Raw genomic sequence first — 72089 nt, 5'->3', positions numbered from 1 at the left:
CCGGTATAAAGTGTCGACATTAAAATTAAAAGACGTAGCCGTTGGTTTTTATACTACGGTTTTACGCAAACGTGGTGTGTCTATAAATCTTTAACCCGGCACGACCCGGGCTACTGAACGCATAAAAGAACATGTAAAACGTTCACAAGATCATTATGAATTTTCCCAAGTTATAAAAGAGTTTGTGCCTTGTGCATTCAAATCAATTTTAATAAACATTTTCAAATGTGTCAGTTGAATGTATTTACCAGTGTAAACTGACGTATTTTCCCCAAAAAGATTAAGTGCAGGTACCTAAACGTAATTGGCTGGTATTAGCTCCCTAGCGTCGGGATAAGCCTCGCAAGCTTGATTGCAGTATCTAATGGAACAATACTTTACTTTTATTTACGATCCACTGTGGATATATCCAACCCCTGTAATACATTTTAATATTACAATCAGAGGTTGAAATTTATATATTTATCTTATGCTTCCGCTGTGCATTATATAATTGTGTGGTTTGACTATATTGTTGCCAACATCGTCACGGTAATCCCCCACCGGGCCCGCCGGTGAGACACGTGGAAATAGGGGTGTGACAGGTTGGTATCAGAGCCAACATTGAGTGAATTAAACACTATCCTATTGTGTTTAATCTCAATGACACAATTGCACATACTTGAGTCTAGACAAGAACTTAGGACAAATTCGGATTAATACTCCTTTTTGTCTTTATTTTCGATTTGATTTTTAATAAGTTTTGGAGCAGGAAAATGCCACCTGTTATATTCCGAGGAAGAGGAAGGGGACGTAGAGGCCGAGGAGAAATCGTGACACATCACGATCAAGAAGCTGGACCATCTGGTACAAGACATCCTTCGATGACAAGGAGCGAAGAGCCACAACGACGAAGAGATCTTTACGAACCAGCGAGGCATTCCACTTCGCACAGCTCGACGCCATCCTACCGGCACTCCTTTGGACCAGATTCAGAAAATAATCCCAACAACCCACAACCTTCTTTCATACCTCTACAACGTTCGGTTTCGCACCGGAATTATGACGACCCTACTCCATACTACGTAGCTCAGTTTAATCCGGCTGACTACATACAGGAACCTTCAGGTTTTGTTCCACTAAGGCCACAAGACCATTTTTCTGAAGATCCCATGGAGGAAGATGAGGATCCAACTGAACCAGCTCGTGGTACGCCCACGCATCCGATAGAAGTATCTGATGGATCTTCATATCATGGTCCGCAGTATCAAGGCCCAGACAGCTTTATGGCCTTGTTTGACCGACATGAGTGGTACAACACACCATCTCATCAGACATCGCAACCGAGACATCCACAGGATCCCTCTGAGGATTCACGCTTTGAGGCAGTTACGCCACCACCTCCGCCACCGGCACAACCAGTAATACCTGATCCGCCGAGGCGTAGGAGGACAAATGCTCGTATGTCTACACGAGGAGGAGGGGGTATCCACTTCAGCACTCCTCGACATTCTAGTAGTAGCCACTATCCGCCGCTACAAGAAGAAGGACCTTCAAGTCCTATACAAGAAGCGAACTCCGCACCAACTGCACGAAATTCGCCACCATTTGGGTATGACCAACCCATACCAGCTTACACAGGTCCAACGGCTTACAACCCGTTTGAACCATCACAAGCACAATACAACTACGGCTATGAGCGCGACCCATATGTGGTGTCGGCTAGATATAATGCGCGCTACCCTGACGGAGCACATGGAAACATGGGACCACCGGACTACTCAGCTCATGGGTATCCAATACCTCCCAGACCTCCAGTTCTGCATCAAGCGCCGCAACCACGTTTCTCTCCTCCTGAACAGGAAGAAATACTCCATCGACTAGATCGTGTGGAGAGAGAGTTCGAGGAAGAGAAGAAAAGCCACCGAGGATTTCTCAAAGGCTTGGCGAACCTACTAAAGGGCAAAAAGAAGAAACGTGACCACTAGCCCTTAATAGTTGTACTACTGTAATTTCTACTTTAAAATAAGTCCCTGTGTGGACAACTTATCGTATTTCAGTCCCTACGTGGACTTATCTTTAGTCCTTGCATGGACACCTATCTTATATTAGTCCCTGCGTGGACTTGTCACTTATTTTAAAACCTCTATGGAGGTATGTATTATTTGAAAGACCCGTTTAGGGCAATATGTAATTGTATTTGAGATTTTGGAATGTATGTTATGAGTTTTGTTTTAATATACATAAAAATAAATCAAAACCATTCCTTTTATATTGATCTGCCTAAATAAAGAATCTTAAAAGGTGAAACCTAGCTTGGGGTCTGTTAAGATCTAGTCAAGATGGTACGACCTAACTGAAAAGATTCTGATTCCCTGTTAACCTCTGTACGCATGTTAACATTCATGGCAGATGTGATTCGTTAAAATCACGCACGTCATTCTCATACAATAATCCTTTAAGGATTTCAAAACCCAACTAAATGATATATAAATCGTGGGTTAAATCACCAATGAAGGTGATCAATATTATAAAGACATCCATTAGTGATGCAATGCCTACGGGCCAGTATTATAAAGACATCCATTAGTGATGCAATGCCTACGGGCCAGTATTATAAAGACATCCATTAGTGATGCAATGCCTACGGGCCAGTATTATTAAAACATCCATTAGTGATGCAGTGCCTACGGGCCAGAATTATTAAAACATCCATTAGTGGTGCAGTGCCTACGGGCCAGAATTATTAAAACATCCATTAGTGATGTAGTGCCTACGGGCCAGTATTATTAAAACATCCATTAGTGATGTAGTGCCTACGGGCCAATATTATTAAAACATCCATTAGTGATGTAGTGCCTACGGGCCAACCATATTAAGACATCCATTAGAGGTGTAGTGCCTATGGGCCGTAATAATTGTCTTATAAAGACAAAAGGCAGTGGTAGTCTATGACTCTCTGTCAGAAAGAGATAAAAGAACTACGGTTCAACTCTCTATGCCTTTGATTCTCTGAAATCTCGGCTAACATTATAAAACATCATCATGATTAGGCTTTATGCCGCCAATACTATTTATATAGTTGGAATAGGATATATTCAAATCCTAATATATAATGAAATAATAAGTTAACCAAATATGGTCTCTGTACCATGGTTGACAAATTGTCATAAAAGACAATCATATAATAATCTCCTAAATTAAAATTTTGTTATCTTCTGTAACATATTCAAGTTACAATGGCGGATCCCAATGGAGAGAACAGCCACACAAACGAAGATGACTATGACAATGCGTCAGTACATTTGACAGGCGCACAGCTAAAGGCTCTGATCAACAATGCTGTCCAGGCAGCTATTGATCGTCAAAATACTGAGTCTCAAGGCAGAACTGTGTCAAAACCACCCTCTAAACCAAAGACACACTCCAAACCACCCTCTGAACCCAAGAAAGATGACGACAAGCACTCGTCTACTGAGCACAGCGTTCATCGCGATAGAGAATATACTGATGCGTCAAGTGCTAAGGGTTGCACCTACAAATACTTTGTATCATGTAAGCCCCGTGAATTTACAGGGGAGAAAGGTGCGGTTGACTGTATCACCTGGCTAGACGAGATGGACACGATAGTGGACATCAGCGGGTGCGCTGAGAGGGACGTGGTTAAGTTTGTGTCCCAGTCATTCAAGGGCGAGGCCCTGGCGTGGTGGAGAGCTCTGGTGCAGGCTTCAGGTAAGTCTGCCTTGTACAAAATGTCATGGGGGGAGTTTATTGCCCTCATAAAAGAAAACTACTGCCCTCAGCACGAGGTTGAGAAAATTGAGGCAGATTTTGTCTCACTAGTGATGACAAACCTGGATTGTCAAGCTTATCTGACAAGCTTTAACACTATGTCACGCCTGGTGCCATATCTTGTGACACCAGAACCACGAAGGATTGCCCGTTTCATTGGGGGCTTAGAGCCGGCGATTAAGGCCAGTGTGAAGGCCTCTAGGCCAACGACCTTCAGGTCAGTTACTGACCTCTCCTTGTCTCTTACGCTTGATGCTGTCCGTCTGAGGGCACAAAGGAGCAAGGAGGCTGAAAAGCGAAAGCGTGAGGATGATACCTCACGAAAGTCTGGGAAAAAGCACCGTGGAAACGGTGAAGGAAAGAGAGGGTCGGAAGCAAAGAAGGAGGGGCAAGCTGATGGAAGACCTCACTGCAAGGTCTGCAAGAAAGCTCACTCCGGGAAGTGTAGGTTTGCGTCTGGTTCACAGTCGCAACAAAGGACTCCACCCTGTGGGCTATGCAAGTCCAAGGATCATAAGACAGTGGAGTGCAAAAAGATAAAGGACGCAACCTGCTTTAATTGTAATGAAAAGGGGCACATAAAAAGTAATTGCCCGAAGTATGCCAAGAAGGCGGAGGAGACTAATAAATCAAATGCGAGAATTTTTCGCTTGGATGCAAAGGAAGCGGTTAAGGACGACAATGTGCTTACAGGTACTTTTCTCGTAAATAATATATTTGCAAGAGTACTGTTCGATTCTGGCGCTGATAAATCCTTTGTGGACCAGAAATTTTGCCAACTACTAAATATGCCAATCAAAACCCTTGACGTGAAATACGAAGTAGAGTTAGCAGACGGCACGATAGAAACCGTCTCTACTGTTCTAGAAGGATGTGAAATGTCCATTAGGAACCATTCTTTTCCTTTATCTCTACTTCCTTTCAAACTGGCGGGTTTTGACATTGTGCTAGGCATGGACTGGTTATCCCGTAATCAGGCCCAAATCATCTGCGGCAAGAGGCAGATAGTTTTAAAGACTCCGAGTGGTGAATCTCTTACCATTCGAGGAGATACGCAGTACGGGTTGCCCGAAGACGTATCTATGCTGAAAGCTTCAAGGTGTTTGAACAGAGGCTGTGTAATTTACATGGCTCAGGTGATAATTGAAGAACCAAAGCCGAAGATCGAGGATCTTCCTGTCATTTCTGAATACCCCGAAGTTTTTCCCGAAGAACTACCTGGTTTGCCACCAGATAGACAAGTGGAGTTCAGAATTGACATCATTCCTGGAGCAGCTCCGATAGCCAGAGCACCTTACAGATTGGCTCCAACGGAAATGAAAGAACTGAGGACCCAGTTGGATGAACTGCTGGCGAAAGGTTTTATCAGACCTAGTTCATCTCCCTGGGGAGCTCCTGTCCTATTTGTAAAGAAGAAGGACGGATCAATGCGGTTGTGTATCGACTATAGAGAGCTGAATAAAGTTACCATAAAGAATAGATATCCTTTACCAAGGATCGATGATCTATTCGATCAGCTGCAAGGAGCAAGCTACTTCTCCAAGATCGACTTAAGGTCGGGTTATCATCAACTAAGGGTCAGAGATGAAGATGTACACAAGACTGCATTTAGGACTCGCTATGGTCATTACGAGTTCCTAGTGATGCCTTTTGGGCTCACAAATGCACCGGCTGCGTTCATGGATCTCATGAATCGCGTTTGCAAGCCGTACTTGGACAAATTCGTCATAGTCTTCATCGACGATATCCTTATCTATTCCAAGAACCAAGCAGACCACGAGAAGCACCTTCGTTGCATTCTCGAATTACTACAACGTGAGAAACTCTACGCCAAATTCTCGAAATGTGAATTCTGGCTACGAGAAGTTCAATTTTTAGGACACGTTGTGAGCGAGCATGGTATTCAAGTGGATCCCGCTAAGGTAGAGGCAGTCATGAACTGGCAAGAGCCAAAGACGCCTACCGAGATTCGTAGTTTCCTGGGATTAGCAGGATACTACCGGAGATTTATTGAAAATTTTTCAAGGATTGCTGCGCCCTTGACTTCCTTGACCAAGAAGAAAGAAAAGTACATTTAGGGCCCGAAGCAGCAAGAGTCCTTCGAAATACTGAAGCAGAAGCTAAGCAACGCACCTGTGTTGACCTTACCTGAGGGTACAGATGAATTCGTAGTTTACTGCGATGCATCACACACAGGCATGGGGTGTGTGCTTATGCAGAAGGGCAAGGTGATTGCCTACGCTTCAAGGCAATTAAAGGTGCATGAAAAGAATTACACCACCCATGATTTGGAATTGGGTGCCGTTGTATTTGCACTAAAGTTGTGGAGGCACTACCTTTATGGTATTAAATTTGTGATTTATTCTGATCACAAAAGCCTCCAGCACCTATTCAACCAGAAGGAGTTGAACATGAGACAGCGCCGTTGGATGGAAACCCTGAATGATTATGACTGTGAAATCAGGTACCATCCTGGCAAGGCGAATGTGGTCGCCGATGCATTGAGCAGGAAAGAAAGGGTAAAACCCATTCGAATCAATGCCAAGAGCATTGAAGTTAAAAATAATTTGATTGAAAGGATTTTGGCTGCACAGCGAGAGGCTGTGTTGGAAGCTAATTATCCTAATGAAAAGCTGGGAGTAACTGAAGAGCAGTTGACTCTTAGCAAGGATGGAATTCTTAGGCTGAATGGACGTATATGGGTTCCGATTTATGGGGGACTACAAGATGTTGTTCTCCAGGAAGCCCATAGTTCCAAATACTCAGTCCATCCTGGTGCTGATAAAATGTACCAAGACTTAAAGGCAAATTATTGGTGGATAGGCTTGAAAAAGTCTGTAGCCGCCCATGTAGCAAAGTGCTTGACTTGTGCTCAAGTCAAAGCCGAGCACCAAAAGCCGTCTGGCTTGCTACAACAGCCTGAACTTCCCGAGTGGAAGTGGGAATGCGTAACTATGGACTTCATAACCAAGTTACCCAAAACCAGGAAAGGAAACGATACAATATGGGTCATAGTTGATAGGCTGACTAAATCAGCTCATTTTCTACCCATCAAGGAGACGTATAGCTCCGATATGTTAGCCCAACTATATGTTGATAAGATTGTAGCCTTACACGGCATACCTGTGTCTATTATCTCCGACAGGGATACTAGATACACATCTCACTTCTGGAAGAGTTTCCAGCAATATTTGGGCACGCGTTTGAACTTTAGTACGGCTTACCATCCACAGACGGACGGTCAAAGTGAGCGTACTATCCAAACGCTAGAAGACATGCTTCGTGCATGTGCGATCGATTTAGGTGGTAACTGGGATAAAAACCTGCCCCTGATCGAATTCTCCTACAATAATAGCTACCACACCAGCATAAAGGCTGCGCCTTTTGAGGCATTATATGGTAGGAAATGTAGATCGCCTGTTTGTTGGGCGGAAGTAGGAGAGGTCCAATTATCAGGACCAGAGATTGTTTTCCAGACAACGGACAAGATTGTCCAGATCCGGGAACGTCTCAAGGCTGCCCGCGATAGGCAGAAGAGCTACGCTGATCCAAAGCGTAAGGATTTTCACTTCGAAGTGGGTGAAAAGGTATTACTTAAGGTGTCACCCTGGAAGGGAGTGATGCGTTTCGGCAAGAAGGGCAAGCTGAGTCCGAGATACATAGGGCCTTTTGAGGTCATTGAACGAGTCGGATCAGTTGCCTATAAACTGAACTTGCCTGAAGAGCTCAATGGAATTCACAATGTGTTCCACATCTGCAATCTCAAAAAGTGCTTCGCCGACGAGTCGTTGGTGATTCCACACACAGATGTGCATATAGATGAGAGCTTAAAGTTTATAGAAAAACCCTTGTCGATTGAAGATCGACAGGTGAAGAAGCTTCGCAGAAAGCACGTACCGATTGTAAAAGTCAAATGGGATGCTCGTAGAGGTCCTGAATATACGTGGGAAGTCGAAGCTACAATGAAAGAAAAATACCCCTATTTATTTGAGTAAATCTCGGGTCGAGATTTATTTTAAGGGGGTGAGGATGTAACACCTCGAATTTTTGTGTCCAATGATGTGTTAACACGTGTCATTTGTTTACACGTGGCATCTATAATAAATAAAGGACTAATTTTGACAAACCCTGAAAGTATATAAATTCGAGGGTTATAAATGTCAACAAGGGTTAATATACTGTAGAGTATCCCTAAATAATGCTTAAACCTTCAAACGAATAAATTATAGATCGTACAAAAACAAAACGCGGAAGAAAGTGAGAGATTACAAACTACAGGGGTTAACTGTGTCAACATGTTTAATAATACCTCTGAGTGACCCTTTAACGTTCCAAAGACTTTGTAACAGTATTATACCCTCACTAAAATAATATATAAGAATTCCGCGAAGTTTCGATATGAAACGAGAAAGTTACGATCGAATTCGTAGAAGAAGGGTTAAAAGCGTCAACAGTGAAAGTTAAGGCTTTCCAATATAATTAATAAATAAACCGGGGACTTAATAATGCGGGTAAATAACACGAGGCCCCTATCGGTAAATAACCGAGGGCCAAACCGCAAAGTTACCCCTTCAAAACCGAAAGGTCAGGTAAATCATTACGAAAGATTTCGTTATTAATTACCGGATTCTGATAATCATGACAAAAGAATTAAAAAATCAGAAAAATAAGCCTCTCGCGACCCGCGTTAAATAACCGGTTAAGTGTAGGCGGGCCGCGAGCCTCCTGTAAATTCGTTTCTGACATTAAGATTTAGGCGACCCGCGTTAAAGGGAGCCTGAATCTCCATGCGGGCCGCATTAGACGCCCAGATGCAGAAAGTTGATGTTTTCTTGACTTTTGAGCATAGTGAACGATCAACCCCAATAAATGAGGTATGGGAGCCCCCTACTCGACCCATATCACTCAGGGGACATCTACTTACCATCATGGCCAGTATAGGTTGTTATTTAGTGAACTAGAAGGCTTAGTTTCACTATAAATAGCATGCTTGGCTCATAACATACACACAACACAAAAACACACTATCTGATCATTCTAAGAAGCTCCAAGCATTCTTCTCTGCTCCATATTCAAGTACTAACTTCTGTAAGTTACCTTGATCATCCATTTTTCAGTTTATGCTTAGTTTTTAGCTAAAAACCAAACCGTCGTAACTACGGTTTGACTTTACAATAAATCAGTAATGGTTCAGTCTTATGACGAATCAAAAGTGGTTATGAGTTGGTATTTACGTGGGTAATAAACCTCTGAAATGGTTCCCCCTGATCACCACTCTAACTATGTCAAATGTCGAGTCAAACGTGCGGTTAAAAAGTCAACAGAAAGCTATTTTAGCGATTTATGCATAATCTGTAATGTATATGTTATGGAACCTGTTTTGACAATCATAAAACATGATAATAAGTGTATAAACCTGTTTGCGCTCGTTTGAATCGATCATTTACTATATAGAACCGGTTCGGAGCCGAATGTCGCAAAAGTTTGACTTTTGCTTTGACTTCAGTTCTGACCCGTTTTAGTGAGGTATAAATATACCTTGGGACTCTCTTAGGACCAGGTCACATGTTGGTATACGCCTCTGTGGTCGGTTCATGAGTTATCCGAGTCTTTTACGTATTTCCGTCATTCGCCTAAAAGTTGACCGTAACGGCCTTTTAAAATTAAAACGAGTATTTCGGACACGTGAACGGACCAAAACCTTGCTTGTTAAATTATAAGCATGTCCTTAAAGTTTCACGTCAATCCGAGGTCTAGAATGAGAGTTAGGCTAAAAGGCGCACTTTTAAGAAAGTTTTGTAATTAACGGCGCAATTAGCATAACGCCCATCTAACCCAAGTTTTCGTCACCAAAACTTTTACCCACTGTGGTAAAATAATATTTTGGGAATTTTAAAGATTTTTAATAATTTTTACCTTGCTCATAACCTGCGGTTATGGCTACGGTTCGGTAAATACCGAATATGCCCTTTTTGGCCAAAACGGGAGTTCTACAAGGTCTTTTGACCCGATTCCAGTTGCTACTGGTTTTAAATAATAAATAAAGTATTTTAAGCTTTATAAGCTGTTCGGGAAACTCAGATTTCCTGTAGAACTCGAAAAGCTTTTTTAAAGTCTTTAAAATGACCGAAAAGCCCCTACGGGGCATAATATTAACTCAAACTCGTTACGGGCATTACGGAAGGTATCCTACTGATACCAAAATATTTTTAAGGCATATTGACTTAGGAAATAAGCGTAGGACTCTTATGATTAACCATTTCGCCTATTTGCGCACACGGTACGGCCCATGGAACTAGTTTTCGTGCAATAGCCGATATGGGTCAAATTATATTATTTGAACCCCAAAATCCAGAGTATGAACTATAAACCCATATAAAACAAGTCACTGAACTTGTTGGGTCCAAATCATACTCCATTCTCGGTTTTCGCCTTTTCGTGCGAATTAACCATATCTATATATCGGAATCAACCGGTTTAAGCTACGGCTAATACAAGGACCGTTAGGATTCTAAGAGGTTAATTAAAACCTTCGTTCCAGATTAGGAGCCCCAGTAAAAGCTATCGGTGACTTGATCTAAATTAAGGATTAATACTTGCAAAGGTAAATACTTTAACTTATTTCCCCTATATGGGCTTGGGTTACGGTATATTAATACCGCTTGATTGAGCATTATATAATTCCATCGCTTAGGTGGTTAATTGATTAAATATGATCGGCTCATTTAAACAGTTTTGTTGCTTATAAGCCTTTGGGGGGTTTAATGACCGTTGTCCCGGATATCCTTGGCATCATTTTACGAAATGGCCACGACCATCGACATCCCGGTGTAGGCGTACACCCGGTATAAAGTGTCGACATTAAAATTAAAAGACGTAGTCGTTGGTTTTTATACTACGGTTTTACGCAAACGTGGTGTGTCTATAAATCTTTAACCCGGCACGACCCGGGCTACTGAACGCATAAAAGAACATGTAAAACGTTCACAAGATCATTATGAATTTTCCCAAGTTATAAAAGAGTTTGTGCCTTGTGCATTCAAATCAATTTTAATAAACATTTTCAAATGTGTCAGTTGAATGTATTTACCAGTGTAAACTGACGTATTTTCCCCAAAAAGATTAAGTGCAGGTACCTAAACGTAATTGGCTGGTATTAGCTCCCTAGCGTCGGGATAAGCCTCGCAAGCTTGATTGCAGTATCTAATGGAACAATACTTTACTTTTATTTACGATCCACTGTGGATATATCCAACCCCTGTAATACATTTTGATATTACAATCAGAGGTTGAAATTTATATATTTATCTTATGCTTTCGCTGTGCATTATATAATTGTGTGGTTTGACTATATTGTTGCCAACATCGTCACGGTAATCCCCCACCGGGCCCACCGGTGAGACACGTGGAAATAGGGGTGTGACACAATGTGTCTTACCGGTGAGTTTACTAGTATTTCTGACGCAACGCTATCATTAATGCATAAAGCAAATTTCTTGTAGTATAAAACGTGCATGAATTCACAAGTATATCATGTAATCAAACAATGTTGACATTTAAGCACATAATTGCAGTCATTAAATAATAATTAAAGTGTACGGAAATTACCGGTTTGGTGCCAGTTGTCATACTAGAAGACATAGCTAAGTATTCATCATATTCGTCAGGAGTTTTATCGGTTGTAAGTTGACGAACAACGGATTTGTATCGTCGTGAAACTCATTTTTCCCCTAGCTTCATAGCCTACTTGAAACCATTCAAATTCAGCTTCAATATCTCACATAATCTTTAAAAATAATTCTTTCGACATACGAAACCGCACTTTAAACGAATCGGCATTATACTTTGAGTTTTCAACAAAGTCCAAAGTAATTCATTATACTTTGAGTTTAATACCTTTGGTGGCCTCGATCCTGACGCTGTGCGACTTTTGAATCGGGTTCAAAAAGTCGTTAATAGTAATTCTTCGTCGCTAAAGATTTCAAACTTTGTATTTAGTAGAATTGGTTTTTCTATTCAAAAGGGGGTGGCGGCGCAACTTGTTGCCCGACTACCTGCCATTGCTTTGTAATTGCCTTTTTCGTGTGGAATGATATTCTAATTTTGTTTTAAAAAAAAATCATTAGAACTTCATTATCCCCTTCCCAATTGTGACGCACAATTTTTTTTCTTTGATCTTCCCGTATCTTCAAGCTCCGCGAGCTCAGACCTTTTTTCAAAAAAAAAAAAAAAATCAAAACACAACCCGAAGAGTCTGACGAACTAGATGAGGTGGGCGGAAATGTACTTGGGTACTCTATATCCGCCATAGCTATTATTAGAAAACTATAAGAAGTAGAGAATCAGTGTCGGATCTGGAAAATCTTTATAGGGGCAACATTTCATATAAAAAGGGTTAACGAAATCGAAAAAACCGCCATTTTTTCCAAAATTTATGCTACCGTCGAAATGGCAAGGGGTAGTGGAGGCTATCCCTAGTAACATGCTAGGTCTGCCCATATAAAGAATAGTAGTGGATTTTTATAGTAGAGAGGTAAATCGGAATGTATAAAATGGGTAAATGTTAGCTGTAGTTAAAGGTTAATTTTTTATAAGTGTACCCCCTTAAATATAGTGGTTGCCACCGCTATATTCTCAAACAACCACCAACATCACCACGCGATTAACATCACGTATCCCACCTCCATCACTCGTGACGGCTCCACATCACGCTCCCACCCCGAGCATCCTAAAGCAATTATTATTATGTTATTTCCAAAACTATAATAGAATAATAATTACTTCACTGTAATTACTTCACTTCGCTATTAGTTACTTTAGTTATTTCATCAATTTGCATGTTAAAAATTATTTGTATTTGATTTAACTTCCCTAAAAGGCAATAGATATAGTTTGTTTCTTTGCTACATGCTTTCATAAAATATAATACACAACATTATTGTTTAGTTCTTTTTCTCATTCCTTTGTGTGCTTTAAGCGAGTCATCTCATTGTTCCCTTCTCAATTATTCAATCTATCTTTGGTTCTTTTTACCATACAAGGGCCATTTTGCCTCCATCACTTGACCTCTACTCTCATCTCACCCTCAATTATCATACCCTTGTAATAATAAAGTTTATAAAGTCTTTTTGACTCTTCTTATCAAACCAGACACCTTAAAATAGCTTTAAATATTAACAATAATAGATAAACACCTATGAACATTTTTTCTCATGGTTTATTTGATGTTGTCTAGAGCATAGTTGTTAATAGCGAATAACGACAAGGCACCTATATGCTACATAGCGAATAACGACAAATAGCGACCGTTATTTTATATATAGCGATACACTAGAAAAAGAATTTTAAAATTTTTTATATGTATATTATATCAAAATAACTTGGTATATATGCTATTTTACATGGATATTTAACAAAATTCTATAAATCCAACTATTTTATAGCTATATCTAATTGCTATTTACATAAAAAAAAACTAACTGTTGCTATTCACGCTATTGGTTGCTATGACACAAATAGCGACACTTGGTCGCTTCGCTACACAGCGCGCTATAGTGGTTGCTATAGCCGCTATTGACAACTATGGTCTAGACATCGCTGAAATCTATTTTGAAGTTGAAAAAAAAAATCAAAACGTACTCAACTACCATACTTTAATTTTGTGTCTCCTAACTTCTGATTCAAAGTACAAGAATTTATAAATTCTGCAAGAAACACTAATGTTGTTTAACAAGATGGTACACAGGCAAAAGCACCCATTTATGTTATAACATTAAACACCCATAAAACATGAAATACAACATTAACATTTAAACATCAAAATGATCATACAATCTTCTTGTCTAGGTTGAACCGTTTTGTGAAAAACAGATCTCTAACCCAAAGCGGGGTGACCGAAAGGAACGCGAATAGAGATGTCATATGACCAAACACTATTTGCTTAGGCGGTTTTGGGCTCAAAACTTTTTTTGCAATATGACGCGCAAATAACGTTGCATCAGTGGATTTACCAACTTGCGAAGCTCTAGCGCGCTCGGCTATCTCTTTGCTAAAATCTTTGTAAAGTTCCCAATTATAATTCGATAACTGCCCCGCGTTGTGGCTCCCTAAATTTGATCTTATAGCCCCGGGTATTACCAAAACTACATTAATTCCAAAGGGTTTTAGTTCCAACCGAAGCGTGTGGGATATTGCGTGAACCGCGGCTTTGGTAGAACAATATGATCCGGCCCAAGGCGTGGGAGCTTTCCCAACCACACTCCCAAGATTGACTATGACCCCGCTTTTTCGTGAAGCCATTGATGGCACTACTTGTTGCACCATTCTAAGTTGTCCCAATGTGTTGATCTCATAGGCCCTTTTGATCTCATTCAAAGAGAGCTCGGCTAGTGGGCCAGTGCTTCCTATCCCAGCGTTATTGATCAACACATCTATCCGGCCATGATTGGATATTACTCTCTTCACGGCCGATGAAACACTTTCATCCGATAAAACATCAAGCTCTAACGTCTCGATTTGGTCTTCGTGTAATTCAGCTAAGTCATCCATCCGTTGTGGTATATCAGACGCGATCACGTGGCAGTTTTGCAACGCAAACGCCTTGCAGTATTCATAGCCAATTCCGCCTTTAGCACAACCCGTAACCAAAACAACCTTCCTGTCACTCATGATTGTGTTTTGTTCATTTCTATGCATCATAATCTATTTATAGTAAGAGTCTTGTTATCTCCGTATTTTAGGGATTTGTTTAATCTTGGAATTTATAAAGAATATGCTTTGATTAGTTTAAGATTGCAGGCCAAAGAATATGTAAAACACTAAAATCCATTGACGTGGTATGTTTTGTATTTATTTGACCAGGTGTATAACAAAGGTGAACTTATTTTTAGTTGCATGTGTTAAAGAGTAAAGATATAAGGGGGGTGGGGTGGTCAGTGGCGGACCCATGAATTTTTTGCTGGGGGTGCGGAATATTTTTAAGATTTTAGGCCTCTAGTTATATAAAAAAATTGGTTCATAGCGGGTCGGATCAGGTAAGATAAAATAACATCAAAATAAAATTTATATAATCATCAAAAACACGTCAAACTTATTATAAACATATTTAAAATTGTGCCATACATGTTTTTATTTTTTGAAATCTATCCAAAACATCATCTAGAGATACTAAACACTGCATAAGTTCATTACATTCTTACTCATGGTTCCTACCACATATAAATCGCTTAATAAGTTCATAAAACAACACTAAACACTTAAACAAAATAAACAGTCATGTTCAACCATAGTCCATAATTTTCAAGTTTATTTTCAAACATTCAAGCCCTAGTATTAAATGTTGATTACTTATAACTAATAATTTGAACAAACAAAGCTTTAAATAAAACAACAAAATCATTAAACTACAAGTCTAGAACAACAACAAAAAAACATCAAAAAACATAAAAAGATCAAACCCTTATACGTCTATATTTTCTCATAATCATCACATAAAACAAAAGAAAAACAATAAAGAAACCATAGTAGTTCAATATCGGAATTCTAGCGTAATATGGGTCGGTCTTGCTGGAATTTTGGTTTTTCCAGCAAAAAAAGTCGTCCAGTCGTGAGCAGTGGCGTCAAGTCGCTGGGAGTTTATTTGGGGAGGGATTTGGAATTGGAATGGGTGGATGGGTTTGGGTTATTTTATTTAGTTCAAATTTCTTTAGTTTGGGTTTGAGTTTGGGCTTGGGCTTGGGTGAATAAAAATAGATTGTAGATTGGGCTTTGATTGGGTTAAGTAATTAAGTGAATAAGTGGTTAAAAAATAATTATATAAATTGTGGTATATACTTATATATTACAAAATAACTTGTGTTTAATTTTTTTATAAATTCATAATATTTTTTTTTTCTAAGTGGAGCGGTTGAAAAATTTCAAGGGGTGCGGGTGAAAATTTTCAAGGGGTGCGGTCCAAATTTCCGACGAAAAATAACACTAAAAATTATTTTTTCAAGGGGTGCGCCCGCCCACCCTAAGCTTGGGGTGGGTACGCCCTTGGGGGTGGTCACTAGTGATAGAATTCTATCACTCACAAGCATCCAATCAACTCCTGCCATGTCATCAGCCACTATTCTATCACTCACATCCTTTTTTAGTGGCAATGGTCATCACTCACAACACCTAACGATAAACCCCCACACCCCCTCACATCCATCATTTTTCACGCGTTATAAAAATAACGGAAAACCATCACGTTGAACCTATCACTCGTGAATGTTTTGGTGGCGGTGGACATTTTGAAACTTCCACGCGTTATGGAGTTTTATCACGGAAGTTCAACGATGCGCCCCCATTGGCCTAAGAAATGTTGGTAGTGGTACTATGTATGTGTTGTGAAATACTTAAAGACCCATTGGGAATAACTAAGTGAAATTCAGGTGAGATTTTGGGAACATAAAGATCCAAACAAAATCTAATGGAACATAATAGAGTACAAAAATATCCAATGGGCAAACATATGTCAAGAGAGGGGGGGGGGGGGGGGGGTTAAGGGAGACTTATGCTCATGGGTTTTCATTTAAGTTTCTGATGACTGAGCTAATTCTGCAACTCTCTAATGGCAGATGATGGACAGAGAGAATCTCAACTTAAAATGAATATGACATCACTCACAGGCCTCAAGGCCTATGCATGACATTTCACAAGAGAGAAGAAAGAACATGACTTTGCTAAATATCTTTTACTTTAATTAGTAATGAGGTGATATATGTATGTATAGATGGATATTAGGGCTGTAAACGAGCCGAGTCGAGCCGAGCTAGACCCAGCTCGAGCTCGGCTCGAACTCGATTCGAGCTGGCTCGGCTCGAGCTCGAATTTCAAATCGAGCTGAGATTTGAGGCTCGAGCTCGGCTCGATTAGACTTCGAGCTAGCTCGGCTCGGCTCGATCTAGCTCGAACTAACAAAGATCTGCAAAATTTATTACTTAAAAAGCCCTTAAAAATGAATTTCTTCATAGTCTAAGGGCCATAATTGTCATTTAATTTAACCATATGGCTAAATATGCAAGTATAAATAGTTTATTCACTTTCTCCTAGTCTTTACCTTCTTTTATAGGGGAGATACACCCTTAGTTTTTGTTTTCTAAGCGATATTGGACAAAAAAATGAAGGATGTAAACCTTATCGAGCCAGCTCACGAGCTCACGAGCCGAGCCAGACCAAGCACGAGCTCGGCTCGTTTATAGATCGAGCCGAGCCGAGCTGACTCGTTTACAACCGAGCCAATTTCGAGCCGAGCTTTCTTGGAGCTTTTTTCGAGCGAGTTTCGAGCGAGCTGCGAGCTACGAGTTTTTTGAACACCCCAAATGGATATATATAGAGAGAGAGAGACCCTATAATGTATCTTAGTGCAAACAGAGAAAAACTCCAAGAAAATACAATTTTTACTAGCTTCTATATATATAATTTAACATAAAACAAGTAGAATCTTGAAAATCTAGACAGTTAGATACTAGATTTTAAATATAATAGGACAGATAACCAAGGGATAGTGAAGTACCTAAATTCCTAGGACCCCTCTAGGTATAGGGCCAGAAACAAAGGGAAAGAAAGAAAAAATGTTGAAGCATTGAATTCAATACACATCATCTAAAAAAGTGGTTGGTTGGTAGGGTAAATGAATTGAAGGTGCCTTTCATGTCTGTTTACTGTTAACACAATTTTGGCCTTGGAAATATGGCTTCATTTTGCTTTGCTTTATTACCACTTCTTTTAGACTAAAAGAAAAGGCCAAACAAATTTTGCCTCTCAAGAATTTGGTGGAAAAGGACATCAAATCAAATAGAATTTAAGTTCATTTGGTCTAATCAATCTACAAATTTAGTAACTTCTTATGATTACAAATATCTTTTCTAGTGGTAAATCACAACCCAAGTGAACAAACTAAAAATCAAGGTGTAAAATTTTGAAAAGAGACTGACTTGGTTAACATAATGCATGTACATATATAACATGAATGTAAACTAAAAATTGAATAATGGAATATAGTTCGGTCTTGATCGTCTAGAAGGGAAACTAAAACAATAAACACAAAAACCAGTCATTTCATCTCTATTTGAGTCATGGTACTTCGTGAGCTTTGAAATGTGTCCCCCCTTGGGCTATAAAAGTATGTAAAGATTATAATTCTTGATGTGGGTATAAAAACAAGTGAATGTATTAGGGACAATAGATGCATTTAGCACACATAGCAGGAAAAAGAAATCGAGTAGGTTCATATTATAGTATAGCAATTATTTTAAAGATAAGTGTCATGAAAGCAGGCCGAAAGCTGACATGTGTAGTGAAGGCCCATATCCTCTTTTGGGCCTTTGGGGGGCTTGACTCTTTGATGGCAGATAAAGTATAAGAGGCCCAATTAATTAATTACTATGCATCTAATAGTATAAATTAGAGGCGCACATAATCGGGTATGTTAATACCCGGGTACGGGTTTTTCGAGTGATGGAAATACCTGTTCATGTCCGGGTGTTTGGTCAGAAAAATAATACCTGATGTAACCGGTTCTGGGTTGGGTTCGGGTCCGGGTACCATATATCCGGTATAGAAAACCCTATTTTCAGGTTCGAGTATTGTAATACTCTATACGGGTAGGAAAACCCGGTTTCGTAGATGTGTTTTTTTATACATTTTTTTTTTGTTTTCTATTGATTTCCAACTTCATTTTTTTTTGGTAAAGAAACTTTAAAATTAATAACATAAAACTTTGAATATATTTGAAACTTAGAAATATTACAAGATTACATATTATAAAAGTGCATCATAACCGGGTATTGGAAAACCTGGTGCAGGTATTGTAAAACCCGGTTAGGGCATAGGAAAAAAACTGGGTACGAATTGCCCGATAGCACTTTTAACTTTCGATTTGTATCACACCACTCCCAACTTTCAATTTATTTGCCAATAGCACTCCCAAACTAACCTAACATTAACCCAGTTTGCTGACATCAGCTGCCAGCAAAGTCAGATGCCACGTCATCAAAAAGCCAAGTCAAACGCCACATCACTAAAAAATTACATGTCAGACGCCACGTCATCACACAAGTGCCACATCAGTAAAAAACTAACTGGGTTAGAATTCAGATAGTTTGGGGTGTTATCGACCAATAAGTTGAAAGTTGGGATTGGTGTGGTAAAAATAGTTGGAAGTGCTATCGACCAATATGTGAACATTAAGGTTATTTAAATCCAATATCCCATTAATCAATAACACAATCAAATTAAAGAGCAAGTATAATAAATCCATAAATTGATATCAGAGCTTTGTTCTTGAATTGTTTTATTGATCAAGTGCATCTACCAACAAACCACGAAGATTGATTTGGTATTAGTTTTTGACATGGAAAGAAGGATGATGCACTTTCTCAACATCTATATCGTCAAGTTATAGAATCAATTGATTGATCAAGATGATCTACCAATAAACCACGAAGATTGATTTGGTACTAGCAGGGCCGTTCCAACGTTTTTGTAGACTCTAAGCGGACTACGAAGTGGAGGCCCTTTTACATAACAAACAAAGATTAATACAAAAATTAGCCGCAGTTAACCTATGTTAAGTAATTAGCCCTAATTTTGCCCATAAATTCTCCTCAGAACCCAGCGGACCCGACGACATGAGTGATTACTGTTAGTTATAGCTGATAACCTATAAAATCGAAAGAGTAGGTTGCGATAAGAAGTGGGAACGATGACTGCGGTTCAATTTTAGGGATGTTAGGCGCTAATTCGCTGAATTCGGATGAGGTCGAGTGGTTGCTATAGACTGTAGTTATGTCTGTGGTTTAATTTCGAAACTGGGTCTTGAATGTGGGCCTTTTTTCCTAAACAATTTTTGTCTTTGCAACTTTATTAAAAAAAAACATGGTTTAGTTTTGCTTTTATTTGGGACTGATATATATACTACATATAAAACTTTACTAAAAATTGGAGACCCTTGATTTTGATAGCTCTAGGCCCGTGCCTAAATTGGTAAGCCTAACTGGCTGGCCCTGAGTATTAGTTTTGTATGATGCATTTTCTCAACAATATGACATCCAGATATAAAATCAATTGTTTGATTTGTTGATCTATTAACAAACCACGAAGATTAATTTGGTATTAGTTTTTGAGGTGGAAGAGAAATATGCTGCACTTTCTCAATATCTATAACGTTTAATACGGTTTGAATAAATCTTATATACCATGTGTTCTCTTATTTTCCAAATTAAATAGGAATTATAGTTGTGAATGATTCTTTTCAATACTTGAAGAATGATAAGAAAAGTATATCCATAAATAGGATGACCTTCATAATTATCTTCTGTAGATGCAACAAATATTAGAACAAAGATAGTAGTTGGGCTGGTTAGGCAAAAGGGTTGAACGGTTTAGTTTTGCCTAATGCAGGTCGTGGGGTCCCCCCACGTTTGCAAGACGTGGAGAGAGGTTCACTAGTTTGATTTTATTATTTGCTCGAGATCCTCTACTGAAATGTGTTCAGTTTCGGAAGTGGGAGGAATAAGAATGTGTGTGTTGAATGTGGTGAAGAGTGACTTGCATAGAACAAGTACTCAACAACAATGACCAGAGATTCGCCTGAAATCAGAGCTGATCGGAGAATGTCCTCAGCACTAAATGAAGTGTCACATTTATAGGGAAAGTCATTGCTCAAAGAGGAAGCTATTGACTAGTGAACATGTTTGCAGTGGGGGACTTACCCTTTTGGGGGTTAAAGCCTTTTGACCTGCGGATAATAGATTGTATTATGTGGACTTGTCTTACTTTTGCGGCTGTAGGAGTTGGTGAGGCAATCAGAGATGTGACCATTTACTGTTCACATGTTGCTTTAACTTGGCTCCTGGATTTTCAACCTTTGAACCTTTTAACCTTTTGAGCATTCATGTATTTAAGTCACTTTATTTGGTCTTGGGCTACCCCCGTCATCAGCCCCCCAAGTCAGAGGTTTTTGGGGAAATGTGCTCAAAGACTTCTGACTTTTATACATGTATTTGTATTGCTTGAAGGGTTAAAAACGGTTGAACTTTTTTATTTTTGAATTTTGACAAGACAGTTGATATGACTTGTGGCAGTTTTCTTTTGTGTCAGGCGGCGGGTTTAATTCCTCTGTTTAATTATATTATTTTCTATTCGCTAATTTACATTAACTTACACAGAAGAACATCATTTGCTCTCTTTCTCAAGTTTTCCCCTTTTTCGAATTAGGTTAGTTCCGATTGCTTACTTTCTTCTTATTTTCTTCTATCATGGGTGCTCGTAAGGATTTAGCGAAATCGTTTTCTCTATTGACTCAAGAGGAGGTTGATTTGTTTTGTATGGAATGGGGGATTGGGCAGAAGTTTAAACCGGTTGCACCGGCTTGTGATGTTTCAATCGATAGATGTCCCCCTGGTTCCATTGCTCTCTATTGTCGCCATTTCGAGTTTTCTAACCTTCGTCACCCATTTTCGAACTTTGTTTTGAATATCCTGGAGTATTATCGCATATCTTTTGGTCAGATTCACCCTCATGGCTTGGCTAGGGTTTTACACTTTGAAGTTTTGTGTCGGGCTTCCGGGTATGACCCAACTCTTTTATCGTTCCATCGTTTTTTCCGTCTGGCTAAGAATGGTGACTGGTTTACCTTCAAGACGTTTCAAGTTGACGCTTGCTTGATTTCATCTATGGTTTCTACCCTTGGTGTCTGGAAGGACCGGATTTTCTGTGTATCCGATTAAATTGTTCCTTTTAAACTTGTTTGGAGGCACCCGGATGCCATTTTGAATGAGCCTGAACCTTCTGTCTCTGATATAAATGCTCGTTTTCTAGAAACTCTTAGGGAATGCCCTTCAAGGCTTCGTCCCTTTCCCGAGCATTTATTGGTGTTATTGGGTCTTAGTAAGTTAATGGAAAAACGTGATCGAGACCCGGTGCTTTTGAGAGATGGGAAGGGTATGCATTTATTCTTGTTGTGTTGTTATGTTCCTGTCTTCTCTTGCTTACATGTTTCGTTTTCGTTTATCTTGCAGTCCTGTCTGCACTTGATTTTATCAAGAGTGATAATACTTCGGATGTTGTATTTGATGATGTTGCTGCTACCCTGGGTGAAGATGCAGTTGTCAGGGGATCCGATTATAGGTTCGAGGGTTCCGATTATGTAAACGTCCCCAATGTCAAAGGTTCCAAAGCTTTTGTCTGTTGTTCAAAACGTTATTTGAAAGGTGCTGATCAACCATCTGGTTCGGAGCCCATTGATGTTAGCGATGATATTGAAGTATCAGCAGAGCAGGCTATTGAGGTTGATATGTCAAAGGGCAAGGAGAAAGAGTTGGTTGTTTTCGGCAAGAAGAAGAAGTTGGTTAAGAAAGGTAGCACTCCTACCATCCAGGGTTTGTCTGCCAAAAGTGTTGAGAACTTCGAAGGTCCAGAGGGTGAAGAGGTTTATCTACCCAAGTGGGGGGTTAAAGTTGGAGATAGCTTCAAGGACCCGGCTGTTTGTGCTGAGGTGTTGGCCCATTTTGCTCCTCCTGGTGTCTGGAGTGCCATTTCTGAAATGGAGGCTGATCACTTCATCTCGAGATTGATGTTAAGCTCCTGCAATCTTCAGGCCTTATTGGCCGAAGGTGTTACCCGTTTTTCCAAGGGTATGCAGGAGTATGAGGATGCTTCCAAGAAGAAAGACAAGATGAAAGCCTCTATGGCTGCTATGAAGAAAGAAATTGATAGTTTTTATGAGAAGGAGCTGGCTTGGGTCAAGAAGGTGGGTGAATTGACAAGAAGGCATGAAATTGAGATAAATGATCTCAAGAAAAGCTTCGCAACTGACCAGTTGAAGCTAAAAGCTGATAGGGAGGCCTTGACTGTTCAACAGAAGGCCTTTGATGAAGAAAAAGATGGCTTGAAGGCTTTGGTTGCTCAAGCCACTGGTGATAACCAGTGGCTTATTGAGCAAGGTTTCCACCAAGTTGTTACCTATCTTCTTCACTCTAAAGAGTTCAATTATGCTATTGGTGAGGTTTATACTAAACTGCTCAACTTGGGGAAACATCAAGGTCTAATTGCAGGTTACAAGCTTCATGAATCTGGTCATACTTTGGAAAAATCTCCTTTGTACCGTCCTGAAGCTTCTGAGGTCTTCAAGAGTTCCGTTGAGCAGATGGAGAGGCTGACCTATCCGTATGTAAGCCAGGTTGCAGCTTGTTTTGGTAAGCCCTTTTCCGTCTTGCAGGGACTAAAATCGGATGGTCTTAAGGAGAAGGTATGTGCCAAAGTGCTTGGTTCTCTTTCAAGAAAGCGCTCCTATTCAGGAGATAGCGAGGATACCTTCTCGGGAGAGCTTGATGCTGCCAAAGATGCACGCTTGGAGGGTTCAGCAGTCGATGGTGATGGTGGCTCGAAGGCTAAGAAGTCCAAGAAGACAAAAAAGGCTAAAGGTAACGGTTCTGGGGCTTCTAAGCCTTCCGTTGATGCTTGATGAACATTCGTAGCTTTCTTAGCACCATTGAAAACAATTTGTGGTTTGTGTGTTAACTTAAACAATTTTAGGTTTTGTAAGAACCCTTAAGGTTCCTGTTTTTGTGGTTGTGGTTTGGCCGAGGTGGTCGTTTGAACAATTTCTTAGGCTTACAAGCCACTAAGGCTTGCTTTAACTTTGTTTGGATGTTTGGGAGTCTGTTAAGACTTTCTGTATTATGCTATTAAGTTTCCACTACTTGCCTTGTGTTATGTTTTTTGTGTTTGTGCCTGTTTGATAAGGCAGCTTAGTTGGCTTCAAGCCTTCAAGGCTTCTGGCTGTCATGTATGTAGCTTGAAGCCTTCGAGGCTTCTGGTTACTACTTTAGTTTCGTGACTTGGTTTGTATTTTTGAGTTTTGTGTTGTGTGCAACTTTTTTACTTGTGTTGTTGCATTGTTACTTGGATTATTCTTATCTTTGTTGTACTATCTTTGTTGGGTTTGTGTTGTCTTTATGTTTTTTATACCTTAAAGGGTTCAGTGCTGCAGTCACTTAGCCTTGGTATTTTTAACAAGAAGACATAGCACCTATCCTATTCATTACTTTCCTTAGTTTGATTTTATTTCGTAAGCCTGTTTTTGATAATTTTTCTAAGGCTTAAGGAACATTTGGTGTAGGCTGTTCGGACCCGTCTTTGAGACAACTTTGTTTTTAATTATACGTCTCATGGAGTTGTATTGACTTAGGAACTCACTCCTTATATAGGTCCATTCAACCCTTGAACCTATTGAACGATGTGGCCTGGGAGCTCATCCCCTTACATGGCCCTTGCCATGGAGTTTTTTACTAGGTTCTCAACCTGATTTTAGGATAGAAAGACAAATTTGATAAAAATTCATTCAAGAGATATTGTGTTACAAAAGGTGATCATAATACAACTCTTGAAATACAACTTGTGAAATACAAACCAATCTTTCTTGATTAGACATGGAACCTCTTGAGGGTCTTTCCATTCCAATGTCTTAGAAGCTTTTTACTTTCTGAGTCGGCTAGCTTATAGGATCCTCCCTTATGTGCCTCAAGGATGGTGTATGGCCCTTCCCATTTTGGGCCGAGTGTTCCTTGGTTCTCTTTTTTACTAGCCTCATCATTTCTAAGCACCATGTCTCCTGGCTTAAAACGTTCGTGCTTGACTCTTTTGTTGTAATAGGCTTCCATCACTTGTTTGTACTTGCCTTCTTGGATTGCAGCTTGGTCTCGTGCTTCCTCTAGGAGTTGTAAGTTCAACATGGTCTCTTTTTGGTTTGCTTCGGGATCTATGTTGACCGTTCTTTGTGTTACAACTCCTACTTCAGCTGGAATCACGGCTTCAGATCCAAATACCAAGCTGTAAGGTGTTCTTTTGTGGCTTGTTTTTTAGGTTGTTCTTATGGCCCATAGAACACTTTGCAACTCTTCAAGCCAATTGCTTTCATGCCTTCCCAATCTGGCTTTGATTCCTTCAACGATGCTTCGATTCATCCTTTTAACCTGACCGTTTGACTGTAGGTATGCCACTGAGCTGAAAACCTGAGCTATTTTGAATTCTTTGCACCAAACGCTGAAAGGCTTCTCAGTGAATTGCTTTCCATTATCGGTAACAAGCACTCCCGGCAATACATAGCGACAAATGATGTTCTCCCAAACAAAGTCAATGACTTGTTTGCCCGTGATTTTTGCAAGTGGTTTAACCTCGGACCATTTGGTGAAGTAGTCTATGGCCACCAACAAGAACTTTACTCCACCTTTGGCTGGTGGGAATGGACCAACGATGTCCATCCCCCATTTATGAAATGGCCATGCTGAGGTTATCGGGACAAGATCATGCTTGGGACTTTTCGGGACTGGTGCATGAATTTGGCAGAAATCACACTTCCTTAGTTGCTCAGTGGTGTCTCGGTGCATGGAGGGCCAAAATACCCAAGGTTCATTAATTTAGCAACCACCGTTCTTGCCCCAAAATGAGCTCCGCATATACCTTCATGAACCTCTTTGATCAAGTACTGGCTTTGTTCGGGACCGACACATCTTAGCAAGGGTGCAAGGTAACCCTTTTTGTAGAGTATTTCTCCTTGCAACACGTATTGTCTAGACTTGACTTTAACCCTTTCAGCTTCTGCTTGATCAGTAGGTAACTCACATTTTTTAAGGAATTTTTTAATTGGAGTCATCCAATTGGTGCCTTCTTCGGTGATTACGTCTTGAACTTCCAACTCTTCGATTGATGGAGTTTTCAACACTTCTACCAACACCTTTTTAGTGAGGTGGGCAAAGGTGAGAGAAGCAAATTTGCTTAGAGCATCAACTTTCTTATTTTGAGATCTGGGAATTTGCTTGATGGTACATGTTTAGAATGTGTTCATCAACTCCTTGGATTTTCCCTTGTATTTCTTCATATTTGGCTCCTTTGCAACATAACTGTCGTTCACTTAATTTGACACCAGCAACGAGTCTGTGAAGACTTCAAGCTTTTCAATCTTCATTTCTTTAGCCAACCTTAAGCCGGCTATCAACGCTTTGTATTCATATTCGTTGTTAGTCTGAAAATTAAATCGAAGAGCATACGTGAATTCTAATCATTCTGGGTTGATCAGAATGAGCCCGACCCCTGACCCTTCAACGCTTGAAACCCCGTCGATAAAAAGCTTCCAGGCTTCAAGGTCTGAGGGTTCAATGGCAGCTGTGTTTACTTTAGTGATTGTTTGCTTTGGGACTTCCACAATGAAATCAACCAAGACTTGGGCTTTGATGGTTTTTCTTGGGACATAGGTGATGTTATGTTCACCTAGTTCCACTGCCCATTTAGCTAATCGTCCCGAGTTTTCTGGTTTTTCAAGCACACTCTTAATAGGTTGGTCGGTGACCACTTGTATAGGGTGTGCTTGGAAATACCTTCGAAGCCTTCTAGCCGTTTGGACTAGGGCTAGAGCAAGTTTCTCCAAGGGAGGATATTTGATTTCTGCTAATTTTAGAGTTTTGCTGAAGAAAATAAACGGGTACCTGAACTTTGTCTCGTTCAAGGGTGAGAACCACAATTATTCCTAGAAGCAGTTGGCTGTGAGCTTGCAAAGGGAAGAGGGGAGGCCCAGGAGATAGTGACGGTTCTGGCTCGTCATAGTCCAGACGGATCCTCACTCCCTTGTCTCGTTACCTATTCACGTGTTGGTTGAGGAGAGACCTCAACTCAAGAAAGTTATTAGCAACTCCTTCAGGTGTAAGATCAATACGTGAGAGAGTGTTAGAGGCACCAACATTAGGAGATGGTACTCCGGAACGAGAAGGTGTTGGCGTCTGGAAAGTGAGAAACTCGGGGTATGTCGCTCCAGTTGGAGTGCTTCCCGATGTTGAGATAGAAGCTAGTATAGCCACAGGAGTTTGGCTAGTGTTCGGGGTAGAGGTACGAGGGATTTGGTTAACCTCTCCCGGAGACTCACCTTCCGACATGCTGATTCTTGGACAGGAATGGAGCTACACTACTAGGTCTTTTTGAAAAAAATTAGTGGTGTAGCCCCACGGTGGGCGCCAACTTGTTGATGCAACAAATATTAGACCAAGGATAGTAGCTGGGCTGGTTAGGCAAAAGGGTTGAAGGGTTTGGTTTTGCCTAACGCAGGTCGTGGGGTCCCCCCACATTTGCAAGACGTGGAGAGAGGTTCACTAGTTTGATTTTATTATTTGCTCGGGATCCTCCACTAAAACGTGTTCAGTTTTCAGAAGTGGGAGCAATAAGAATGTGTGTGTTGAATGTGGTGAAGAATGCCTTGCATAGAACAAGTACTCAAGAACAATGACTAGAGATTCGCCTGGAATCAGAGCTGATCGGAGAATGTCCTCAGCACTAAATGAAGTGTCACATTTATAGGGAAAGTCATTGCTCAAAGAGGAAGCTATTGACTAGTGAACATGCTTGCAGTGGGGGACTTACCCTTTTAGGGGTTAAAGCCTTTTGACTTGCGGATAATAGATTGTATTCTGTGGACTTGTCTTACTTTTGCGGCTGGAGGAGTTGGTGAGGCAATTAGAGATGTGACCAGTTACTGTTCACGTGTTGCTTTATCTTAGCTCCTGGATTTTCAAACTTTGAACCTTTTAACCTTTTGAGCATTCATGTATTTAAGTCACTTTATTTGGTTTTGTACTACCCCCGTCATCATCTTCCAAACTTTGCTAAACGACACATATCATATCAAGGTTTGTTCCATTTTAAAACTATGCTAACAACTTCAGTGACTTTGGAAGATAATTTTTTGTGCATACTACTAAACCAAAATGAAACTATAAATAATATTAACCAGTGACGTAGTTTAAGATTTTCGACCGGGGGTTGAAGACGTATATACCAAAATTTTCTATAAAACCGGGGGTCAAAAACGTATATACCCAAAAATTTATATACGAAAACCACATACTCCCACTGCTGAGTGAAAAGTTCCAGTGGTCGGCCGCTCCCAAAAAGCTACGCCGTTGATACTAACACACTTCTCAAAATTCACTATAGCACTACCGTTTATTTTTTCTTGTTAGTTTTTTTTGTCTTTGTCATGACTCTATTTTTAAAGTTTTCTCTCGTTTGTTATATTGAATGTCGGTATCATATTGATATTGTGATAAAACAAACCAATATCGACCGGATTCGTGCCATTAAAATCATTTTTACTATTACGTCTACGTTTTCATTTAAAATTTATTAAAAATCAGACGCCCCTACATAAGTACCATAAGAGATGATTTTATAAGCCATAAATTACTAACATCTCAACCTTTAATAATAATGGGGTGTTTGGGATTCCTTCTCAAAAGGACTTATTAACTTATATAAGTCATAAGTTATAAGTTATAAATACCAACTTCTTAAAAACAACTTCTCAACACACAAAAACATCTTAAATAAGCTAACTCAAACACTATAAAAACAACTTATTAACTTTTATAAGAGGCTGTTTGGCAACTTTTGAATGGTTAAGTGCTGAACCAGTAAGAGGTCTGAACCATTAAGAGCCAGTATAATGCTTAACCATTCAGAGGCAAATGTCTGACCAATTCAGATTAGAGGTTTTAACCATTCAGACTCTGTATAATACTTAATCATTCAAAGACAAATTTGCTCACAAAACAAATAGACTAAACCACTAAATGCTGAACCAATAAGAGGTCTCAATTGTTAAGAACTGCCCCAAGTCAAATAACCTCTCAGTAGCCATTCCCAATCTTTCTAAGACTATGGGGTATGGGGCGGGGGTTGGGGCGTGGGTTGGGTACAAACACCCACGTCACCACCCAGGGTGGGTTTGGGTTTTGGCGTGGCCCCTTGGGCGGGGGTTTCAGCCCGGGCGTTGGGCGGAGCTACGAACATGACATAGCGGAACCTCGTTGGCCAAGAGCACTAGCCCTTTGAAATTGACTTTTTTTCCACGCCACTCCAGCCACGCCCCACCATACCCCTTTGAAATTGACTTTTGGTCTTGGGTGCCCTATACTTCACGTGTCAGACGATGCCCCAACAACCCACGGCCCACCACCGTACCCCAGAGTCTAAAACCCTTGATCCACTCTGTTCTTCCAATTCTAATTCCCTTTCAATTCAATCAAACCAAACACCCAAAATCTTTCAAATGTTTAGCATCATTCACCGCACACGACCCTCAATCCGATTCACCCCACAAACCCTCATCCTTCAATCAACCCCATCATCATCAAACCCATTCATCAATTCACAATCACGACACAAACACGAGGAACCAGACTCCAATGAATCCAATAACCATCCAAAACTGTTCGTTGTACAGCCTCGTTTTCGACCCGATTCCCTGTTAAAGATCAAGCTCGATGAAGCTCTGAATCTTGCCAATTCGCTTGAAGAACAGAGAGATGGGGATTACGGTACCCAATTTAACGACAAAGAATTGCCCCCACATGTTGTTGTGCAAAACCCAGCTTATCGAATTACTCGTGCAGGTCTGATTTCTGTAATTCGTGAAGAAATTAGGGATTTTGACCTCTTTGACTTTTGGGGTCAAACATATTGTTATTTATGTGAATTATTTATGAGTGACATGTGCAATTGTTTGTGTTTGTTGTAAAAGTTGTGATTTAGTTTATTATGTTGGGTGTTAGTTGTGAGTTTGAAGGTCAAATGTGGCTTGTTTGACTTATGAGGTCAAAGGGTTGTTTTATATAGATCAAAAACATGAATTAGTATTTATATGTATAATTGTAACGACAACAAATATACTAGGTAAAATCGCATCACTAGCGCAGCTAGTAGCATAGGGTCTGTTGTGGATAAACTATATCTTTAGATGCTGCTTCCAGGGAGACCCGTAGCTTTAAAACACATGGAAAGTATAGGAAAAGCTAAGCTCCTAAGACAAGGTTAACACAAAACTGTGTCTTCCTCCCTGAAAGTCCTTAACCTTAATCCTACGCATTCACCAAGTGCAAGTCCTATCCTCGACCATGTCCTTAAGCAAATAGTTTATCATAAACATTGTTATTTGTATTGGTACTTGAGTTTACGTTGGTTGTTATTTGTAAATTTTGAAGGTGAAACGTAGATTGTTTGACTTATCAAGTCAAAGAGTTGTTCTGTTCTTACTAAGGAGTTTGCTTTTGGTGATGCAGATACTTATTTCGGACCGGGGACTGTGGACAATATCAAATGCCATTTAAATGCTCTAGATTCACAAGTAAAGTGTCATACTAACATAAGTTTCGGTTTTAATTTTCTGTTTTTCGTTTTAGCCTTGAAGTTTAGAATGAATGTATTTGAAGTTCTAGTTCTTTTTTCGGTTTCTGATGCGATATTGGAATCTTAAAATGAATGCATTTCTGTGACAGGGTGGAGTAGATGCTGTATTTGTGAACGGGATTCTGACCGGAATTCAACAGAGAAACTTAGAGGTAGATCTTTTGCATGTTAAGTTCTAGCCTAAACGGGTTTGGGTCAATTCTTGGTCAAACCCGCAAACATGTTTAACTTAAAGGTCATGATGGAGGGTGTGGGTTCTACAGTTGACCCTTTATGTCAAAGTTTTAAACTGATCGGGTATTTTATGTCAAAGTTTTAAAGATACACGAGAAATGAGCATCAAGTTTTATAGTTTAAACTTAAATGTTTCTATTTACACTTGTACCTTTTGTTGTATATGTGTTGAAAGAGTAAAGTATACGGATGGTCCCTGTCGTTTATCAAAATTTTGAATTTGGTCCCTGGCTTTTCAAAAGTACACGGATGATCCATGTAGTTTGCACTTTGTAACGCATTTACTCCCCAGTCAACAAATCCAATGGTTTTAGCATGTCCAAGTTGGGGACTAAATGTGTTATAAAGTGCAAACCATAGGGACCATCCATTTAGTTTTGGAAAAAGCCGAGGGGCTAAATGCGTTACTAAGTGTAAACCTCAGGGACATTCTGTGTACTTTTGGAAAGCTAGGGACCAAATTTAAAATTTTGGTAAACTACATTGACCATCCATGTACTTTACTCTTGTGGAAAAAATTGGGAATAAGTGTCTAATGTTTGGGTAGATAATTGATGTGGCGGACATGATTTTCGGGTTCGTGTCGGGTTCGACCCGCCAACCCACGAACATGAGTCATTTAACACCCTTATCAAATATCATATTAATCTCTTCTTTTTTACGACTCAATAAAATGTGATTTTTGCTGAATTGCTACACTACTGACGGCAGCGGGCATGGGGAAGAGCCGTTCTCGATCGCGTAGGTTTAATCATTGAGATATTTCACGCTCACGCTCAAACAAAAGAAGCAAAGCTGCAGGTTTTTGATTCATGAATTCATCCCTACATCAATCATTCTTCTTAAATATATTTTTGTATTTTAATAATACTTGTTATTTATTCTTAAAGGCTGAGTTAGCTGCTCTTATGTACAAAAGAACTAGACTGGTTCGCATACGCGGTAGTGGTGGGCGTTTAACATTCGGTGCCGCCGGTGAAGCTGAAGTTGTTAGTGCCAAAGGGTACGTATAAACGTATAATACCTATTTAAATAAAAAAAATGTGAAACTAATTATTTAAATATAAAATCCTTGAAATAATTTACAGGAGAGGAAGCGGCGGACGAGGGTTCATTAGCGGTGCTGGAGAAACCGAACTTCAACTTCAACGAAGAAGGTTTGTATTAGACGCGCCTCTTTATGTTTAAACGTTAATATATTATTTTGTTATTATTACATTTTTTGTTTATTAATGCAATAAACTAATAATGGAAACGTAATTTCAGAATCATTGAACGGAAAAATCAATTAATGTCAGAAATACAAGAGGTACGTCGTACCCGAGCGCTCCAACGTGCATCTCGCAAAAGGTATGGAGGCACACACGGTCAACACATGCCGACTGTTGCCGTTGTTGGCTACACAAATGCGGTATGCTTATATTACAAATACAACTATATTAACTTGTAGTTTAATTTAATTTTTATTTACCTAGCTTAATGTTTTTTTGACAAATCTCTTCTAGGGGAAATCTACATTAGTTGGCGCACTTTCCGACACCTATCTTTTTTGTGATAATCGGTATGACATTTATTTTAATTTCGCTACCTTAATCTTTTTCATATGTATAATTCCTTTTTTGTCGCTCATGTTATGTAACGTCAAGTGCAGGATGTTTGCGACTGTTGATACAAAAGTACGACATGTTATTCTCCCATCAGGGTAAATATAAATAAGCCCGCTTACCTTTTCTCCGTTTATTTATTATTATTATTTTTTAAATAATCGAGATTATGAGTGATTTATACATGTTATAGGAAGAAGGTGCTCCTTAGCGACACCGTAGGATTTATATCAGACTTGCCCGTGCAGGTAACTCATAATTTATTTATTTTCTTTTTAATAAAGTTATTAATAGATAGTCGTTCTTTATTATTAGTTTTACTATTAATATTACAGTTAGTTGAAGCGTTTCATGCTACATTAGAGGAAGTTGTTGAAGCTGATCTTCTTGTGGTACGTCCTGTTTATTATTTCTTTATTTTTTTTTATAGCAGTGAAGTTACGGGCCCCACCAATACCCTGTTAAGCTGTTTCAAAGCCTAAAGCGATGAATTAGTTGAAATTTTTTAATACTTCATGCAGCATGTACTAGACTCGAGTGCACCTAATCACGACGAACAACGAGAGTCTGTATTGCAAGTTCTCGAACAAATTGGAGTGTCAAACGAGAAGCTTGAGAACATGATTGAAGTCTGGAACAAGGTGGTAAACCGTAAAAGTCCATTTTACCCTTCCATTCTTCCTTAACCTTGTACAATCATGTAACATTACTTTGTGATTATTTTTGCTTCAGATCGATCTCAATGACAATGAGACGACTGTAAATGAGGAAAGCGAATGTGAAATGAACGAAGACTTGGATGGTTGGCTTTCTACAGGCGATGACGTGAAATGGGACGATGCAAGTGCATCATTTGTGGGATGGAAGGAGTTTGAGGATCAACCAAAAGACGTTTCTACCCTCTCGGTTGAAGTTAAAAGTGATTTAAAATCTCAACATGAGTTTAGCCCGGGCCCGCATGTTAAAACATCGGGTGTAACTAGAGTTGGTTTACAAGAGTTGTTAGAACTCATTGATGATAAGTTGAAAACCGATAAAGTGGTTGAGAGAGGTGTATTTGATCGCAAATGGCGACCACCACAAAAGCAGGATACAGGCGTTGCAGTTGGATAAGTAGTCGTTTAATTGTTTTTTGGTATTGCTTTTGTAATTGAAGAACATTTAATGCTTGCAATTCACGGCAAATACAACGGAGGCAATGAGGAGACCGATCAAACAACCACTACACTATGAGGGTACTAGGGAGAGATTAGAAGGTAATCAATGACGGTTTTGGGTTGTCTCTAGTTAAAATGATTGATGCGTTGTGTGCTCTTGTCGAATGCAGTTTCTCGGCTGTGAGATGTGTCTTCTCCACGCTTTTCTGAATGGTTTTCTACAATCGTCGATGAAATATAATATTGGTTATACTATTAACGTTTGCACACGAGGTGTTTTTGTTTTTTTTTTTGTTTTTTTGTTTGTTGTAAAATAAAGCAACTTATGTCACTCATGGTTTTCTATTTGCACACTAGAGATGAGGTTATTGAAATGCGCTAAAGCTAAAAATCAAAGTCAAGCTCTCATGACGAAAGGGCTTAATAAAATGCGCATCAAAGTCGTGTAGTTTTTATGCATCGTTGTAATGTTATGCATCAAAATGCATTATGCTTCAGTTCGAAAACCCATCTTTCTACAACACGCGGTTGAAGTATAAGTGTTTTTTTTACTAGTCATAAAGTCTATGCTAACAGAAAACTAGACAATTGCGACCCAAGGAAATGATGTCAAAATTATTGACCAAAATCATAAAGGTCATACATAGCAATCTATCAAAATCCGATAGGAAAATGGTTGCAAATAATCTTCCAACAAAAAACCAAACGCTAATCCTCGTACGTAGGATCATCGTCCAACACCGACACAACACCCATGCAAATCAAGCAATCAAGATCAAAGTCATTTCATATGACCCCATAAACAGCTTAAATTTCAACCCATACCATCACATTCTCTCTTTCTAGGCCCCACCTAATGCTCTAAATCTCAAGATTTAGCTGTCTAATTAAAACCCCATATTAATGATCACACTGAATGCTCTTAATACCATTTGTTACATGTCACCTTTAAAGTTCCATATTATCTTAATCAATTTGTGCTTTATATATATTTTTGAATATCAACTCCAAGCTTCATACTTTAAACCGGTAGAGCCATGTTAAGAAGGCCCGGGAATCAAACAATGCGAGTTACAGGCGATGGAAGTTTATCACCTGGACGGACTCTTCATCCTAAATCTGGCACGTCTCCTGGATTATTTGCTGCACTTGTACTACTAGTAAGTGTGTATATATATTGCAGAACAAAATGAATCATTCATTTTTTAACCTTAAAAAGGTTTACAATAAGAGAAAACGGTAGAAATGCAACGTTTATTCGTCCCTTCTTAGATTAAAGAAAATATATGAACAATTTTCGTTTATGGATATAACATAAACATGTGAAAGTCATGTGTATGTTGCATTATTTGCACATAACCTACACGTGTAGGTAAACCGTTGAAATATATAAAACGTATGAAGAAACTAGTTTTTGATGGTTTTTTATATAAATAAACATAAGCATATATAAAATTTTAAAAATATGAAAATTGACAACAAAATAAAACGATTTATCTTTCTTGTTTTTGTTCTCACAAGTGTTTTGTAACGAATCACTCTATATGTGTGTGTACAAGGGAAGATTATGCTAGAAAAGAAATTAACCTAAAAAGTGTACGAAACCACCATGAGACATCACGTGTTAAAGAAAATTGTGGGAACAGTAAAACACGCTTTAACACACCACTGGAAACAACACACCTTGGCGCACCGTTATAATTTTATGTACGCTTTCAGATCTGATTTCGGTTTTTCTTGAAACACAGGGAACCTTCTTTTACATTGGCTACTTTTGTAGTAGCTCAGGTATTAGTACTCTCATTTTCTAACACATTTACATATCAGTTTGTAAATGGATATACCACATAACACTTGTACATAAAATATAGGTATCTTTAAAGACAATAAAGAAGTTAGCAAGACTGAAGGTAAATATGTTTCCTTTCATCTTATATTCCTTGTGCAAAAATAACTTTTTAAGTCATGTTTTCCATTTTATTTCAGGTGACTTTGGTTGCACATTTGATGTACGAAGAGTATTACCCGTTTTAAAGAGAACATATGGTGACAACATGCGTAAAGTATTGCACGTTGGACCTGACACTTGCTCGGTAGTTTCACAACTGATGAAAGAGCCTGAAATCGAAGCGTGGGGAGTGGAACCATATGACATAGAAGAAGCAAATACGCGTTGCAAAAATCTTGTCCGTAGGGGCCTTGTACGCGTAGCAGATATCAAGTTTCCTTTACCATATAGAGCCAAGTCATTTTCACTTGTAATAGTTTCAGATGCAGCTGATTACCTATCTCCCAAGTATCTCAATAATACCATTCAAGATTTGGCAAGAACAACGGTTCAAAATCTTGTTATATTCACCGGTAAGTTGCTAAATACTATAAAAAAAATATGGTCACTTTTGCTACTTTAGTCCAAAACTCAAACCTTTGAATCTGGGTCCCTGTGGTTTCAATTTTGTTGTCATTTTCATCCAAAAGCAAAATCTAGTCAGATATTTTGGTTAACATTCAGTTTTTTTGTCTTTTTCCTCCATTTTTGTCATTTTCAGGTAATCCTATTCATTCGAACGCTAGAGTTGCGCGACAACCAAAATTTGGACATCCTGTAAAGGGTGAAATGAGAAGCAAAACCTGGTGGGAAAGGTTCTTTGTTCAGACTAGTCTTGAAGAAAATGATGATGCAACAATGAAATTCAAGCAGGCTGCTTTTGAGATTTCATACAAACCAAGATGTCAAGTTTTCCACCTCAACTCGTATCATTGATGATGTTAATGTAACTTAATAGTTTTAGGAAACCCTTTTGTAAGAATGTGATTTAGGGGGCATGCACGGTGAAAGAATATGTTGAATCTTAAAACATGCAGCCTGGGAGCATGTTGGAATCTCCTTATCAATGTGAGATACAAAAATATTTATTAACACACATTAAATTATAAAAAAGTTAAAATAAGAAAGCATATCTATTGTGTTATCAACTCTTATTTGTATAGTTATTAATACTGAAACATGGTGACTTTCGAATAATCAAGAAAGTTGAAGGGGTGAAAGGAAACGAGTCTAAGTTTTATTGGTGTGTTTATCGGTAAGCATTTGAATTAGTTTTCATGTTTACCAAGTAATTTGAATTTCTAGTAGATATATCAGTCGCAAATACCTAATATATGGGGATTCTTATTTATTTAAGGAAGGCGTCAAGCAATAGTTTTTGTTCATCTTTTGTTCTTCATTAATGTTGAGTGTGGTTTTTATATATCGCCCAACCACTAGTATCAAAGCCACTAGATTCAAGGCTGTTGTTTACCTCTTAATAAGGCTCTTAATAGTTCAGACCTCTTATTGGTTCAATACTTAATGGTTTAGACTGTTTGTTTCACAAGCAGATGTCTGAATGGTTCAGACATTTGCCTCTGAATGGTTAAGATTTATGCAGAGAGTCTGAATGGTTAAGATCTCTAATCTGAATTGGTCAGACATTTGTCTCTGAACGGTTAAGCATTATACAGTCTCTTAATGGTTCAGACCTCTTACTGGTTCATATCTCTTACTGGTTCAGCACTTAACCATTCAGATGTTGCCAAACAGCCCCTCATACTGTGGGTTTGAAGGTTTGAAATAACAATCAAAAGTAGGTGGTTTTTGAAAACAATAGAAAATGATAGGTGATCAGGTAGCGATCAAGGGCTAATAGCACTACATTTGTTGGGTCTTTTGGAGTCTTGATTTGGGCTCGGGTTATTAGTTGAAGACTTAGAAGACTTGTTATTTGGTTTAATGAAGATTGAAGACATGGGAGGCTTTGGGCCGGTCGAATATCTCTTTATTATAGCCCGTTTATGTTTTTTAGTACAACAAGTTATAAACCCTAGACCAGTCTCTATCTATACTATATTATAATGCACGAGGGAGGGGTATTTTAAGATACCCAAAAAATAAGAACTTTCCCCCCCTTTATTTATAGATAGACCCCTAAAATGAGGGTAATTTGGTCTTTCAAACATTATTTATTTTTTAGCCCCTAAACTTATTAAACTTTAATCCCTGAATTTTAAACACTAATTACATGTTGAATTTTAAACACTAATTTGAGCTCTCATTTTAAACACTAATTTGAGCTATCATTTCAAATTTTAAACGAGTGAGAGAGAGAAACGTAGAATTAGGGGGTCGGTGATCGGGCGAATCTTAGTCGTCCGGTTATAGCAATCATATGGTGATAACTACCCTCCGACGGTGACAACGGTGGTTTAAGGCAGCAGTGACTTTCTGGCGACTAAAGGAGGTTGGACCAGAAAGGGGACGAGTAAGGTAGGTAAAATGACGGTGAATATGGGGTGTTGAAGACCTAGCTGCCGCCTTCGGCGATGGCAGCTAGGGTTCCGACGAAGATTTCGGCAAAGCATTTTCACATACTTGTTATCTCTTCATCTACATGACTGCATGTAGATCGATGGTGTTATGGAAAGTTCCGACCTTTTTAGTATGTTTCCCGATCATGCACTTGTTTGTATTTTTTTAATTATCTATGTTATGATTTTTCTGTATCTAGGATGATTGTGCTCAGTTGTTGTGGACTCAAAGGGTCATGTTTACAAGTAATTATCTTGCACGGCTGGTATTAAATGTTGATAAAATGAAAGTTTTGCTAATTAGTTGATTTTGTTCTTCTTTTCTAAACGTTTGTTTCATAAAATGTTCTAGGTAGGGCTTTTCAAGATATTGAAGGTTGGTACTTTCTTATTGCCATCTAAGCTGATCAGGTAGGTATGTATGATATCCATTTAATGTTCTTCTTCTTTTATGTATGCTAATTGATGTCTTTTGGCAATTTAAATTTGGAGAATTAACAAACAATCTTAATATTTTTAAGAAATATTTGGTGTTGTATGTTTGATTCTGAGCTTTATTCTAGCAAAAAGACTGTATGACCACCTAATTGCATAAAAAACTTGTTAATTAGAAATTTGAATTGGTCAAGCAAAAAAGTGTTTGAGTGTCTGTGTTGTATATATGTTCATATTGGATGAATCAATAACATCGGTGTTGACTAGGAATGCAAATAGTTTTGACTTTTGATAGTTTGTAACATCATTGATCTTGTTAGTAATTTATCTATACTAATGTTAAAGTTAGATTTATTTTTGGGTAATTGATATGGGTATTATTGTAGTCATATTCAACTTTCTTTTTAAATAGTTTTTTTCTGTTGGGTGTTGTACCATTCTCGAAAGACGTTTATCGGTTGAAGCAACTTAACGTTGGTGGTGTCGTCACTCTTAAAGAGCCGTATGAAACTCTGGTTCCCACTTCCTTTTATCAAGCTCATGACATAGACCATCCTGTTATTCCTACGCGAGACATAGCCCATCCTGTTATTCCTACGCGAGACTACCTGAGTGAAGTGTTATTCCTACTTTGCGACCTGTCTTTAAAACTGTGTTTATCGTTCTTGACATTATATATATATTGTGTTTGTTTACAGAGAATGCAACCCGTTGTAGAACCGCATACATGCACTGCAAAGGTAGGAAAGAAAGGAGTACAACAATCATGCTATGTTATTTGGTAGCTTTATATGTTATGTTGGATTAATTATTGTTAAATGAAATATTGAATATGTATAAATGAGTGAGTTTTAAAATTTTGTAGGTTGAATACAGATACATGACCTCTATTGCTGCATTGGAGTATGTGAGGTCTAGGCGACCTAGAGTCCTCTTGGCACCGTCTCAATGGAAGGTTAAGCCCCCATATGTTCCTTAATAATAATTTAACGGATTATCTCATCTGATAGTAATCAAGTTTCCTCATTTGCGCTTTATTGTTATTTTTTCGCTTTATTGTTATTTTTTATGGATGAGTAAAAAGATCTGATGTTAATGTTATGATGGCTGAAGAAGCGTCGAAGCAGCTCCAGAGACGCGTGGCCGCCTTTGAGAGGGAACTACAACATCTGCAATACAGGGTATGTAATAATAAATTCGTTGTATTGTGCGATTGACTAATAATCATCGCTCAACTTCAATTCTATGAGGAACTAATGCATTTGTGAACACACTTAACAAAACATGATCTGTAATAGACGCGCAAGATTGTTTGAACACATGCCACATAATCATGCTGATGCACATCTCTCGCTTTACTGATATATGGGTTTTGCAGCTATGTTTAATAGGGTTTGTAACTCGTGGAATGACGTTTTTCCTTTGGGGAGGCTGCATGATGGCAAGAAATATTTATCTCAGATTGACTTGTATTTCAAGCTCTAATTATTTATCATTTATAGGAACTTTGCTTCTTATTTGAAGATGCTTTCATGACAAACATGGTGTTGTGACACAACTTTGTAATGGTGGTTACTCTGATGATATGCTCTTTCAGCTACAGCTGGTAATCATATTTATTTATATTAGAGTAAATTATGATTTTGGCCCCTGTGATTATATTACTTTACCCTTTTAGGCCCAAAAGGAATCTTTTAACATTTGAGCCCCCAACGTCTTTTTTTCTAACCCTTTTGGCACCTAACACTAACCCCATCCATTTACTTTTAGGGGCCAAAAGGGTTAGAAAAAAAGACGTTGGGGGCTCAGATGTTAAAATATTCCTTTTTGGGCTAAAAGAGTAAAAGTGATATAACCACATGGGCCAAAATCGTAATTTACTATTTATATTAATATTTATCTAATTTTGGTTACTAGATGTTATGTAACTAAATTAAGGAAACCATTCAACAATTCCAAGTATCTTAGCTTTATACTGTTGTAAAAACCGTTCAAAGTTGTTAGCATGTTACAAGTATTGTTTCCTAGTTACAAAATTTATAAATAGATTAGATTGACAGCAAAAGAAATTATTTTTTAAAAAAGCCCCAAATTTATTGTCCGCTTTGGTCCCTTAAAAAGCTTGGTCTGGCTTTTGTAACAAATTCGTCTTCACATCTGATTTCCAACCTTTGTCGTAGTTGTGTGGTTGATGGAATTTTATTGACTAAGGCTGGTACCATGACGGGTGGTACATGTGGTGGAGTGGAGTCAAGGTCACATAAATGGGATGATAACAAAATAAAAGGTTTTTGGATTAATTTAGATTAACATTTTTAATTACTTTTGTAGTACCATTTACACTTGGCAATATTTTATAGCTTTAAAATGAAAAAAATGGGCTTGAAACAGAATTGCAAGAGCTTGGCTCAATAAGAGAGCTGCAGTTAAAAGGAGTATGAAGTATCTGAGAAGATTAGTATACGTCATAAAGTTCACTTTGCTAATGAGTATCCTAATATGATCTCATTATATTTTCTGTTGTAGAAAAATACGGAGAAGAACCTTTTAAAATTGGTGATGGAATACAGTAGGAAGACATGGTCAAAGATTCGGTACATCTTCGTCGTCTAACAACCGGGGGCTAAAGTCGGCTGGTCTTTTGTAGGTTAGTTCTAAGTTACTCTTTTGTGATCATAGCTAGGAACAAGGTGATCTTTTGCTAACCTTAATCTTTTGTATGTTATTTTAAAAAAAATACCTTAATAGGGTGGTCCACATAACCATACAATTGGAGGACTTGCAACTTGCTTAAAGCATGCTCAATCTTGTTGTAGCTAGGGTACACATTGGTCTCTCGAGGGAGTGATAACCACTTGGTTTCTCTAGATCTCATGCCATTGGTAATTTTTTTTTTTGTACTTACAACTTATGAGTTGGTATATTACTATATTTGGATGTGTTCAATCTCAAATGGGTCAAATAGTTTGAGTAAAATTTTTAGCTTAAAAAGAAACAGAATGGGCGCCTTTAACTAAAGCTATTCAAGAACTCCAAGAGCGGTGAGGGTACTGGTTTATCCTATTGAGATATTTTGATTTAGTATATATGTGTAATCGTAAGTGCATGTAAAATTTCGTTCTATGTTATATATTTGTTTATCGTTTGATTTGATGTATGACTTGTTGTTTTTCTCAAATTTTAAAGAGAAATAGTACTTGATATCTCGATGTCATGTGTGAATCATTATGAGTGTTTTCTTAAGCGCGCCTAATTAATACGAAGCATAGTGAAATGTTAGGTCATGTTTAAAGAAGATGTGAACGTGTTTTTTACTTTAATCTTTCATTCTTTTTGTTAAGAATTGTATATTTTTAATATGTGACAATTACTTAAAGCTATAGGTGTGTTTAGACCAGTTTTGCGGGCGTTAGTGAGTTCCATAAAGCACTAAAACATGGTGCTAAAACATGGTGGATCTAGAGGGCTAAAAGTGAGAGTATCGAATCTGGACATATGTTTGATGAGGGATGTTTCATGATCAACTAGCTATTTAGATATCGCTAATCTGGGATGCAAGCATGCTGCTCAAAAGTTGGTATAAATACGGAATGGAGGTCGAGGCTGGTTCTTTTTGTAAAAAACGTGTGGTTCTGTGTTTCTGAATTTCGGATGGAGGTTAAAAGATAGTTTAATTGGTTTGAGGGGATTTATATTTATATCTAAACCGCCAAATATATCGCGAAGGGCATCGATGTGGGACAGTGTAAACTTTGGTTTTCTTGAGAGATATTTTTACAAATGAACAACCAGTTGAAATACAACTACTATATAAGCATGATCATTTCCAACAAAACTTTCAAAAGGTTTGCAACAAGCTATAACATTGCATTCAATGATAAACTAACTTCAAGATATTATTTGATTTGATTGTAGATTGAAGTAAAATCCAATGATCTTTTGGATTTATCATATAAGAAATATAAAATAGAGATATAAACAAGCGAGCCACCGAGCCGATTTCGAACGAGCTTAGCAAGTGACGAGCTATTTTCAACGGAGATTTTAGCGGGTTGTGAGATTTTTGAACAACCCTACTCTCGATCCCTTCTACATGTGTACTTCGAATTTACTTTGTATAAATAATTAAAAACTTATATAAGTTAAAAGTTTATATTAACGGTATTGTAAACCAACCGAAATGCCTCACCCAACACGCGGGTAATTTCCACTAACAAAAACCGTCAATCTAAGCGATTAAACGAACCAAACAAAAAACTATCAGTCTAACCGAACAAGCCAACCTGACTAACCGAAAACGAATTGGTTAATAAAATATACTAACCGATGACTTCGGTTTCGGCTCCAGTTGAGGATAATAACTAAACCACGCACACCACAATGAAATGGGCTAACCAATGGCTATGTTTATGACGTAGATCCACCGGTGGGTGCTACAATAAATATTATCTGAATAAGAAAAAGACAAGTACCACAATGCAAAATATTCCCGCCGCATCGCGCGGGCACCCTGCTAGTATACTTGTAATATAAAAGTATGTTGGTTGCAGCCCGTGGACGTAGGTCAGCCGACCGAACCACATAAATCTTGTGTGTCATCTTCATTTCTTATTTTTCTCGCAGTTTGTTCGTGTTTGTGTGTGTTGCAACACCCGAATCACTCAAGTAGTATCGGAGCTTAGGCTTGTTACACACGTGAACAAATCGTAGAAGAAGGTGATTTTGGTAAGGTAAGATTGGCGAACAATGATGTTCTTGACATTACGGGCATGGGTGACATGGATTTAGTTACTTTAGTCGGTTCATGGACTTTGAAGGATGTCAGGATGATTCCAAGCTTGAGAAATGGTTGATTTCTGTTGAGCTGTTTGATGAACAGGGACATGAGGTTAACTTTGGGAACGGGCAGTGGAAAGTTGTTAAGGGAAATCTTGCCATAGCTCGAGATAGAAAGAGAGGTTCACTTTACATGGCTAGTTTACCGTATGAGGGAGAGACCATCCCAGTTCAGAAGGATACTAAAGTCATGTTCATAGAATCTCATGGGCAAAAGAAGATTTGTCACACCCCCAAAATACCACATGCGGAAACACCGCGGGATGTGTGACGTACCAGGATCCAAGCCACCAATCACATTGAACTAATAATAATTATTTAAATAAAACATTCAATTCATTTCATAACATAATTCCCAGTCATAAGTTAAAATCAAAGTAAACGTTCAGCGGAAGCATAATGTAAATTGTAAATCAACTGTTTCAAAACAAGTGTTCAAAACCAACGAAACAAGTATCCAAGAGTCTCGACCCATGACCACTCCAGCACTCCCAGATAGCAAGTCCATAACCAAGAACCTAACGACCTGCAAGCATGCAGACAAGTGTGTCAGACGACGCTGGTGAGTTCAAAGTTTGTCAACATGTTTTAGTTACCAGATATGAGTATAAAACATTTCAACGATTTGATGTTGTTAATAACTCGATTACCGCAGATGGCTCCAGATTATTTGCCCTATTCCCCAAAGCCTCTATCAAAGCAATGGTCAAGATTGGGGCCATTAGTTCACTCCCGACCTCCTCGGTGCGATGTGAGGGTGCCAAACCTAAATAGCGCTATTAACTAATACTCCGTTGCATCCTCAGCAACAATCGGTAGAAGGGACTTAAGTGATAGATATGAGTGTATTAACCAACATCCCAATAACCCGACATTCCTCCCCGGAATGTTTACCAGATGTCCCTCCCTGGGACGCATGCTTGGAAAAAGAGCAGTGAACTCACCTTGGTTTGCTCGGTATGTCTAGTTACTTGTTCTCACTTAAACAGTCACACCCTATGGTATTCAAGTATGCGTAATCAGTTTCACATTCTCAAGGTTCACGTATAAATAAAAGTCATAGTGTGCATTTTTAAGCAGTGATTCCCGAATAGCACAAAGCAGATATATACACTCATTCAAATCCACAGTTCACATGTATGTTTCATAACAGTACATAACAGTTAAGCGTGTTACTCATGACAACCAACTCATGTTTCTTCAGTTAGTATTTCTATCCTTAACAAGTAGTAATAGAGTTTCGTCAACAAAATGCCACATTATCGTACAAGTTCCAATCACAGTTCTGTTTATCTTGTTCCCGACGAAAAATCCTTCTTGACGAAAGATCACCCTTGATGAAAGATTATCTTTCGTCGGGTCCAAGTTAGCGACGAAATACCATCCATCTTTCGTCGAGATAGGTATTTCGCCGGAGGTCCTTCTTCCTCCTGCCCTACTGTTCGTCAAAGTTAACAACAATAACCCTAATCACTTACAGTTCCGATTTATTCATAGCTATAAAGTTCCTAACTTCTCTTGAATTAATCATAAACAATTCATCATGCATATAACTCAATCATATACAATAGCTAACACAATATAAATTCAGCAAACAGGATCATTGAATCGCACAGTGAATCAAGAATGCATGCAAACCATCAATTCTTATCATGTATGTTATAATCTATTTGATCAACAAGCAAGATATCCAAACCTTAATTAATCACCACATACGATTACGGTTTCTAATAAAACCCTACATTCACAGTAGATCACGATCACCAAAGACAATCATCAATCGATGTGGAGTGTGGTGGAATACTAACCGATCGATGGGATGACTGCGAAAGTTTAAGAAATCTTCGAAGGGATAGATGGGTCCTGCTGACAGTTCGTTGAGAGATAGAGAGCTAGGGTTTCGCTAATCTTTAATTTACGTACAGTTATGCGGATACACAGTTCTTATAACCTAGTCACCTTTGGGCCTCACTTGGGCCAAAAGCCCATTCCGGCAAATAACCCCACTGGACGAAAGTCCAGTGTTTCGTCGACTGAAAGTGATGACGAAAAACCATGATTCGTCGCATAAGGATTGTGACGAAAATCCTCTTTCGTCGGATAAGGTTGCATGGGTTAAGTCTTTTTAATTTTAAACAGCTCAATAGTTTCTATTAACACACCAAATAATAATACAAACAATACAACACATTAATCCTATAATAGACGTGCACAAGCTAAGACGCAAACAAGTGTCGAGGAAAGACCTTAAAAACTCGGGTTGTCACATCATCCCTAACTGGAAAGAAATTTCGTCCCGAAATTTGATAAGTAAACCAAAAGCAGCGAAGTGTCGGATCAGGATGACTGTGGATTTCCTCGGGTGCCATATTATCCCCAACTTGAATGGGAATTTCGTCCCGAAATTCACTAGTTGCATTAGATTTAGATTTGTCGGCTGGGAATAAGTGAGGGTACTTGAGCTTCATCTGATCCTCGCGTTCCCATGTGAACTCCGGTCCAAGTCTTGAGTTCCAACGAACCCTCACAATCGGGATTCGACTATGCTTAAGGACCTTGACTTCCCGATCCATAATCTCTATTGGTTCTTCGACAAACTGCAACTTGTCATCAATCTTCAACTCTTGAAACGGTACCACAAGTGTTTCATCAGACAAACACTTCTTTAGCTGAGAGACATGGAAGACATCATGGACGTTACCCAACTCAGCAGGTAACTCTAACTTGTAGGCCACTTTACCAATTCGCTCCAGAATTTTGAATGGCCCTACATAACGAGGGTTAAGCTTGCCGCGTTTTCCAAAACGCACCACACCCTTCCAGGGTGAGACCTTCAACATAACACGATCATTAACTGCGAACTCCAAAGGTTTTCTACGTTGATTGGCGTAGCTTTTCTGACGATCATGCGCTGCCGCCATACGATTCCTGATCTGAACAATTTTCTCTGAGGTTTCAAGTACAAGTTCCGGGCCTGTAATCTGGCTGTCACCCACCTCAGCCCAACAGAGAGGTGAACGACATTTCCATCCGTACAATGCTTCGAATGGAGTTGTCTGGATACTGGTATGGTAGCTATTGTTATAAGAAAACTCTATCAAAGGCAAGTGTTTCTCCCAACCCTTGCCAAAATCAATCACACACGCCCGCAGCATGTCTTCAAGTGTCTGGATGGTTCATTCACTTTGACCATCCGTCTGCGGGTGATAAGCAGTACTCATGTCGAGACGCGAGCCGAAGGATTTGTGCATCGACTGCCACAAATCTGAGATGAAACGCGGGTCACGGTCAGAAATAATATAGGTCGGCACCCCCTGCCTAGAAACCACCTCCTTAAGATAAACAACAACTAGTTGCGAGAACTTATCCGTTTCCTTGATAGCTAGAAAGTGCGCTGATTTCGTGAGACAATCGATGATCACCCAGATGGTATCATTTCCGTTTTGAGTTCTCGGAAAGCCTGTGACGAAATCCATTATGATTTGCTCCCATTTCCACATGGGTATTTCTGGTTGTTGAAGCAATCCAAATGGTTTCTGGTATTCCACCTTGACCTTTGAACACGTCAAGCATTTACTAACATACGTCGCGATGTGGGCTTTCATCTTCGGCCACCAATACATGACTTTGAGGTCCTGATACATCTTATCCGAATCCGGGTGAACAGAGTATCGAGACTTGTGTGCTTCGTCCATCACAAACTCTCTAAGGTTACCAAACAGAGGGATCCATACACGCTTCATGAAGTAGAGAATACCATCCGATCTCTCTACAAGTCGTTTTTTCATGCCCCTTAAGTATTCTGCTTCAATGTTTTCTTCTTTTAATGCTTCGGTTTGTGTAGAACGGATCTGGGTCAGGCAAGTTAGAATGGATAGTGAGCTGCAAGGCGCGAACACATTTAGGTTTCGATTCCTTCTGACTGAGGGCATCAGCTACCACGTTAGCCTTACCTGGATGATACTTGATGGCACAATCATAGTCGTTCAAAAGTTCTACCCAGCGACGCTGTCGCATATTCAATTCCTTCTGGTCGAAGATATGCTGAAGGCTCCTGTGGTCGGTATAAATAGTGCATTTAGTACCGTATAGGTAATGCCTCCAGATTTTGAGCGCAAACACCACCGCTCCCAACTCTAAGTTGTGTGTCGTATAATTCCTCTCGTGAACCTTCAACTGTCGCGAGGCATAGGCTATCACCTTCTCGCGTTGCATCAACATGCAACCGAGACCCTGAATGGAAGCATCACAATATACCACAAAATCTTCTGTTCCTTCAAGTAGAGACAAAATCGGCGCACTGCAGAGTTTCTGTTTCAGTAACTGGAAAGCATCCTCTTGTTTCGTTCCCCATGAGTATACAATGCCCTTTTGTGTTAACGAGGTAAGAGGTTGAGCAATCTTCAAGAAGTCTTTAATAAATCTGCGATAGTACCCAGCAAGACCAAGAAATTGTCGCACCTCCGAAGGTGTCTTTGGTGCCGCCCAATTTCTGATAGCATCAATCTTAGCAGGATCCACGTGTATTCCCGATTCATTCACAATGTGGCCAAGGAAGTGTACCTCTCGAATCCAGAAGTCACACTTAGAAAATTTTGCGTAGAGCTAATCCTTCCTCAGGAGTTCCAAAATAAGACGCAGGTGTCACTCGTGATCTTCCTTGCTCTTTGAATAGATCAGAATGTCGTCGATGAACACGATAACGAAGTCGTCGAGATACGGTTTGCATACACGGTTCATGAGGTCCATGAAAACCGCTGGCGCGTTCGTCAACCCAAACAGCATAACTAAAAACTCATAATGCCCACACCGCGTTCGAAAAGCCGTTTTAGGAACATCCTCCTCTCGGACCCTCATCTGATGATAGCCCGATCTTAAGTCGATCTTCGAGTAAAAACTTGACCCCTGCAACTAGTCAAACAAGTCATCGATGCATGGCAACGGATAGCGGTTCTTGACAGTCACCTTGTTGAGCTCCCGATAATCAATACACATACGAAAGGACCCGTCTTTCTTCTTTACGAACAGAATGGGGGCTCCCCAAGGCGAAGAACTGGGTCGAATAAAGCCCCTGCCCAATAACTCTTGCAGTTGATTAGACAACTCCTGCAACTCTCCAGGTGCTAAACGATAAGGAGCACGAGCAATAGGAGCTGCTCCTGGTGTAAGATCAATCTGAAATTCCACTTGACGGTGAGGAGGTAAACCAGGTAGTTCCTCAGGAAATACAACAAGGAATTCACAAACAACTGGCAGGTCTTCGATCCTTCTTTATTCAGAAGGAGTATCAGTAACAAGTGCTAGAATAGCAGGATACCCCTTTCGTAGACACTTTTGCGCTTGCATAGCTGAGATGATACCAACCATCGCCCCACTACGATGCCCTTGAACCGATAAAGATTCTCCGTTGGGGAGAGGAATACAGACAATCTTCTCTTTACAGAGAATTTCAGCTTGATACTTAGACAACCAATCCATACCAACCACTACATCGAAACTACCAAGGGTTACAGGAAGGAGGTCAATGTCAAACACTTGACCCACAAGATCAAATTTACACCCAAAAAGGACATGCGAAGCTTCAATCGTTTTATCGTCAGCTAATTCTACTACATGCTTAGCTTCTAAAGGTGTTGGAGTTAACCCTAATCGTTGACTGAACTCTAGGGACACATAACTCCAATCGGCACCGGAATCAAATAACACAGAAGCAAAGAGTTTGTTCACAGAAAACGTACCAGTCACGACATTGCCGTCGTTCCTAGCATCACCAGCACCAATTGTAAATACCCTTCCACGAGCTCCATTGCCCCCATTGTTTCCATTATTGTTGTTCCCAACATTGTTGTTATTGTTCTGACGGTTGTTGTTATCGTTGGCATTCTGATTCAGCTGAGGGCAATCCCGTTTAATATGACCCTCATCCCCACACTGGTAACACCCCTTCTTAAAGCCTTGGTTCTGATGGGGCTGCTGCCTTTGCTGTTGTTGATGCTTCTGCTGCTTCGGGTACGGAGCTCTAAAGTCTTTTGCCATATGACCGACCTTATCACACCGATGGCAAGCTCGGACACACTGTCCATGATGATGATACCCACACTTGTTGCATTTTGGCTTCCTACCAACATAGGTGCCTTGACTCTGATTGTTGCCCTGGCCTTGGTTAACTGAGGACGACTGACTGAAACTACGGTTATTGCTGTTGTCAGGCCTTTTCTGAGATTGACTTGCACTGGTTGCTTTGTCAGCATCGTTCCATTTACGCTTGTTATCACTAGCAGGTGTGGTAGCTGTAGCAGCAGGGGTAGTAGCAGCAATACGGGGTGGTAGCGATCCACGCTCGACCTCCTGGTAAGTAATCTTGTGTGCTAAACGAATAATCTGGGGCAGATTATTAAGGTTTGCAGCAGTGACTAATCCCTTGACTTGTAGTGCCAATCCCTTAATGTAGAGTTCGATCCTGCGAGGTGGTGGTCGAGATAGGTTAGGACACATGTTTGCCAGCTCGTGAGACCGTCTCGTATAAGCCTCGATCTCAGATCCTTCCATCTTCAGGTCATAGTACTCGTTTTCCAACTTTTGAATTTCATCCCGAGGGCAATACTCTTCCCGAATCAGCTCTTTGAAATCATCCCAAGTGGTCGCGTTTGCCATCTCGACGCCCAACATCTGTACTTGAGCATTCCACCAAGTCAGAGCACCATCCTCCAAGGTGCCAGAAGCAAACTTCACCCGTCCCCCTCTGGACAATTACACATAGCAAAAATGGATTCGGCTTTCCCGAACCAACGAAGCAATCCTACGGGACCTTCAGCTCCGCTGAAAGTCTGTGGCTTACAATCCATGAACGTTTTGAACGTACAAGCAGGCGGATTGTTGTGATTCTGATTCGCTTGCTGACGTAAGAACGAAAGAAAATACAACATACGAGTAAGAGTTGTGTACGCGACACAAGAATAATGAATAATTGGCACATATCTTACCAGCTTGATAGGCTGCTAAAGCCTCAGCCACACGGGTGTTAATCAAATTTGTCAACTCGGCCTGAGTCATCGCAATGTGACCACGTCCATGGCCTCTTCCGCTCGTGATTCTATATAAGAAAAGAGGATAGGTTAAAAGTCGAGATAAGGTAGGAGTCAAAGCTCACGAAGACTTCTACGGACTACTAAATTTATACCAAACAACAGAGCGGAACCCCTTTCACATTCGTTAAGGCTCACTGGGACTCACATGCACCCCACATTATTATTATGTGTGCACCCATAATAGCAATGTGATTTGCATGTTTATCTCAGCTCCTCCCAACTTATGCTAAAAGATTCCTCAAATTTCGAGTAGCAATTCAGAAGACATCACAACACCTGAGTTACGAAAATCTAACGGGATATCACACTATGACTCTATCAATCACATAACCTAGGCAAGTACGCATGAGTTCAGTCTGTAGTGCTAAGTGTGCCATCACATGCAACATCATGCAATAGTGTACTCTAGATAGGCTATGCAATAAGTAAACGAAAGACGAACCTTGCAATCTGGAACTGAGTGTCATGGTCGATTTCGAAGCTGTTCGGTTATAGTCTGGTTTTATGAAAACGTTTTAAAACCTAGTCCACTATAACCAGTGGCTCTGATACCAAACTGTCATACCCCCAAAATACCACATGCAGAAACACCACGGGATGTGTGACGTACCAGGATCCAAGCCACCAATCACATTGAACAAATAATAAATATTTAAATAAAACATTCAACTCATTTCATAACATAATTCCCAGTCATAAGTTAAAACCAAAGTAAACGTTCAGCGGAAGCATAATGTAAATTGTAAATCAACTGTTTCAAAACAAGTGTTCAAAACCAATGAAACAAGTTTCCAAGAGTCTCGACCCATGACCACTCCAGCACTCCCAGATAGCAAGTCCATAACCAAGAACCTAACGACCTGCAAGCATGCAGACAAGTGTGTCAGACGACGCTGGTGAGTTCAAAGTTTGTTAACACGTTTTAGTTACCAGATATGAGCATAAAACATTTCAACGATTTGATGTTGTTAATAACTCGATCACTGCAGATGGCTCCAGATTATTTGCGCTATTCCCTAAAGCCTCTATCAAAGCAATGGTCAAGATTGGGGTCATTAGTTCACTCCCGACCTCTTCAGTGCGGTGTGAGGGTGCCAAACCTAAATAGCGCTATTAACTAATACCCCGTTGCCTCCTTAGCAACAATCGGTAGAAGGGACTTAAGTGATAGATATGATTGTATTAACCAACATCCCAATAACCCGACATTCCTCCCCGGAACGTTTACCAGATGTCCCTCCCTGGGATGCATGCTTGGAAAAAGAGCAGTGAACTCACCTTGGTTTGCTCGGTATGTCTAGTTACTTGTTCTCACTTAAACAATCCCACCCTATAGTATTCAAGTATGCGTGATCAGTTTCACATTCTCAAGGTTCACGTATAAATAAAAGTCATAGTGTGCATTTTTAAGCAGTTATTCCCGAATAGCACATAGCAGATATATACACGCATTCAAATCCACAGTTCACATGTATGTTTCATAACAGTACATAACAGTTAAGCGTGTTACTCATGACAACCAACTCATGTTTCTTCAGTCAGTATTTCTATCCTTAACAAGTAATAATAGAGTTTCGTCAACAAAATCCCACATTATCGTACAAGTTCCAATCACAGTTCTGTTTGTCTTGTTCCCGACGAAAAACCCTTCTTGACGAAAGATCACCCTTGACGAAAGGTTATCTTTCGTCGGGTCCAAGTTAGCGACGAAATACCATCCATCTTTCGTCGAGATGGGTATTTCGCCGGAGGTCCTTCTTCCTCCTGCCCTACTGTTCGTCAAAGTTAACAACAATAACCCTAATCACTTACAGTTCCGATTTATTCATAGCTATACAGTTCCTAACTTCTCTTGAATCAATCATAAACAATTCATCATGCATATTGTCATAACTCAATCATATACAATGGCTAACACAATATAAATTCAGCAAACAGGATCATTGAATCGCACAGTGAATCATGAATGCATGCAAACCATCAATCCTTATCATGTATGTTCTAATTTATTTGATCAACAAGCAAGATATCCAAACCTTAATTAATCACCACATACGATTACGGTTTCTAATAAAACCCTACATTCACAGCAGATCACGATCACCAAAGACAATCATCAATCGATGTGGAGTGTGGTGGAATACTAACCGATCGATGGGATGACTGCGAAAGTTCAAGAAATCTTCGAAGGGATAGATGGGTCCTGCCGACAGTTCGTTGAGAGATAGAGAGCTAGGGTTTCGCTAATCTTTAATTTATGTACAGTTATGTGGATACACGGTTCTTATAACCTAGTCACCTTTGGGCCTCACTTGGGCCAAAAGCCCATTCCGGCGAATAACCCCACTGGACGAAAGTCCAGTGTTTTGTCGACTGAAAGTGATGACGAAAAACCATGATTCGTCGCATAAGGATTGTGACGAAAATCCTCTTTTGTCGGATAAGGTTGCATGAGTTAAGTCATTTTAATCTTAAACAGTTCAATAGTTTCTATTTGTGACAACCCTCACCAAACCAGGTATCCGCACGACTTAATTAACTATTAATTGTTGCCTAATTACTGTGCTTAACTGAGATTTATGATAAACTGCTACTTGATTGTTGATACTTGTACATATCTGCATCATACTTTGTTTGTTCCGTCACTACATTACTTATTTACTGAACTTTAGTGACAAACATGATGCACAAAAGCACAGTAGCATTTGAACGGATAACCTATTGAACATGCTGATATAGCCAGCATCAGGCAAACACTGCCTCTAAAGGCCTGTATGAGCCAGAAATATTTTACTACACCCATAGTGTGTAGGGATACAAGGGTTGTATAACCGCGTCTCTAGGAATAAGATATAGAGATTGGATGTGCCTAAAACGTATTCTAAGCACGAAACACAGCACTTTTATTTACATACTAGCTTCTAGCTAATTAATAAAGTGCCAAAATATGAGGAATTATTCCTGACACTTTGCAGAATAAATTGTGTCGCTAAAAATATTATTTACAACGCTTAAAGGATTACTTAAGCACTTTAACGGATTACTATCCGACCGAACAACCGGACTATACCCGGAACATAAAAATATTGCCAGAAATATTATTGGTAATTTTCTGAGCCAGTTAGGGTCCCTGATTACCCTAACACCAGCTTTATAACGCATTAAACAACTAACGGGGTTAATCCCTAAAGTTAACCGACTTAACCAAACTGAACCTTAACTGAACAATCGAGATCGAACCGGATGGCATTCCCCCTCAATGGAATCGGCCAACTAGGTGGGACCAAGGGAGTACAACTTTGAATATTATATTAGATTTCGTGGATATCTAGACGACTTGAAACCGTTGGACGATAGCACTAAATTTCTCTATAAATACACACACACACCACACAAACTCACACACACCAACACCCACACTTTCTCTCCCTCTTGCCCCCTCCCTCTCGGCCGAACATACCCACCACCATCCACCATACTTTCGGTTCGTGTCTTGCCATTCCGAGCATATACTAGTGTCGGGGATCACGTATAAGGAAGCCGGAAGCAAACGGAAGTTGAAGGACCTCGCTCACTTGCTTTTATCCACGCCATTTTCGCCAAAGATCTCCCCTAGCCCCGAGCTAGAGGTATAACATTTAAAACTTGTTCTTGAACGTATCTAAAGTGGTTAAAAGGATTTTTAACGGTTAAAAGTCGGTAACCCATCTTTTGAATCTTTAAAGTCTACTAAAACTCGAATATCGTTGGATAAAAGGTCATGTCTTGTGTAAATGTCGTAGTATTTGAATATGTTGGTTGTACAGACCCGATCTACGATGTGGTGGCTCTTATCATCGTTTAACCCGACTTTGTTAAGATCCCGAATCTTGACATACACTTGTTTCTTTTGTACAAGGGTTAAAAGGTGAAACTCCACCACACGGGAAGCATGAACTTGTGTAAAAGTGTTTTGACATGTAAAATGGTATTTAAAACGAGCCGATCTATGTATGTATAAGTGGTACATTCGCAGAACCAAGTGTCGAGAAAATCATGTTTTATACAAGTTGGATAACATGCTAACAAAGATGATTTTTATAAACTACAAGTGTATAAACACTTGTGAAACGAAAGATCCGACAAAATAACAATTTTTATAAAAATTGTCGGGAAGTTGTAAAGAGTGATTTGTTCCAAAAACGGGGTTTTTGCAAGACTAAACTATTTTATACATAGATCCACTAAATATAACGAGATCTACACAATAGTTTTAGAAAAACTACAAGTTCATGTAATATTGTGATTTTACATACTAGTCTACAAGTTTGAAGTGTTGAAACTTATGTAATATGTTGGAAATTGATTGGTTGATTTAAAAGAAATTGTTGAAGTGATTTTGTAAAAGAAAATGATACGCTTGAAAGCGTGGCCACCTCCAGTTACAGGGGAAACTCTGGCGAATTTTTTCTAAAAATCTAACACTTAGAATTATTTACAAGTGTTAAACTATTTTGAAATGTTTTCAAAATATATTTCGCCATGACTTTATTTATTAAATAATCGGAGGTGGGATTTTCATAAAAACTAAACGTGGTAAATATTTATTCTATAAATATATTTTTCACCACACTGTTTATGATTATTTTGTGAAAATATATAAATATTATTTTTAGAGTAAAAATAATATTTACAAACTGTAACGAACCCAAAATAATACCAACGCTCATACGACAAGCATATAAGTTACAATGGTAATTACTATTACCACTAAATCGCCAAAACGTAACTTACGCTTTATACGGAAATATTCATAAACGCATATATTGTCAACGTATTATTTTGGAAAGTATTATGTAAAAAGAAAATATATTATTTTTGAGAAAAATAATTATATTTTGGGAATGAGAAATAAAATATATTAAGTGAGACTTAATATTATAAACACGCATGTATTAATTCCCCCATCCTTGGGAAGGAGATTTTCTACCAAGTATATACACGGAACGGTTGTCTAACCGTTTCCCGAAAAATTAAACTATAAAGCTAAGGCACGGCCATCCGTCTAATAGAATTAGCACATGTAGGTCGTTGCGTAGCAGTTGGATATTTGGATTACTTGGTATTGTGACGCACTCACTGTGAGTTCATGTCCCCCTTTTCTCTTAACTGTTTTCAGTTTTATAAACTGCGGGGGTGAAATACATGTTACACTGATTATGAATATGTTTATACATGGTATGGTTAGCGTAAGGAGGTTTACTACTAGATCATGTGAGTGGGTAGGCACAACTTGAGGCCATTAATCCTCGTAGTAGGACCGAGGGACAGGAGCGGTAGATCTATCTGGGTGTAGCGAGCCCAGTCCCAGGTCCAGCATAACGGACCTCGGGGTGACTTAGTGCCCGACGCATAAATCCGCTAGGTTTGAGTCATCCCTACTTGCACTTCACACATATCAATGGCCTTGCAAACCATTGGTGATCTCTTTTTCCTTATTTGCTACATACCAAGTTTTTGATAAAGATAAAGGTTTGTTTACGCACTTTCGCATGAACTCGCTCAACATTATTGTTGATTTTTCAACTTACATGTATTTCAGGAAATTAACGATCTGGCGCGGTATGGCTTGTTTTCCGCTGCATTAGGCCCGAGGTCATCCAGGGTTCGAGGCTTGTGACTCTTTCCTGGACAAGTCACAGTTCTTGAATCATGTTTAGGTTAAGTTTGCATTTGTAATGTTTAGACAAGGTTATGGTTGTTGGGTGTTAACCCATTAAGACAATGTTTAATATTTTTAATATCAATGGATGATCTTGCATATTTTTAATTCATATAGCTTGTTATGATTAAGCTATGGTATTAAGAAGTCACACCAAATTAACCACGCTTCCGCAAAGCCAGGGTGTGACAGCTTGGTATCAGAGCTCTGATCATAGCGAACTAGGATTCCTTCTCGAGTCTAGACTATGATCACTAGGGCTCTCACGAAAACATTTTTACTGCATACCACTTAAGTCCAGATCCAAAACGTTTTTATAAACAAATGTTGAGCATATTTTATTTATTATTTTTAGGCTCAGTCTGGGAGGCTGAGGCTCGGTCTGGGAGACTGAGGCTCGGTCTGGGAGGCCGAGGCTCGATCTAATGGATCGAGGTAGTTGTCTAGTGGGACTAGGGAGTCAGTCTGGGAGGCTGGGAGAGTTTGCTAGTGGGACTAGGGAGTCAGTCTGGGAGGCTGGGAAAGTTTGCTAGTGGGACTAGGGAGTCAGTCTGGGAGGCTGGGAGGCTAGTGGGACTAGGAGAATTATGTGACTATTATTTGGTAACTTATGTGATTACCTGATTTACTGATTATTTGTGCATAATTGTGATTTTGTTACAGACACATGGATACATCAGGCACCGGAGACTCAGATACCACTGGACCTCTACCCATAGTGTCGGATGACATTGTGTCATCGGAGCGTGAGGTGCATACCTCAGACTACACGAGCACGGATGATGATGACTTCCAGCCGTTCGCTCTACCCGACGGCATTGATGAGCATGCTGATGACTCCTTGCCCTTCGCTTTACCTGAGGGTGCCTATGAGCCTATTGATGGCGATCCTGCTGAGTATCTTCCCCTTGTTGTGATTCCAGCTCCGATTCCTCTTGCTTCATACCCAGCACACGAGCTATTACTAGACGCCGAGGCTGACGGCGACATTGATCTCTACGAGGACGAGCCTTTTGAGGACGAGGATCCTGATGCAGCCCCTTTACCCGCTGGCGGTCTCTTGATGATTGCTGATGCCCCAGCTGGAGACTCGCCCGTCCACTCACCAGTCCCAGACTCTTTTGAGTCTGTGGCTTCTGCTCCGTCTCACGAGGTGAGCATTCAGCATTTTGTTCATGACTCGGACCCCGATCAGGCGTCTTCTGCCGCCCCCATTCCGAGCCTTGTATTTGAGCACGACGATATTGAGGATTCCGATCCCGTTTTTCCTCCAGGATTTGATCCTGACCGCGACATTGAGTATATTCCTATGGACCATCATATGGAGGACCCTGTTGATCCCGTCGATCCTATTGATCCCTTTGATCCAGAGTTTGATTTTGACATGGCTTTTGACGACCCGGAGCCTGCCGTAGCCCCAGAGCAGGCAGCTGCTATCGATCCTGTGCATGAGCATGACTTGGTACATGCTGACATTCCTGTCGAGCCCGTTTTGGCTGACCCGCCAGTTGGCGATCTTCCCATTGATGATGTCCCTTTGTTAGTTGCTGATCATGTTGTTGATCCTTTTGTTGACCCACCTTTGATTGCTGACGTCCCTGTTGACCATCATGTTGATCATGTTGATCCTGTCATTGCTCCTTTTGATCCTGTACCCATTGAGCCTGAGCACGCTCTATTTGCAGAGCATATGGATCCACCTGATGAGGAGGCACAGCACGGTTGGATACCGGCTGACGAGGATGTTCCACCACATCACACTGAGGCACATCATACTGATTTTTCGTTTCAGATCCCACCGTTTGTACCTCCAGCAGGGCCTGGAGAGGGCTCTTCAGCCCACCCCTTTGGGCACATACCGATGCCTATGCCTTTCGTGCCTCAGATGACACCTGTTCCATCTTCTGTTCATGTAGCACCATTCGATCCTACCAGCACGCCACTGCTTTGGTCATCTTCCTCACCGATGCCACCCACTGATCCATATCATCCATTCCATATGGGACATATCATTGAGGACGTCTTGATGTCCTTTGTCCATCAGCATGATTCCCATACACAGCGACTCCAGGAGCTCGAGAGAGCTCAGCTATCTTTTGGTCCATATCTTGGTCAGACATCTTCATCTTTTCAGCCTTTTCGATCATTACCTCCTGACTATGCTGCCCGACTTACGACCTTGGAGCAGCAGATTGCATCTGTTATTCGCACTCAGCAGGCGATGGAGGAGGATTGGCTTCATTTACGCCGCTTGCTCTACACTCACTTTCCCCCTCCTCCACCCCCATCCGCATAGGGCTCATTGGTACCATAGTGGTAGGCGATGGTGAGACGACCGCGATTGTGACTGCACAGCCTTTTGGAGACCATCTGACGATACTGATTTTTGTTTATATTTGTTGATGTACTGGATGTGTGTGACACTGATGTGATATTGTTTTTGACAGGGGTGATATAGCCCCTATTTGATTTGTGATTGTATGATACAGTGACGTACTGATACCCTTACCACATTATGGTCTCGATATATATAATAATCGCCGTATTCTCACCATATCTGATTCACTTGATTGCTTATTTATGTTTTGTGACATGGGATGTTGGGACATGGGATGTTGTGTGTGATATATAGATAACATGAGATGCTATATGTTATTACTATTACTATATACGTATGTTTATTATGGCCTAATCGACGTACGCATCTTTAGAAGATGGCGCCAAGACGACAACCTCAGCCGATGCCCACTACTCCTGAAGAACTACAGCAAGTTATTGCTGCCGCCATTGCTCAATATGCTGCCTCGCAAGGAGGACCAAGCGGAAGTAGCTCGAACATCAACGGCAACCAAAATCCTCCTCATGGTAACCCTAAGTCATTAAGACATACCATGGCCTAAATGGATTCCTTTAGCAGATGCTAATGCCGTTCCTATGATGTAATGTATGTGCAGGGTGCACCTACAAACAATTTTTGGACTGTAAGCCCATAAACTTCGACGGCACAGGTGGTGCTGTTGCTTTCGTCCGCTGGGCAGAGAAGACCGAGTCCGTACTTCGCATGAGCAAGTGCGCTGTGGATCAGCAAGTCACTTACATCTCAGGGCTATTTGTGGATGGAGCCCTATCCTGGTGGAATCTACAGGTCCAGACCCTAGGCGAAGCCGCAGCTTACGCACTGACCTGGACAGAGTTGAAAGAGCTCATGCGCAAGAAGTACTGTTCTTGTGCTGAAATTCAGAGGTTAGAGACCGAATTCTGGCACCTAAAGATGGAAGGTTCCAAGATAGCTGAGTATGTCCAGAGGTTCCACGATTTGTCGCACGTGGTACCCTACATGGTTACACCGGAGTTCAAAAGGATTGAACGCTTCATCTGGGGATTGGCTCCTCAGATAATCAGCATGGTGACTTCTTCCAAACCTACAACCATCACAGAAGCCATTGATCTGAGTGTGGCTCTCACCGAAGAGGCGATTCGGTTGAACAAGTTTGATGGGGTTGAGCCCAAGAAGAAAGAGACTCATGTGGAGTCATCTGGTGGTAATAAGCGAAAGTTTTAGAGTTTCAAGCAAAGCACCGGGATGGTGGTTAAGAAGGAAGAGTCGAATGCGCCAGCTCAAGATTCAGCTGGTGGTAGAAAGAAAGGGAAGGGATACATGGGTGCACACCCCAAGTGCGACTCATGCCAAAAACATCACTCTGGTCGTTGCAGCCTGAGAATTTGTGAATCATGTGGGAAGACTGGTCATACGAAGGATTTTTGTTGGGCTAGTGTTGGCCGGGGAGGCCAGGGAGGATCTGGGAATAGGAACAACCGTGGTGGTGCTGGGAACCGCCCACAAGGAAACCAAGGAGGAGATGGAAACCGTGCCAACAATGCTAACCAAGCAGGCACCATGAATCGGAACCAGGGAAACCATCAAGCTGGAAACAATGGTGGGAACGGGCAGAGGCCCGGATGTTTCAATTGTGGAGATCAAGGGCATTTCAAGAGGAATTGCCCAGAGTTAAACCAGGCACGCGGAAGAGTGTTTAACATGGAAGCCAGGGAAGCGCGCCAGGATCCCAACGTTGTCACTGGTACGTTCCCTGTAAACCAACGCTATGCATCCGTTTTGTTTGATACTGGTGCCGATTATAGCTTCGTATCGCTAGAATTTAAGAATATGCTTGGTTTAGCCGCTAGTAAGTTAGATATTCCATACTCAATCGAATTAGCGAATGGGAAGTTAGTGGAAGCTAACGAGGTGATTCGAGGTTGCGTAATCGAGCTGGGAGAGCGTGAGTTTGCTCTCGATCTACTACCAGTCCAGTTGGGAAGCTTCGACTTGGTAGTAGGGATGGATTGGTTATCGAGTAACAAGGCAGAGATAGTTTGTCACGAGAAGATTGTTCGTATCCCGACCGATGATGGTGAGACCATTGTTGTTCATAGGGAGAAGCGTGAGACGCCGTTAAGGATGATTAGCTGCCTGAAAGCAAGGAAGTGTTTGAGGAAAGGATGTGTTGCTTTTCTAGCACACATTGTGGATAAGAAGGCTGCTGAGCCGAAGATCGAAGACATCCCTGTCGTGAGGGAATACCCAGAAGTCTTTCCAGAAGACTTGCCTGGCTTGCCACCTCAAAGACAAGTGGAGTTTCGCATCGACTTAGTTCCGGGCGCTGCGCCTGTGGCTAAGGCACCTTACAGACTCGCTCCGTCCGAGATGCAAGAACTGTCGACACAACTTCAAGAGTTGTTAGACAAGGGTTTTATCCGACCAAGCTTCTCGCCTTGGGGAGCTCCAGTTTTGTTTGTGAAGAAGAAGGACGGTAGTTTTCGGATGTGTATTGACTACAGAGAGTTGAACAAGCTGACGATCAAGAATAGGTATCCCCTGCCAAGAATCGATGATCTGTTCGACCAGCTTCAAGGTTCAAGCTTCTATTCAAAGATCGATCTTCGATCCGGATACCATCAGCTACGGATACAGGAGGAGAGTATCCCGAAGACAGCTTTCAGAACTCGATATGGGCACTACGAGTTTCTGGTTATGCCGTTTGGTTTGACAAACGCACCTACAGTGTTCATGGATTTGATGAACCGAGTTTGTAAGCCGTACTTGGATAAGTTCGTGATTGTATTCATCGACGACATCTTGATTTATTCGAAGACAAAGGCTGAGCACGAGCAGCATCTTAGAGCCATTCTGGAGCTACTAAAGAAGGAACAATTGTACGCCAAGTTCTCTAAGTGTGAGTTTTGGCTACGAGAGGTGCAATTCCTTGGGCACGTGGTGAATGGAAATGGAATCCACGTGGACCCAACCAAGATTGAGGCGATCAAAGATTGGGAAACGCCAAAGACGCCAACCGAGATTCGGCAATTCTTGGGTTTGGCTGGCTATTATCGAAGGTTCATCGAGAACTTTTCAAAGATCGCTCAACCATTGACACTCCTCACGCAGAAAGATAAGAAGTTTGATTGGGGAATCAAACAGGATGAAGCATTTCAGATATTGAAGGATAAGCTTTGCAACGCGCCAATCTTAGCTCTACCAGAAGGTACTGACGATTTCGTGGTATATTGCGACGCATCGCGTCAAGGATTGGGTTGTGTGTTGATGTAACGTCAGAAGGTTATCGCCTATGCATCACGCCAACTGAAGGTGCATGAAAAGAACTATACCACACATGATTTGGAGCTAGGCGTAGTGGTTTTTGCTTTGAAGATCTGGAGACACTACCTTTACGGTACAAAGTGTACGATCTTTACAGATCACAAGAGCCTCCAGCATATATTCAACCAGAAGGAGTTGAATATGAGGCAAAGGCGATGGGTCGAGTTGTTGAACGATTACGACTGCGAGATCAAGTATCATCCAGGGAAGGCGAATGTGGTCGCCGATGCCCTAAGTCATAAAGAGAGAATCAAGCCCATAAGGGTTAGGGCTATGGAAATGATAATTCAAACCGACCTTTCCTCGCGCGTTCGTGCAGCACAGAAGGAAGCTCTCAAGGGGGAAACCTTGAGGCAGAATATCTCCGTGGGATGGAGAAGATGTTGGTGCCAAACAGGGAAGGAACATTGTGTTTTGGGAAAAGGATTTGGGTTCCTCTGTTTGGTGGTTTAAGAGAGGTTATCTTTGATGAAGCTCACAAGTCACGGTACTCTATCCACCCTGGAGCGGATAAGATGTACCAGGATCTTAAAGATTATTACTGGTGGCCTAGGATGAAGGGCGATGTTGCTATTTACGTGAGCAAATGCTTAACTTGCGCCAAAGTTAAGGCGGAATACCAGAAGCCTTCGGGACTTCTGCAGCAACCGAAAATTCCCCAGTGGAAGTGGGAAGAAATCTCCATGGATTTTATTACGAAGTTGCCAAGAACGCCAAGAGGCCATGACACTATCTGGGTGATAGTGGATCGCTTAACGAAGTCAGCACACTTCTTACCTATCTGCGAGAAGGATAATACAAGCAAATTGGCTGAAATCTACATGAGAGAGATTGTTACACGCCATGGAGTACCTCTCTTGATTATTTCTGATAGAGATGGGAGGTTCGTATCGAGAATATGGCAATCCTTCCAGGAAGCTTTTGGCTCAAAGCTGAATATGAGCACTGCTTTTCACCCGCAGACCGACGGACAGAGTGAGCGGACGATTCAGACGTTGGAGGACATGCTGAGAGCGTGTGTTATGGATTTAGGCGGTAGCTGGGATAAGCATTTACCCCTGGTTGAATTTTCATACAACAACAGCTACCACACCAGTATTGGTGCCGCGCCATTCGAAGCGTTATATGGGCGCAAGTGCAGGTCGCCGCTCTGTTGGTCTGACGCGGGCGATAGACAATTGGTAGGTCCCGATGTAGTTCAGGAAACTACAGATAAGATCGCGCAAATCCGAGATCGCATTAGTGCGGCTCGTGACTGTCAGAAGACCTACGCAGATCTGAAAAGGAAACCTCATGAGTTTGAGGTTGGGGATATGGTTTTGTTGAAGGTATCACCCTGGAAGGGTGTAGCACGCTTTGGGAAGCATGGGAAGTTGAATCCGCGCTACATTGGTCCTTTCAAGGTTTTGGAAAGAATTGGGACCGTAGCATACAAGTTGGATCTACCTGCCGAGCTGAATAATGTTCACGATACATTTCATGTATCTAATCTGAAGAGAAGTCCAACTCAAGTTAACGTTGCCATTCCTACCGACGAAATTCATGTTGATGACACGCTCCACTTCGTTGAAGAACCTGTCGAGGTCACGGATTGGAAAGTGAACAAGACCCGCCGGAGCAGTGTCAAGCTCGTCAAAGTTCGCTGGAATGCTAGACATGGTCCTGAGTTCACCTGGGAGCGTGAAGACCGAATGAAAGAGAAATACCCCCACTTATTTCCTGAGAACCCTGCTTCTACAAGCAGAATTTAAAATTTCGGGACGAAATTTATTTAACGGGGGGAGAATGTGACAACCCTCACCAAACCAGGTATCCGCACGACTTAATTAACTATTAATTGTTGCCTAATTACTGTGCTTAACTGAGATTTATGATAAACTGCTACTTGATTGTTGATACTTGTACATATCTGCATCATACTTTGTTTGTTCCGTCACTACATTACTTATTTACTGAACTTTAGTGACAAACATGATGCACAAAAGCACAGTAGCATTTGAACGGATAACCTATTGAACATGCTGATATAGCCAGCATCAGGCAAACACTGCCTCTAAAGGCCTGTATGAGCCAGAAATATTTTACTACACCCATAGTGTGTAGGGATACAAGGGTTGTATAACCGCGTCTCTAGGAATAAGATATAGAGATTGGATGTGCCTAAAACGTATTCTAAGCACGAAACACAGCACTTTTATTTACATACTAGCTTCTAGCTAATTAATAAAGTGCCAAAATATGAGGAATTATTCCTGACACTTTGCAGAATAAATTGTGTCGCTAAAAATATTATTTACAACGCTTAAAGGATTACTTAAGCACTTTAACGGATTACTATCCGACCGAACAACCGGACTATACCCGGAACATAAAAATATTGCCAGAAATATTATTGGTAATTTTCTGAGCCAGTTAGGGTCCCTGATTACCCTAACACCCGCTTTATAACGCATTAAACAACTAACGGGGTTAATCCCTAAAGTTAACCGACTTAACCAAACTGAACCTTAACTGAACAATCGAGATCGAACCGGATGGCATTCCCCCTCAATGGAATCGGCCAACTAGGTGGGACCAAGGGAGTACAACTTTGAATATTATATTAGATTTCGTGGATATCTAGACGACTTGAAACCATTGGACGATAGCACTAAATTTCTCTATAAATACACACACACACACCACACAAACTCACACACACCAACACCCACACTTTCTCTCCCTCTTGCCCCCTCCCTCTCGGCCGAACATACCCACCACCATCCACCATACTTTCGGTTCGTGTCTTGCCATTCCGAGCATATACTAGTGTCGGGGATCACGTATAAGGAAGCCGGAAGCAAACGGAAGTTGAAGGACCTCGCTCACTTGCTTTTATCCATGCCATTTTCGCCAAAGATCTCCCCTAGCCCCGAGCTAGAGGTATAACATTTAAAACTTGTTCTTGAACGTATCTAAAGTGGTTAAAAGGATTTTTAACGGTTAAAAGTCGGTAACCCATCTTTTGAATCTTTAAAGTCTACTAAAACTCGAATATCGTTGGATAAAAGGTCATGTCTTGTGTAAATGTCGTAGTATTTGAATATGTTGGTTGTACAGACCCGATCTACGATGTGGTGGCTCTTATCATCGTTTAACCCGACTTTGTTAAGATCCCGAATCTTGACATACACTTGTTTCTTTTGTACAAGGGTTAAAAGGTGAAACTCCACCACACGGGAAGCATGAACTTGTGTAAAAGTGTTTTGACATGTAAAATGGTATTTAAAACGAGCCGATCTACGTATGTATAAGTGGTACATTCGCAGAACCAAGTGTCGAGAAAATCATGTTTTATACAAGTTGGATAACATGCTAACAAAGATGATTTTTATAAACTACAAGTGTATAAACACTTGTGAAACGAAAGATCCGACAAAATAACAATTTTTATAAAAATTGTCGGGAAGTTGTAAAGAGTGATTTGTTCCAAAAACGGGGTTTTTGCAAGACTAAACTATTTTATACATAGATCCACTAAATATAACGAGATCTACACAATAGTTTTAGAAAAACTACAAGTTCATGTAATATTGTGATTTTACATACTAGTCTACAAGTTTGAAGTGTTGAAACTTATGTAATATGTTGGAAATTGATTGGTTGATTTAAAAGAAATTGTTGAAGTGATTTTGTAAAAGAAAATGATACGCTTGAAAGCGTGGCCACCTCCAGTTACAGGGGAAACTCTGGCGAAATTTTTCTAAAAATCTAACACTTAGAATTATTTACAAGTGTTAAACTATTTTGAAATGTTTTCAAAATATATTTCGCCATGACTTTATTTATTAAATAATCGGAGGTAGGATTTTCATAAAAACTAAACGTGGTAAATATTTATTCGATAAATATATTTTTCACCACACTGTTTATGATTATTTTGTGAAAATATATAAATATTATTTTTAGAGTAAAAATAATATTTACAAACTGTAACGAACCCAAAATAATACCAACGCTCATACGACAAGCATATAAGTTACAATGGTAATTACTATTACCACTAAATCGCCAAAACGTAACTTACGCTTTATACGGAAATATTCATAAACGCATATATTGTCAACGTATTATTTTGGAAAGTATTATGTAAAAAGAAAATATATTATTTTTGAGAAAAATAATTATATTTTGGGAATGAGAAATAAAATATATTAAGTGAGACTTAATATTATAAACACGCATGTATTAATTCCCCCATCCTTGGGAAGGAGATTTTCTACCAAGTATATACACGGAACGGTTGTCTAACCGTTTCCCGAAAAATTAAACTATAAAGCTAAGGCACGGCCATCCGTCTAATAGAATTAGCACATGTAGGTCGTTGCGCAGCAGTTGTATATTTGGATTACTTGGTATTGTGACGCACTCACTGTGAGTTCATGTCCCCCTTTTCTCTTAACTGTTTTCAGTTTTATAAACTGCGGGGGTGAAATACATGTTACACTGATTATGAATATGTTTATACATGGTATGGTTAGCGTAAGGAGGTTTACTACTAGATCATGTGAGTGGGTAGGCACAACTTGAGGCCATTAATCCTCGTAGTAGGACCGAGGGACAGGAGCGGTAGATCTATCTGGGTGTAGCGAGCCCAGCCCCAGGTCCAGCATAACGGACCTCGGGGTGACTTAGTGCCCGACGCATAAATCCGCTAGGTTTGAGTCATCCCTACTTGCACTTCACACATATCAATGGCCTTGCAAACCATTGGTGATCTCTTTTTCCTTATTTGCTACATACCAAGTTTTTGATAAAGATAAAGGTTTGTTTACGCACTTTCGCATGAACTCGCTCAACATTATTGTTGATTTTTCAACTTACATGTATTTCAGGAAATTAACGATCTGGCGCGGTATGGCTTGTTTTCCGCTGCATTAGGCCCGAGGTCATCCAGGGTTCGAGGCTTGTGACTCTTTCCTGGACAAGTCACAGTCCTTGAATCATGTTTAGGTTAAGTTTGCATTTGTAATGTTTAGACAAGGTTATGGTTGTTGGGTGTTAACCCATTAAGACAATGTTTAATATTTTTAATATCAATGGATGATCTTGCATATTTTTAATTCATATAGCTTGTTATGATTAAGCTATGGTATTAAGAAGTCACACCAAATTAACCACGCTTCCGCAAAGCCAGGGTGTGACACTATTAACACACCAAATAATAATACAAACAATACAACACATTAATCCTATAATAGACGTGCACAAGCTATGACGCAAACAAGTGTCGAGGAAAGACCTTAAAAACTCGGGTTGTCACAAGATTGTCTTTGCAAGTGAGCAACCTCGAGTCACAGGACCGATTCAGGATGAACGAGCGGGGAAAAGTTCAGGTAGACCAGTCAGACGTTTCCGTGGCAGTGGGAGCGTAGGTTGCGCTTCAGTCAGAGTTCCTAGACGACATTAGGTTAGGAGAACAAATGTTCCAGCTGATAAAATCTCTCAAGTGGATTATGTCGCAGCTTCCGACCCCTACCCCGGGAGCGGGAGCCGTGAACAACAGTTGGTGGTATCGGTGTTTATTAATTTGGCAGCGGAAATGAGACATCAGGATTGTAGTTAGGAAATAAATTTCTGAGTTTCAAAACACCAAACTTTTATAATAAACTAATGGGATAAAACCCATATTTCATTCATAATACATTTATAGGGATAAACCCTAGTTGCTGAAAACATAAACTTTTATTTAGGTAACTTTTATAGCCACTTCCTTTAAGCCTTCAGTGCTCCGTGGTTGGTTCTTATAGCTGCACATTAAGATACCTGAAACGCGTTTTAAAAAGATTTTATCAGCAAGAAATACTGGCGAGTGCATCCCAGTTTAATCAAAATAAGCTTTTATAACTTTACAGTATTGAGAGCGATTACAATATTTATATCTACCCAATTACTCATTCAGTATTTGTCATGTTGGCAGTTCCATGACTGTGGTCATATTACTATTGGCTAACTCTTTGTCCAGTAGTAACGCTTGACTTGTAGTGTATACAAAACCCCACATACCGGCAACAATTGTAGAATACAAAGACCCAATCACTGTAAGTATAATTGAAAATATTTGAGATTTTGTAACACAGTTTGGTAGAAAAAGAGAATGACTCACGTTGTAGACTTATGTATTTCTACAGTTTCCTGTTGATTTTCCTGATTATTTTCTATTAAAAACATACAATGCACACGTGTTAGTAAGTTAACCCAAATCACATTAGCCATACAACACGAGACAGAACCCCAATGAACTTAGTCAAGCAGAGCCTCGACATGCGTTACGGGGCCCTAGATCAATCGGGTAGGGTAACGAATTAGTGATCGGGGTTAAATTACTTACAACGAGGCAGAGCTTCGTGTTTTAGGGGGTATAATATCGAGCTATTTTTGGCTATAATATAGACTGGGAGAAAGAACGAGATGAACGAAATTGAAAGGCAGAAGTCTGCTCAATTTATAGGTGAATTTGGAGCTGCTCGCGCCCCCGACCCCCTCCTCTCGATCTTGTCGCGCCCCGCGAGAGGCCCCCTAGCTACGGCTAGGGTGGCCGGGTCGCATGTAGGTCCGGCACATATGGCGACACGTGGCAATCAGGGTGACCGGCAAGCAAAGGGGTGTCGCGCCCCGCGGCCAACCCCCCTTTACTTGTCGCGGCCCGCGAGCCGACCAAAACAAATATTTTATTTGTTTTTTAATAAAATTAGGGTTATACGGCTCGTTTACAGGCATAGGGGTTAACTTAAGGCGTTTTTCGAGGGTTGTTATATCCTCCCCACCTTGTTTTAAATCTCGTCCTTGAGATTCATTGGAATAGGTGTGGATATTTCCTTTACATTTCTGACCGAGTTCCCATGTGTATTCTAGTCCTCTCTTTGAATTCCAATTCACTTTGACCAGAACTAATCTCTTGTGTTTGAGATTCTTGATTTTTCTATCTTCAATCTGAAGTGGCTTCTCTACAAACTTAAGCTTCTCATTTACCTCTATGTCCTGAAGAGATATTACCAGTGATTCGTCTGCTAAGCACTTCTTGAGATTACATACATGAAATACATCATGTATTCCAGCCATTTCTTCTGGCAATTTTAGCTGATAAGCTACTGACCCTGTTCGTTTGATAATTTCAAAAGGTCCAACATACTTTGGGCTTAGCTTTCCTCTTTTAACGAATCTGACCACTCCTTTCCATGGAGAAACTTTTAATAGTACCTTGTCTCCAACTTGAAATTCCAACAATTTTCGTCTATTATCTGCATAACTCTTTTGACGATCTCGTGCTGCTTTTAGTCTTTCTTTGACTTGAATAAGTTTGTCAGTTGTTTCTTGTACTATCTCTGGTCCAGATAGTTGCTTTTCTCCAATCTCTGCCCAACAGACTAGAGTTCGGCATTTTCGTCCATAAAGGGCTTCAAATGGTGCAGCATTGATGCTGGTATGATAACTGTTGTTGTAATCCATAAAGGCCTTCAAATGGTGCAGCCTTGATGTTGGTATGATAACTGTTGTTGTAAGAAAATTACTTTGAGAGGTAAATGATCATCCCAATTTCCTCCAAAATCAATTACACAGGCTCTAAGCATATCTTCCATTGTCCTTTCGCTTTGTCCGTCCGTTTGAGAATGATAAGCTGTGCTTAGATTTAATCTGGTTCCCATTGCTTTTTGGAAACTTGTCCAAAAAATGAGAAGTAAAACGGTTGTCTCTGTCAGACACAATAGATAAAGGAATTCCATGTAATGAAACTATTTCAGTTACATATAACTTGGCTAACTGTTCCATACTGAAGGTTTCCTTCATCGGTAAGAAATGAGCAGATTTGGTTAATCTGTCTACAATCACCCAGATTGTATCATTACCTTTTCATGTCTTGGGTAATTTAGTAACAAAGTCCATTGTTATCAATTCCCATTTCCATATTGGCCTCTCTAATTGCTGCAATAACCCTGAAGGTTTCTGATGTTCAGCTTTAACATGTGAACAAGTTAAATATTTAGCAACATAGTTTGCTATATCCTTTTTCATTCCTATCCACCAGAAATTATTTCTTAAGTCTTGATACATCTTATCACTACCAGGGTGTATTGTATACTTAGACTTATGGGCTTCCTCCATAATTTGGTTTCATAGGTTCTCTCGAATAGGTATCCAGATTCTTTTCTTATGGAATCTCCAAATTCCGTCTGCTCCTTGTTCTAATTCATTAATCATTCCTTTTAAACCTTCAGCATCGTCCTTGATTGCTGTCTCCTGTATCTTTCTAATATGCTCATTTAAATTTATCTGTAGATTTAGTCTGAGAGAGTGTACTTGTTTTGGCTTTTCATGATATTTCCGACTTAAAGCATCAACTACTACATTAGGTTTTCCTACATGATACTGGAAATCACAACCATAATCACTAAGAATTTCCATCCATCTTCTTTGCCTCATATTTAATTCCTTTTGTCCGAAGACATATCTTAAACTTTTATGATCTATGAAGACAACAAACTTACTACCATAAAGATAGTGTCTCCAAATCTTAAGGGAAAAAATTATGGCTCCTAACTCTAGATCATGGGTTGTATAATTCTCTTCATGTTTCTTAAGCTGTTTAGAGGCATAAGCAATTACCTTTTGACGTTGCATCAATACACATCCAAATCCTAATTTAGACACGTCACAATAGACTACAAAGTCTTTAGTTCCTTCCAGCAAAGCGAGTATTGGTGCATTGGTTAACCTTTATTTCAAAATCCTAAATTCTTCCTCTTGTTTTGGCCGATTTGCAAGTCAGTTTGGTCAATGGAATGGCTATTTTAGAGAAATCTTGAATAAAACGTCTATAATATCCTGCCAGTCCAAGAAAACTTCTTACTTCTGTAGGTGACTCAGGGACTTTCCATTTGGTAATTGCCTCGATTTATGTGGGATCCACATGAATTCCTTCATGATTAACCAGATGTCCAAGGAATTGCACTCCTTGCAATCAGAATTTGCATTTTGAGAATTTAACATAAAGCTTTTCTTTTCTCAACAATGTCAGAAGTATATGCAAATGCTCCGCATGATCCTCCTTACTCTTAGAGTAAATTAGAATATCATCTATAAAGAATATTATGAATTTATCCAGGTATGGTTTACATATCCTGTTCATCATGTCCATAAATGCGGCTGGGGCATTGGTTAAACCAAATGGCATGACTGTAAATTCATAATGGTCGTACCTCGTTCTGAAAGCAGTTTCAGGAATGTCCTCTTCCTGTACTTTCAATTGATGATATCCTGAGCGTAAATCGATCTTAGAAAAGAATCGAGCTCCTTGAAGTTGATCGAATAGGTCATCAATTCTTAGTAGTGGGTACCGATTTTTAATCGTAACCTTATTCAGTTCTCGGTAATCTATGCACATACGCATCGATCCGTCCTTTTTCTTGACAAATAACATCGGTGCTCCCCATGGTGATGAGCTAGACTGTATGAAACCTTTCTCTAGTAATTCGTCAAGATGTTTCTTCAATTCCTGCATCTCTGTTTGTGCTAGCCGATAAGGTGCTTTGGCAATCGGTGCCATTCCTGGTATTAGGTGAATTCTAAATTCAACCTCTCGATCTTGCGGTAATCCAGGTAATTCTTCTAGAAAAACGTCTGAGAATTTAGATACTACGAGAATATCTCTTAATTCTTTTCCTTTGGTGTTAATGATTACTAAAATCATATACACCGTTCCTTCTTTCCTTGCATAACTTGCAACTTTCATCACAGAGATGAATTTTGTGGTTTTCGTTGACTTGTCTCCTTTAATTGTGATCTTTTCACCATTTGGTGCACTTACTTGTACCGACTTTTGATCACATAAAATACTGGCATGATTGGCTACCAACCAATCCATTCCTAATACGACATCGAATCCGGCTAGATCCATTGGAAAAAGATTAGCAGTAAAGTTATGGTTTACAATTTCTATCCTTGCTCCCTGCAGGATTTCACTTATCTTGATGGAACTTCCATTGGACGTCTCCACCAGACAGTCTTGTTGAATTTTAGTTAATGGTTGATTGAGAAGTTTGCAGAAAGTAGTATTGATAAAACTTTGGTTTGCACCAGAGTCCAATAATACTTTAGCATAAACATCATTAACTAAAAACGTACCGGCAATCACATTCAGAATCATCTTGGCTTCTTCTGCTGTCAGAACGAATGCTCTGGCATTCTTTTTAGGTCCTTTGGTTGCCTTAGTTTTGTTGGTTGCTTCTAGAGCTAGTTTCGGACAGTTTAGTTTAATATGACCAACTTCTCCATAATTGTAGCATATTCTATTGCTAGCATTCTTTCTACAGTCTTCTTCCTTATGTCCAGATATTTTGCTGAAGTTGCAGTATATCGAGCATCTCCCTGAGTGCTTTCTTTTGCAATACTTGCAGTTGGGTGAAGAGGAAGAACCTGGTCCTTTTCCACGGTAGGAATTACCATAACGTAATTCTTGGGTAATCTTTTGAGCTAGGTTCTTTTTCTGGTTTTCCTCTTGCGTACATACCAATTTATCGGTCAGAGTATTGGCAAGTTCTACTGCTTCTTCTATAGTTTGTGGTCTAGCTGCCTTGATTACATGTCTAATTTCACTGATTAACCCCCAGATGTAACGGGAGATTAATACTGGTTCTGGTGAGGCTAACGTTAGTACTATCCTTGCATATTCAAATAATATGGTATTGTATCCCCTGCAATCTATTCCAACCATTTTATGATTTAAGAACTTATTGGCAGTCTGTTCCTTTTCATGAGGAGGACAGAACTTCCTTTCAACTATTTCCTTAAAGTTTGTCCATTCCATGTTATAAACTCTGTCATTTCCTCTAGACTGGAGAATGGTATTCCACCACTCTAATGTTGCATTCTTAAAAAGATTAAAAGCAAACATGATCTTATCTTCATTCGCACATTTACTTATTTTTAAGACTACTTCTGTCTTTTCTATCCAGC

The 72089-nt window shown here is 39.9% G+C and overlaps 4 protein-coding genes across 5 annotated transcripts; 3 read left to right on the top strand and 1 right to left on the bottom strand.

Moving 5' to 3' along the window:
• Positions 1-13463: 13463 nt before the first annotated feature.
• On the bottom strand, positions 13464-14439 carry LOC110896928 (short-chain dehydrogenase ptmH). The gene has a single exon (XM_022143945.2). It carries the CDS (start codon positions 14437-14439, stop codon positions 13597-13599), a length of 843 nt encoding a protein of 280 aa, XP_021999637.1. The 3' UTR covers positions 13464-13596.
• A 14353-nt stretch (positions 14440-28792) lies between these two features.
• On the top strand, positions 28793-33404 carry LOC110895487 (GTP-binding protein At3g49725, chloroplastic). Of its 2 annotated transcripts, XR_002567164.2 has the most exons (14): positions 28793-29240; positions 29907-29971; positions 30123-30185; positions 30979-31068; positions 31158-31270; positions 31356-31424; positions 31534-31678; positions 31773-31828; positions 31919-31969; positions 32065-32119; positions 32207-32263; positions 32393-32512; positions 32604-33127; positions 33199-33404. XR_002567164.2 is itself a non-coding variant. In XM_022142809.2 (13 exons), exons 1-13 carry the CDS (start codon positions 28898-28900, stop codon positions 32982-32984), a joined length of 1608 nt encoding a protein of 535 aa, XP_021998501.1. In that variant the 5' UTR covers positions 28793-28897; the 3' UTR covers positions 32985-33404. The 2 variants fall into 2 exon arrangements, 1 of the variants encoding a protein (XP_021998501.1); XM_022142809.2 differs by having other exon boundaries at positions 32604-33404.
• A 595-nt stretch (positions 33405-33999) lies between these two features.
• LOC110895486 (probable pectin methylesterase CGR2) lies at positions 34000-35952 on the top strand. The gene is made up of 5 exons (XM_022142808.2): positions 34000-34188; positions 34777-34816; positions 34900-34938; positions 35015-35389; positions 35578-35952. The coding sequence occupies exons 1-5, from the start codon at positions 34066-34068 to the stop codon at positions 35790-35792; spliced, it is 792 nt and encodes a 263-aa protein (XP_021998500.1). The 5' UTR covers positions 34000-34065; the 3' UTR covers positions 35793-35952.
• Positions 35953-37458: 1506 nt separating this feature from the next.
• LOC110893215 (phosphatidylglycerophosphate phosphatase PTPMT1) lies at positions 37459-38789 on the top strand. The gene is made up of 6 exons (XM_022140331.1): positions 37459-37479; positions 37576-37641; positions 37728-37786; positions 38223-38397; positions 38509-38565; positions 38676-38789. The coding sequence occupies exons 1-6, from the start codon at positions 37459-37461 to the stop codon at positions 38787-38789; spliced, it is 492 nt and encodes a 163-aa protein (XP_021996023.1).
• The last annotated feature ends 33300 nt before the right edge of the window (positions 38790-72089 follow it).

The sequence above is a fragment of the Helianthus annuus genome, chromosome 12 (assembly GCF_002127325.2).
Source record: "Helianthus annuus cultivar XRQ/B chromosome 12, HanXRQr2.0-SUNRISE, whole genome shotgun sequence".
NCBI classification, from domain to species: Eukaryota; Viridiplantae; Streptophyta; class Magnoliopsida; order Asterales; family Asteraceae; genus Helianthus; species Helianthus annuus.
The sequence above is the reverse complement of the archived record's forward strand: the minus strand, read 5'-3'. Positions and strand labels throughout refer to the sequence as shown.

What these genes read in the sequence shown, in the direction of transcription:
- LOC110896928 (XM_022143945.2), bottom strand. Translation starts at nt 14,439, where the DNA reads ATGAGTGACAGGAAGGTTGTTTTGGTTACGGGTTGTGCTAAAGGCGGA.
- LOC110895487 (XM_022142809.2), top strand. Translation starts at nt 28,898, where the DNA reads ATGTTTAGCATCATTCACCGCACACGACCCTCAATCCGATTCACCCCA. An exon ending in TAAATGCTCTAGATTCACAA is followed by an intron (nt 29,972 to 30,122) that starts GTAAAGTGTCAT and finishes TTTCTGTGACAG; the next exon opens with GGTGGAGTAGATGCTGTATT. An exon ending in TATCAGACTTGCCCGTGCAG is followed by an intron (nt 32,120 to 32,206) that starts GTAACTCATAAT and finishes TTAATATTACAG; the next exon opens with TTAGTTGAAGCGTTTCATGC.
- LOC110895486 (XM_022142808.2), top strand. Translation starts at nt 34,066, where the DNA reads ATGTTAAGAAGGCCCGGGAATCAAACAATGCGAGTTACAGGCGATGGA. An exon ending in AGAAGTTAGCAAGACTGAAG is followed by an intron (nt 34,939 to 35,014) that starts GTAAATATGTTT and finishes ATTTTATTTCAG; the next exon opens with GTGACTTTGGTTGCACATTT. An exon ending in AAATCTTGTTATATTCACCG is followed by an intron (nt 35,390 to 35,577) that starts GTAAGTTGCTAA and finishes TGTCATTTTCAG; the next exon opens with GTAATCCTATTCATTCGAAC.
- LOC110893215 (XM_022140331.1), top strand. Translation starts at nt 37,459, where the DNA reads ATGACTGCATGTAGATCGATG. An exon ending in TGACTGCATGTAGATCGATG is followed by an intron (nt 37,480 to 37,575) that starts GTGTTATGGAAA and finishes TTCTGTATCTAG; the next exon opens with GATGATTGTGCTCAGTTGTT. An exon ending in TTGCCATCTAAGCTGATCAG is followed by an intron (nt 37,787 to 38,222) that starts GTAGGTATGTAT and finishes CTTTTTAAATAG; the next exon opens with TTTTTTTCTGTTGGGTGTTG.